Source organism: Oncorhynchus mykiss, chromosome 18 (genome assembly GCF_057628025.1).
Source record: "Oncorhynchus mykiss isolate SJ-2025 chromosome 18, ASM5762802v1, whole genome shotgun sequence".
In the NCBI taxonomy this organism is placed as follows: domain Eukaryota; kingdom Metazoa; phylum Chordata; class Actinopteri; order Salmoniformes; family Salmonidae; genus Oncorhynchus; species Oncorhynchus mykiss.
In genome coordinates this window covers 612,143-683,228 of record NC_143039.1, presented here as the reverse complement: position 1 = coordinate 683,228, position 71,086 = coordinate 612,143, and the positions used below count along the sequence as shown (strand labels likewise).

At 48.0% G+C, this 71,086-nt stretch overlaps 2 protein-coding genes across 7 annotated transcripts in view; one reads left to right on the top strand and one right to left on the bottom strand.

Annotated features, from left to right (window-relative positions):
- Nucleotides 1–5,144, bottom strand: part of LOC110515392 (translationally-controlled tumor protein homolog) — a 6,485-nt gene extending 1,341 nt beyond the window's left edge. Inside the window, exons 1-5 of one of the 2 annotated variants that reach the window (XM_090206868.1) lie at nucleotides 4,939–5,144; nucleotides 4,401–4,474; nucleotides 3,981–4,168; nucleotides 2,333–2,438; nucleotides 521–637 (exon numbers count right to left, since the gene is read on the bottom strand). In XM_090206868.1, coding sequence (XP_090062994.1) covers nucleotides 521–637; nucleotides 2,333–2,438; nucleotides 3,981–4,168; nucleotides 4,401–4,474; nucleotides 4,939–4,966 — 513 coding nt within the window. In that variant the 5' untranslated portion in view covers nucleotides 4,967–5,144. Of the gene's footprint in view, nucleotides 1–520; nucleotides 638–2,332; nucleotides 2,537–3,980; nucleotides 4,169–4,400; nucleotides 4,475–4,938 lie in introns of those variants that run through there. The other variant, XM_090206869.1, reaches the window with a different exon arrangement.
- Nucleotides 5,145–13,460: 8,316 nt separating this feature from the next.
- On the top strand, nucleotides 13,461–53,807 carry LOC149975340 (RNA-binding protein 26-like). Of its 5 annotated transcripts, none has more exons than XM_090206859.1 (21): nucleotides 13,461–13,913; nucleotides 14,215–14,333; nucleotides 15,024–15,166; nucleotides 15,436–15,524; nucleotides 19,341–19,558; nucleotides 19,773–20,039; nucleotides 22,810–23,061; nucleotides 23,480–23,605; nucleotides 24,472–24,615; nucleotides 25,022–25,127; nucleotides 30,173–30,356; nucleotides 30,824–31,033; nucleotides 34,537–34,728; nucleotides 35,528–35,650; nucleotides 36,121–36,195; nucleotides 37,505–37,672; nucleotides 48,018–48,122; nucleotides 48,950–49,153; nucleotides 50,259–50,345; nucleotides 50,501–50,614; nucleotides 53,015–53,807. In XM_090206859.1, exons 1-21 carry the CDS (start codon nucleotides 13,855–13,857, stop codon nucleotides 53,102–53,104), a joined length of 3,075 nt encoding a protein of 1,024 aa, XP_090062985.1. In that variant the 5' UTR covers nucleotides 13,461–13,854; the 3' UTR covers nucleotides 53,105–53,807. The 5 variants fall into 5 exon arrangements, with proteins under 5 accessions (XP_090062985.1, XP_090062983.1, XP_090062984.1 ...); XM_090206857.1 differs by having other exon boundaries at nucleotides 50,501–50,620; XM_090206858.1 differs by having other exon boundaries at nucleotides 34,534–34,728.
- The last annotated feature ends 17,279 nt before the right edge of the window (nucleotides 53,808–71,086 follow it).

Here is a 71,086-nt window from a genome sequence, read left to right as displayed (position 1 = left end):
AACCCTATTCCCTATATAGTACACTACTTTAGACCAGAGCCATATAGAACCCTATTCCCTATATAGTGCACTACCTTAGACCAGAACCCTATTCCCTATATAGTGCACTACTTTAGACCAGGGCCCTATAGAACCTTATTCCCTATATAGTGCACTACTTTAGACCAGGGCCCTATAGAACCCTATTCCCTATATAGTGCACTACTTTAGACCAGGGCCCTATAGAACCCTATTCCCTACATAGTGCACTACTTTAGACCACTGGTGTACCATATGGGACAAAGTGAATCAAAAACACTGATCGTTGCAGATAGAAATTGAATGACTAGAACAGATAAATCCCTGGGTTCTTCGTTGCCTTTACACTCAGCTTTAAGGGAGGGGGGGCACAGGTGGTTGAACGTTGCCTTTACACTCAGCTTTAAGGGAGGGGGGGTGGCACAGGTGGTTGAACGTTGCCTTTACACTCCTCCCTCCCCTACAGAGAACCCGACAGTCCTCCGTCGTCACGGTAACTTACGTATTTCTCGATCTCGATGCCGTCTTTGAAGAAAACGAAGAAGGGCGTGACCCCGTCCTCGCGGTAGTCTAGCAGGCCGATGGCGCCGTCACAGTTCATGGACTCACCGGTGAAGAACTGAAGAAGAGGAGCAGGTCACGTGATCAACAGGACGTACAAGGAGACACTGTTCAGTCATCGTTTCGTACGACGAGGAAGAGATGCCTTCTTTTGGAACAAACCACACACACACACACACACACACACACACACACACACACACACACACACACACACACACACACACACACACACCGCCCCCCGATACAAAAGCCAAAGTGTAAGCCAGCGACTTGACAACGCACTCCGGTAAAATACAGATGTTAGTGTCATAGGTCACAGCCTCTAAAGGTGTCCTGAGATCATCACTGTGTCATATAGGTCACAGCCTCTAAAAGGTGTCCTGAGATCATCACTGTGTCATATAGGTCACAGCCTCTAAAAGGTGTCCTGAGATCGTCACTGTGTCATAGGTCACAGCCTCTAAAGGTGTCCTGAGATCATCACTGTGTCATAGGTCACAGCCTCTAAAAGGTGTCCTGAGATCATCACTGTGTCATATAGGTCACAGCCTCTAAAAGGTGTCCTGAGATCATCACTGTGTCATATAGGTCACAGCCTCTAAAAGGTGTCCTGAGATCGTCACTGTGTCATAGGTCACAGCCTCTAAAAGGTGTCCTGAGATCATCACTGTCATAGGTCACAGCCTCTAAAGGTGTCCTGAGATCATCACTGTGTCATAGGTCACAGCCTCTAAAGGTGTCCTGAGATCATCACTGTGTCATAGGTCACAGCCTCTAAAAGGTGTCCTGAGATCATCACTGTGTCATATAGGTCACAGCCTCTAAAAGGTGTCCTGAGATCATCACTGTGTCATATAGGTCACAGCCTCTAAAAGGTGTCCTGAGATCGTCACTGTGTCATAGGTCACAGCCTCTAAAAGGTGTCCTGAGATCATCACTGTCATAGGTCACAGCCTCTAAAGGTGTCCTGAGATCGTCACTGTCATAGGTCACAGCCTCTAAAGGTGTCCTGAGATCATCACTGTGTCATAGGTCACAGCCTCTAAAGGTGTCCTGAGATCATCACTGTGTCATAGGTCACAGCCTCTAAAGGTGTCCTGAGATCATCACTGTGTCATATAGGTCACAGCCTCTAAAGGTGTCCTGAGATCATCACTGTCCGTTCCAGTGTCCATTTTAACCAGCCCTCATCCATCCAATATAAAACAGTATGTCCATTTTAACCAGCCCTCATCCATCTAATATAAAACAGTATGTCCATTTTAACCAGCCCTCATCCATCCAATATAAAACAGTATGTCCATTTTAACCAGCCCTCATCCATCCAATATTAAACAGTGTCCATTTTAACCAGCCCTCATCCATCCAATATAAAACAGTGTCCATTTTAACCAGCCCTCATCCATCCAATATAAAACAGTGTCCATTTTAACCAGCCCTCATCCATCCAATATAAAACAGTGTCCATTTTAACCAGCCCTCATCCATCCAATATAAAACAGTGTCCATTTTAACCAGCCCTCATCCATCCAATATAAAACAGTATGTCCATTTTAACCAGCCCTCATCCATCCAATATAAAACATTGTGTTCATAACACCCAACGGCCGGCGCTGTGTGGAAATGGACATGTCAAATGCCCCCCATTTCCCCTATATAGTGCACTATATATGGACATTGGAAAGGGGAAAAGGGGGGGCCATTTGGGACCCTGACATGCGGTAGGGGGGGTGGGGGTGGATTCTCTCACCTGGTATTTATCGAGGTTCCCCAGGATCATCTTAACAGCTGCTGGAGCGCCTGCCATGAAGGCCTGTACCCTCTTAGATCCCTGCTCCTCCAGCTTGGCCTTGACCCTGGGACACACACACACACACCACAACAACCATGTTACATTCCCCATCAGGCTGCCTGTACCCTCTTAGATCCCTGCTCCTCCAGCCTGGCCTTGACCCTGGTGGGGGGGGGGGGGGGGGGGGGGACAACAACCATGTTACATTCCCCATCAGGCTGCCTGATACTCCCAGAAAACAGAACCCTGCTCCTCCAGCTTAGCCTTGACCCTGGTGGGGGGGGGGACAACAACTGTGTTACATTCACAACATTCCCCATCAGGCTGCCTGATGCTCCCAGAAAACAGAACCCTGCTTGTGCACTTGTTTGTTTCATTACCTATATTTTACCTGGGTAAAGTTGACCGAAAACATATTCTCATTGACAGCAACGACCCGGGGAACGGTTACAGGGGAGACTGGAAATGAACTGAACCATGTCGACTCCCTATGGGGTAACAGGTATTTAGACTGGACTGAACCATGTCGACTCCCTGTGGTTTAACAGGTATTTAGACTGGACTGAACCATGTCGACTCCCTGTGGTTTAACAGGTATTTAGACTGGACTGAACCATGTCGACTCCCTGTGGTTTAACAGGTATTTAGACTGGACTGAACCATGTCGACTCCCTGTGGTTTAACAGGTATTTAGACTGGACTGAACCATGTCGACTCCCTGTGGTTTAACAGGTATTTAGACTGGACTGAACCATGTCGACTCCCTGTGGTTTAACAGGTATTTAGACTGGACTGAACCACGTCGACTCCCTGTGGTTTAACAGGTATTTAGACTGGACTGAACCACGTCGACTCCCTGTGGGGTAACAGGTATTTAGACTGGACTGAACCATGCCGACTCCCTGTGGGGTAACAGGTATTTAGACTGGACTGAACCATGTCGACTCCCTGTGGGGTAACAGGTATTTAGACTGGACTGAACCATGTCGACTCCCTGTGGTTGAACAGGTATTTAGACTGGACTGAACCATGTCGACTCCCTGTGGGGTAACAGGTATTTAGACTGGACTGAACCATGTCGACTCCCTGTGGTTTAACAGGTATATAGACTGGACTGAACCATGTCGACTCCCTGTGGTTTAACAGGTATTTAGACTGGACTGAACCATGTCGACTTCCTGTGGGGTAACAGGTATTTACACCCATTTGAGACCCATAATGGAACAATCCGATGAGTCATAGCAGGCCGTGCAGAAAGCCCAGGGACAATACGATGTCATGTGTGTATCAGTTACCAAAACCCCTGGGTGTCACCAGAGAGAAGTTGCCCAGGCTTGTCAACATGCATTTTAAAATTTGCCTGACAGTTGAGTCTGATTTTCCGTTTAAATATCACTCTCGTCCTGTTACTGGTGTTGGGCCAGTAAGTGAAAGGTTGCTGGATCGAATCCCAGAGTTGACAAGGTAAAAAACATGTTTTTTAAATGTCATTCTGCCCCTGAACAAGGCAGTTAAACCCACAGTTCCCCGATAGGCCGTAGTTGTAAATAAGAAATGTTTAATTTAAAAAAAAACATGTGTTAGATGAGATGCCAGAGACACTTACGCCTTCATATAGCCCTTGATGTAGCTCTGGTAAGCCTTCTTGTTGTAGGCCGAGGTCTCCTGCAGTTTGCTGTTGAGCACAATGTCGACTCCACTGACTGTGGACGCTTCACTGCCCTCATCGCCGCCCTCTGCAGAGGCGTTGGCACCGATTAACGCACCGTCGACGTCCTCCGACCTGGAAGTGAGCTGGAGGGGAGATCCTGGTTAGGCTAGCAGGCTAAACGTTACACCGGTATCAACACGTCATCGTAATTAACTAGCAGATCCAGTCTACCAAAGCCGAAATTATGTTATCACAACCCTCCTGTATTTTGAAGTGAGTGAAATAAATGGAATAGCTAGCCAAGTATGCTAACAGCTAAGGAAGATGACCGTTTTTCAATACAGTAAAGTAATTTAGTGGACGTGATTAACGTACCTTTCCCTGTACCTCGTACAGCATACCGTCGCAGACCTCCGTGATTTTGTAGACCTCGGTGAATAGCTCATCTCCTGAAATACAATCATTATTAACCAACGCATAGCCAAACGTGGGAGTTGAAACGGTAGATGGCCTACTAGTTGACACAATAGTTAACTAAAAATCAGCTGTTTACGATAGAAAAACAGGGCATTTAGTACAACATGTTACCTAGTTAGCCAAACGCCGGTAGGCCTCGCTAACTAGCAGGGAAATGCTAACTCTCCGGTAAGCCTAAACACAGTCTATTGGTTTACTCCGTTATACTGTACATATAAAATGTACAAATTGCATCGATCCCGGTACAGAACACCATGGAGGAACTACGACGAGGTTTGTTATTTTTAAAGTAATTTCCACATCGTTGGCACAAAGGGCAGTAGAGACTTCCGGTAGGCCCCCAAAAAAACACACTACAAATGCAGACCAACACAAAAATATATATATTTATAAAAGAAATACTAACAGAATATTGATAATATAAACGTTAGATTACCGGTGATGATATCCTTGTAGATGATCATTTTTGTTGGATTGTAAAAAGTGACGTTCCACGGGAAGATGTTTCTGGATCCCTACCCGTCTCAGGACTCGTAAGGAGAAAAAGGACAGAAAACAGCGGTTCCCCAACTTAGATAGCGGCGGGTGCTGGTGACGTCACCGCCGGTCTCCGGCGCCCCCTTCAGGACACGTTGCAGGGTGCCGCTTCTCCGGGTGCGTTCTCCAGCCTGCACTTTTTAATTTATTTAGGTCTTATTATATATATATTTGTTTAAAATGTTTATTATCTTTATTATTTTATTGTTTTTTTTAAACGTTTTTATTTTATTTTTTATATTTATTTTTCCTTTATTCTGTAAAATAACAAATTAAATCCTTTTTATTATTTTTGTATCTTTTTTTGTTTGTTTCAGGTTTTAAGCAGCGTGGAGTTGGCCCTTTTTATTTATTTACCCTTTATTTAACCAGGTAGGCTAGTTGAGAACACCTTTATTTAACCAGGTAGGCTAGTTGAGAACACCTTTATTTAACCAGGTAGACTAGTTGAGAACACCTTTATTTAACCAGGTAGGCTAGTTGAGAACACCTTTATTTAACCAGGTAGGCTAGTTGAGAACAAGTTCTCATTTACAACTGCGACCTGGTCAAGATGAAGCAAAACCAGTGTGACAAAAACAACGACACAGAGTTACACATGGAATAAAACCAACGTACAGTCAATAACACAATAGAAAAATCTACCCTGCAGTACTCTCCCAGTCAGGTTTGTCGTGCTGCCGGGGAGCGTCACCACACCATCCCCCCCAATTTGAGAATTTCTCAAAAAAGTTTATCTTTTGGTCCATTCAACAACATAATATCTGTTGGAAAAAAAGTTTGGTTGTTGCCACACACAAACCTACTTGTTAACAAAATTAAGGAAGTTTCCTTTAAAATGATTCATCAATATTATCCTGCCAACCACTATATGAAGAAGTTTAAGGAAAACATCAACTCAAACTGCTCCTTTTGTAATGACCAGCCAGAAACAGTGGTGCATCTTTTTTGGGCATTGTATTCATCAGGAGGTTTATAATTGAACACATTTATGAAGATTTTACACTATTGTGGAGAGATGTCCTGCTTGGATTCTTTACCTACGATAGAAATAAGCTGAAACATTTTTATGTAATTCATTTCATTATTCTTTTGGCCAAATTTTATATACACAAATGTAAATTTACAAACAAAAATAAACAAAATTTCTTACCCTACAAAAATAAATTGAACTGTATTTTAAGGCAGTTAAATACTCTACTAACAAAAAAGCTGTTAGAATTATAAGTGTATGTATGTTCCTTAAGGTCCTTGTGTAATTGTAATGTGATATTCTTTCATTCGATTTCAGTAATATGTTTGTTCCAGAAGAAACACCCTGATTCCCTGATCTCCCTGAGATCATGCTCTTCGAAAATAAAAAGTTCCCTTGTTTAAGAATGTGATATTACATTTCTCATCCAGCAGGGGGGCAACCTGTGTTCATCTATCTTGAAAATGGTCTCCAAAACACGAATGAGATTTCATTAATTGAGTAACGCCTGAAGGTATTGCTTTGCATACGTAATTACGATCCTTTATAATCTATTGGGAAGTTATATGTTTATAGGAACTTTGTATTAGAGAGTATATTCCCTTCCCTATCAAATTTAAACGTTTCTTTTTTTAACTTGGCAAGTCACATAAGAACAAACTCCTATTTACAATGACAGCCGAACCTGGACGACGCTGGGTCAGTTGTACGCCGTCCTATGGGACTCCCAATCACGGCCAGAGGGGATGCAGCCGGGATTTGAACCAGGTACTGCACTGAAAGGCAGTGTTTTAGACCCCTGCGTCATTCAGGAGCACTGAAAAAAAAATCGCAAATATAATATTTCTATCAAACCACTTAGGGAAGACATAAAGACTCGTTATTAACAACAATATCTTTGTTTTTTTTATGGGGGAGAAGTTATGGACATAACATCGTTTCCAGGCTAAAAGGTTTGTTAGTGAAATTTGGACAGTTTGATGGAGAATTAGTTGCACTTCCACAAAAATGTCGTAAAAAATATACGACAAGGAATGACGTCCCATAAAGATTCAGAGCTAAGCATCTTTTTTTTACATTTTTAAATCCACTTTACGTTAAAGATGTTGTTGATATCAATGAAATGTAGTACATCAAACCCACCATCAGCTCTTTGGTTTGCTATTACAGACTTCTGAAGTTTGTGTTGTTTATCTTTCCATATAAACTCGAGGAAAGGGTTGTTGATGTCCTTGCTGGTTTGATCAGTAACAGATCGGGATAAAGTAGGGCAGACAACCCATGAGAGACCCTCTGCTTTGGACAATAAAACCCGTCCAAATAATAGAGAGTTCACGTTGGAGCCAGTTATTAAAGAGAGATTTAGTTTTCTTTCATCTCTGAGAGAAATTGAGATGTTGACGGACAATATGGTGGAATATTCTCAACAGATTGGTCATTTGAGTTACACAGGGACAATATTTCACATTTATTCAAGTTAATTATTATAAACCAGGCATTTTTATACTTGTTTTGCAGCTCAGCAAGTTTATCAGCAAAAAAAACTAAACAAAAAGTATTATTTGAGGTGTGAGAATTGTGCCCTTTACACATTGAATATAATAAAACAAGCATGATGTAGTTTGGAGATCAATATAACCAATCTCCCAGCATTGGACGCAGAACACTCTGAAATATCACTTCGAAAACTTACCAAGAAATATCATAATACCAGCTGAGTGGTGAAACCCGTGACCATAATAAACAGTATTTCCCCGTTGTGATTTCCCAAAACTAGAATCTGAATCGCGAATCTCCCGGAGTAGAAAGAATTCTGCATTAGTGTGTTAAAATAATTTTGAAAAAGTGCTTTTAAAGATACAACATTCAGTGTATTGACTTAAGACATTTGGATTATAAACAATAAGAAAACAATTACAGCGTAGTGAATAACTGGTTAAACTAGTTGAACTAGTAAGCTAGGTAGTGAATAACTGGTTAACTAGTAAGCTAGGTAGTGAATAACTGGTTAACTAGTTAAACTAGTAAGCTAGGTAGTGAATAACTGGTTAAACTAGTTGAACTAGTAAGCTAGGTAGTGAATAACTGGTTAAACTAGTTGAACTAGTAAGCTAGGTAGTGAATAACTGGTTAACTAGTAAGCTAGGTAGTGAATAACTGGTTAACTAGTTAAACTAGTAAGCTAGGTAGTGAATAACTGGTTAAACTAGTTGAACTAGTAAGCTAGGTAGTGAATAACTGGTTAAACTAGTTGAACTAGTAAGCTAGGTAGTGAATAACTGGTTAACTAGTAAGCTAGGTAGTGAATAACTGGTTAACTAGTTAAACTAGTAAGCTAGGTAGTGAATAACTGGTTAAACTAGTTGAACTAGTAAGCTAGGTAGTGAATAACTGGTTAACTAGTAAGCTAGGTAGTGAATAACTGGTTAACTAGTTAAACTAGTAAGCTAGGTAGTGAATAACTGGTTAAACTAGTTGAACTAGTAAGCTAGGTAGTGAATAACTGGTTAACTAGTAAGCTAGGTAGTGAATAACTGGTTAACTAGTTGAACTAGTAAGCTAGGTAGTGAATAACTGGTTAACTAGTTGAACTAGTAAGCTAGGTAGTGAATGACTGGTTAACTAGTTGAACTAGTAAGCTAGGTAGTGAATAACTGGTTAACTAGTTGAACTAGTACGCTAGGTAGTGAATAACTGGTTAAACTAGTTGAACTAGTACGCTAGGTAGTGAATAACTGGTTAACTAGTTGAACTAGTAAGCTAGGTAGTGAATAACTGGTTAACTAGTTGAACTAGTACGCTAGGTAGTGAATAACTGGTTAACTAGTTGAACTAGTACGCTAGGTAGTGAATAACTGGTTAACTAGTTGAACTAGTACGCTAGGTCGTGAATAACTGGTTAACTAGTTGAACTAGTACGCTAGGTAGTGAATAACTGGTTAACTAGTTGAACTAGTAAGCTAGGTAGCTGGTAAGAAAACCCTGAGCCTAGAGAAACACCTGGACAACCTGAAATAGAGGAAGTTGTGATCGATATGATAAACCAGTTTTCACATTTCACAAACCTGGTTGATATATAAACGGGGTAAATGTAAAAATTACAATCGACTTTATGACTTGAGATTAATTAATCTAACTCAGTGTTTTCTGTCACGCCCTGATCTGTTTCACCTGTCCTTGTGATTGTCTCCACCCCCTCCAGGTGTTGCTTATTTTCCTTTGCCTGCCTGACCATTCTGCCTGCCTGACCATTCTGCCTGCCTGAATTGAGCCTGTCTGACCATTCTGCCTGCCTGCCAATGAGCCTGTCTGACTATTCTGCCTGCCTGACCACGAGCCTGTCTGACCATTCTGCCTGCCTGACCACGAGCCTGTCTGACCATTCTGCCTGCCTGACCACGAGCCTGTCTGACCATTCTGCCTGCCTGACCACGAGCCTGTCTGACCATTCTGCCTGCCTGCCAATGAGCCTGTCTGACTATTCTGCCTGCCTGACCACGAGCCTGTCTGACCATTCTGCCTGCCTGACCACGAGCCTGTCTGACCATTCTGCCTGCCTGACCACGATCCTGTCTGACCATTCTGCCTGCCTGCCTGCCAATGAGCCTGTCTGACTATTCTGCCTGCCTGACCACGAGCCTGTCTGACCATTCTGCCTGCCTGACCACGAGCCTGTCTGACCATTCTGCCTGCCTGACCACGATCCTGTCTGACCATTCTGCCTGCCTGCCAATGAGCCTGTCTGACTATTCTGCCTGCCTGACCACGAGCCTGTCTGACCATTCTGCCTGCCTGACCACGAGCCTGTCTGACCATTCTGCCTGCCTGACCACGAGCCTGTCTGACCATTCTGCCTGCCTGACCACGAGCCTGTCTGACCATTCTGCCTGCCTGACCATTCTGCCTGCCTGACCACGAGCCTGTCTGACCATTCTGCCTGTCTGACCATTCTGCCTGCCTGACCACGAGCCTGTCTGACCATTCTGCCTGTCTGACCATTCTGCCTGCCTGACCATTCTGCCTGCCTGACCATTCTGCCTGCCTGACCACGAGCCTGCCTGACCATTCTGCCTGCCTGACCATTCTGCCTGCCTGACCACGATCCCGTCTGCCACTCTGTACCTCCTGGACTCTGTACCTCCTGGACTCTGTACCCTCCTGCCTTGATCACGAGCCTGTCTGCCACTCTGTACCTCCTGGACTCTGTACCCTCCTGCCTTGACCACGAGCCTGTCTGCCACTCTGTACCTCCTGGACTCTGTACCCTCCTGCCTTGACCACAAGCCTGTCTGCCACTCTGTACCTCCTGGACTCTGTACCCTCCTGCCTTGACCACGAGCCTGTCTGCCACTCTGTACCTCCTGGACTCTGTACCCTCCTGCCTTGACCACGAGCCTGTCTGCCACTCTGTACCTCCTGGACTCTGTACCTCCTGGACTCTGTACTCTCCTGCCTTGACCACGAGCCTGTCTGCCACTCTGTACCTCCTGGACTCTGTACCCTCCTGCCTTGACCACGAGCCTGTCTGCCACTCTGTACCTCCTGGACTCTGATCTGGTTTTGACCTTTTTGCCTGTCCACGACCATTCTCTTGCCTACTCCTATTAGATGAATAAACATTGTAAGACTCCAACCATCTGCCTCCTGTGTCTGCATCTGGGTCTCACCTTGTGCCTCTGATCGTTTTGATTGGACTTTTACAAAGAGTAGGACCACGTGGTCGAGGGAGCTGCTGCACATTGGCAGAGAGAGACTCCGTTGATTTGGTGGTCGTCTCTGTTGTCTTTTCAATGATGGCCAGTCTCTTAAAGATAGCCTGCGATGCTGCCCTGTATTTGGTAGGAGGGCTCTTACTTGGCGTAGGTGTCAGGGGTGTAAATAAGGCGTATTTTGCCATGAATTCTGGGAAGTCTTCACGTGGGCTGCATGCTTCTGTCTCGCTGCATCTGAAGTGATTAGTGATTAGTGATTAGTGATTAGCATCTGTTCAGTCTGGACTGTTTTGGGTGTTTCTTCTGCCCATGTAGCCGTGTGATCACCGTGTTTCTTCTGCCCATGTAGCCATGTGATCACCGTGTTTCTTCTGCCCATGTAGCCGTGTGATCACCGGGTTTCTTCTGCCCATGTAGCCGTGTGATCACCGGGTTTCTTCTGCCCATGTAGCCGTGTGATCACCGTGTTTCTTCTGCCCATGTAGCCGTGTGATCACCGGGTTTCTTCTGCCCATGTAGCCGTGTGATCACCGGGTTTCTTCTGCCCATGTAGCCGTGTGATCACCGTGTTTCTTCTGCCCATGTAGCCGTGTGATCACCGGGTTTCCTGCCCATGTAGCCGTGTGATCACCGTGTTTCTTCTGCCCATGTAGCCGTGTGATCACCGGGTTTCCTGCCCATGTAGCCGTGTGATCACCGTGTTTCTTCTGCCCATGTAGCCGTGTGATCACCGGGTTTCTTCTGCCCATGTAGCCGTGTGATCACCGGGTTTCTTCTGCCCATGTAGCCGTGTGATCACCGTGTTTCTTCTGCCCATGTAGCCGTGTGATCACCGGGTTTCCTGCCCATGTAGCCGTGTGATCACCGGGTTTCCCCCTTCTGTTACTTCATATAAAGAAAGGGTCCTTGAGTATTGATCGTAATCTTTCCACTGAAAGTGACACCAAATTGACCCCCCCCCTCCCAACCAAATAAACAATCTGTATGGCTGAGAGGGACGAGGCAAAGGGAATAGCAAATCAGTCTGACAACACGGCAGACTGGCAAACATACAGAACACTGAGAAATCATGTGACTAAACTAAAAAGAACAAGAAGAAGAAGAAACTATACTATGAAACAAATATACATTGTATAAACGATGATAGTACAATGCTCTGGAGTACTTTAAATTACATTCAGAAAATACATTCATTGAGGCAGATGGCTTGTTCATTGAGGCAGGTGGCTTGTTCATTGAGGCAGATGGCTTGTTCATTGAGGCAGATGGCTTGTTCATTGAGGTAGATGGCTTGTTCATTGAGGCAGATGGCTTGTTCATTGAGGCAGATGGCTTGTTCATTGAGGCAGGTGGCTTGTTCATTGAGGTAGATGGCTTGTTCATTGAGGCAGATGGCTTGTTCATTGAGGTAGATGGCTTGTTCATTGAGGCAGATGGCTTGTTCATTGAGACAGATGGCTTGTTCATTGAGGCAGACTACATGGAACTCTCTGGTAGCCCAGGTAACATGACTACATGGAACTCTCTGGTAGCCCAGGTAACATGACTACATGGAACTCTCTGGTAGCCCAGGTAACATGACTACATGGAACTCTCTGGTAGCCCAGGTAACATGACTACATGGAACTCTCTGGTAGCCCAGGTAACATGACTACATGGAACTCTCTGGTAGCTCAGGTAACATGACTACATGGAACTCTCTGGTAGCCCAGGTAACATGACTACATGGAACTCTCTGGTAGCCCAAGTAACATGACTACATGGAACTCTCTGGTAGCCCAGGTAACATGACTACATGGAACTCTCTGGTAGCCCAGGTAACATGACTACATGGAACTCTGGTAGCCCAGGTAACATGACTACATGGAACTCTCTGGTAGCCCAGGTAACATGACTACATGGAACTCTCTGGTAGCCCAGGTAACATGACTACATGGAACTCTCTGGTAGCCCAGGTAACATGACTACATGGAACTCTCTGGTAGCCCAGGTAACATGACTACATGGAACTCTCTGGTAGCCCAGGTAACATGACTACATGGAACTCTCTGGTAGCCCAGGTAACATGACTACATGGAACTCTCTGGTAGCCCAGGTAACATGACTACATGGAACTCTCTGGTAGCCCAGGTAACATGACTACATGGAACTCTCTGGTAGCCCAGGTAACATGACTACATGGAACTCTCTGGTAGCCCAGGTAACATGACTACATGGAACTCTGGTAGCCCAGGTAACATGACTACATGGAACTCTCTGGTAGCCCAGGTAACATGACTACATGGAACTCTCTGGTAGCCCAGGTAACATGACTACATGGAACTCTCTGGTAGCCCAGGTAACATGACTACATGGAACTCTCTGGTAGCCCAGGTAACATGACTACATGGAACTCTCTGCCACTCCAAGCAATACAACCAGTTAAAAAAAAAACATAAAATAACACCTTACTGCACAAAGGTGACTCTGAAGAGACACCGCCATTTTGTATATCTTGTATTGTAATTTGCACTGTACTATGTATAAGACCTAGATATTGTGTGTATGTACTGATATGGAGGCTGTGTGTGACATTTTAAATGTATGTATTTTCAGTCCTTGACTAATAATGTTCTGTACTATATATTGTGGCATGTTTCGTGTGGACCCCAGGAGGAGTAGCTGATGCTTTTGCAGCGGCTCTTTGGGGATCCTAATAAATACCAAATACGCCAAGTTACAACGTGACATTTCAATTCTCGCGATATCTGCCAGCGAGAGTTCCCCGGAAGTAAATATTCTCAATTTATTTGCAATGAGGGAAGGCCTGCACTGCCTGAACATTCAAACTAGTTGAGGGAATAGTTTACAGTGAACAAATTGTCTTCCCCCCTCCTCTTTCTATTTGCAATAATTTAAAAAGCAAGAAACACACTCAAGACAATCTAGTCTTTTCAACCAAGTCGTTGGTCTTTTTTAGTGTTGAATAGCCATGCAGGTTGAATAAGAGAGAAGGCGGTAACTAACAGCTAATGTTAGCTTGATGACTTCTTGCCTTTGGACATACAGTATTTTGTCATTAAGAAACATTACCGAGTGATTATTAACCCTGGCCACCGAGTGGAAGAGAAGTTAACCGGTGTCTGAAAAGATGATTATTGAAAACCTAGATTCATTGAAAACGTGGCTTTTTAAAACCCTCGAACCAATGTAAGTAGCTAACTTAGATGGCTAACGTTTAGCAACATTAGCTTGCCAGCATCAAGATGCAACAACATGACTGAAGACAAGGCTAGTATCATTTGGATGCTAGTTTAATGTTTATATCACGTGCCTAGTTATTTCAAAACAAAATAGCAGTTTTTATAGTTGAGAAATTGTCTGTTATCTTGTAATCGATTGGTCTTCTTGGTATGGTAAGGATATATATTCTAGCTAATTTGTTGTTGTTGTATAGCTAGAGTTAGCATGGCTAACGGTGTGTTTGTGTTGACACTTTCCCCTGTTCTAGTTGTGATGCGGATCCATCTGCCCTCGCTAAATACGTCGTTGCCTTGGTGAAGAAAGACAAAAGCGAGACGGAACTCAAAGCCCTGTGTGTCGACCAGTTGGACGTATTTCTACAGAAAGGTAACGATACTTATTAAAACACATGTTTATAGTTGTGACAACAAGTGGTGGTGGTGACGTTTTGTCGTCATCTGCCTCGAAAGTCGAAGAAAATCAGAGGTACTTTTTGACTGACTGTGACTGAATCCTATTCTCTTTTTATAGTGCGTTACTTTAGTCTAAAGTAGTGTACTATATAGGGAGTAGGGTTCTATAGGGCCCTGGTCTAAAGTAGTGTACTATATAGGGAATAGGGTTCTATAGGGCTCTGGTCTAAAGTAGTGCACTATATAGGGAATAGGGTTATATAGGGCCCTGGTCTAAAGTAGTGTACTATATAGGGAATAGGGTTCTATAGGGCTCTGGTCTAAAGTAGTGCACTATATAGGGAAGATGGTTCTATAGGGCTCTGGTCTGAAGTAGTGCACTATATAGGGAATAGGGTTCTATAGGGCTCTGGTCTAAAGTAGTGCACTGTGTAGGGAATAGGGTTCTATAGGGCTCTGGTCTAAAGTAGTGCACTATATAGGGTTCTATAGGGCCCTGGTCTAAAGTAGTGCACTAAATTGGTAATAGTGTTCCATTTGGAACTATACACAGTGACTGATACTCATTAGTTACCTAATGTGTCGGTGTCGGCCCCACTATTCATGCCCTTGTCCTCCTCCCCTCATCAACCGCCCCTCGTTCCCTACTCCCGTCTTCTCCCAGAGACGCAGACCTTTGTCGATAGACTCTTTGAAGCCGTCAACTCCAAAAGCTACCTACCTCAGCAGGACCATCAGCCAGGTTCCGCGGGCAAAGCGGAGGGTCACCTGACCAGGACGGACAAAGACGACCAGAGGAAAGACGAGGTGACTGGTTGAGTCATGTTGACAAGGCACCAACACTTATAGGGAATGTTTACTTTTTACAGTGATGCTACAGGAAACCGCTGTGGTAGAGTTTTAGTGCCTCCGCATAATTGGCATGGAAGGTTACACACCACAGTCTGACAGTAGAGATCTATTGTCCAATAGTATTCTTTGTAATCGGGAAGTGGGGTTATTTGTAAACAGGATGAGATCAATGCAGTTCATCTAGTGCTACTTTCAGGATCTTAGTTCAAACTTGTGTTTTCCAGCCGAGTCGCGAGGAGGACCGGGACAAGAAGTTCTCCAGGAGAGTGAACTACAGCCCCCCGTCCAGCTCCCGCTACAGTAGAGACAGCAGGTCAGTGTGAACTACAGCCCCCCGTCCAGCTCCCGCTACAGTAGGGACAGCAGGTCAGTGTGAACTACAGCCCCCCGTCCAGCTCCCGCTACAGTAGGGACAGCAGGTCAGTGTGAACTACAGCCCCCCGTCCAGCTCCCGCTACAGTAGGGACAGCAGGTCAGTGTGAACTACAGCCCCCCGTCCAGCTCCCGCTACAGTAGGGACAGCAGGTCAGTGTGAACTACAGCCCCCCGTCCAGCTCCCGCTACAGTAGAGACAGCAGGTCAGTGTGAACTACAGCCCCCCGTCCAGCTCCCGCTACAGTAGAGACAGCAGGTCAGTGTGAACTACAGCCCCCCGTCCAGCTCCCGCTACAGTAGAGACAGCAGGTCAGTGTGAACTACAGCCCCCCGTCCAGCTCCCGCTACAGTAGAGACAGCAGGTCAGTGTGAACTACAGCCCCCCGTCCAGCTCCCGCTACAGTAGAGACAGCAGGTCAGTGTGAACTACAGCCCCCCGTCCAGCTCCCGCTACAGTAGAGACAGCAGGTCAGTGAACTACAGCCCCCCGTCCAGCTCCCGCTACAGTAGAGACAGCAGGTCAGTGTGAACTACAGCCCCCCGTCCAGCTCCCGCTACAGTAGAGACAGCAGGTCAGTGTGAACTACAGTAGAGACAGCAGGTCAGTGTGAACTACAGCAGGTCAGTGTGAACTACAGCAGGTCAGTGTGAACTACAGCGGGTCAGTGTGAACTACAGCAGGTCAGTGTGAACTACAGCAGGTCAGTGTGAACTACAGCAGGTCAGTGTGAACTACAGCAGGTCAGTGTGAACTACAGCCCCCCAGAGACAGCAGGTCAGTGTGAACTACAGCAGGTCAGTGTGAACTACAGCAGGTCAGTGTGAACTACAGCAGGTCAGTGTGAACTACAGCCCCCCAGAGACAGCAGGTCAGTGTGAACTACAGCGGGTCAGTGTGAACTACAGCAGGTCAGTGTGAACTACAGCAGGTCAGTGTGAACTACAGCAGGTCAGTGTGAACTACAGTAGAGACAGCAGGTCAGTGTGAACTACAGCAGGTCAGTGTGAACTACAGCGGGTCAGTGTGAACTACAGCAGGTCAGTGTGAACTACAGCAGGTCAGTGTGAACTACAGCAGGTCAGTGTGAACTACAGTAGAGACAGCAGGTCAGTGTGAACTACAGCAGGTCAGTGTGAACTACAGCAGGTCAGTGTGAACTACAGCAGGTCAGTGTGAACTACAGCAGGTCAGTGTGAACTACAGCAGGTCAGTGTGAACTACAGCAGGTCAGTGTGAACTACAGTAGAGACAGCAGGTCAGTGTGAACTACAGCAGGTCAGTGTGAACTACAGCAGGTCAGTGTGAACTACAGCAGGTCAGTGTGAACTACAGCAGGTCAGTGTGAACTACAGCGGGTCAGTGTGAACTACAGCCCCCCAGAGACAACAGGTCAGTGTGAACTACAGCAGGTCAGTGTGAACTACAGTAGAGACAGCAGGTCAGTGTGAACTACAGCAGGTCAGTGTGAACTACAGCAGGTCAGTGTGAACTACAGCAGGTCAGTGTGAACTACAGCAGGTCAGTGTGAACTACAGCAGGTCAGTGTGAACTACAGCGGGTCAGTGTGAACTACAGCCCCCCAGAGACAGCAGGTCAGTGTGAACTACAGCAGGTCAGTGTGAACTACAGCGGGTCAGTGTGAACTACAGCAGGTCAGTGTGAACTACAGCAGGTCAGTGTGAACTACAGCAGGTCAGTGTGAACTACAGCAGGTCAGTGTGAACTACAGCAGGTCAGTGTGAACTACAGCAGGTCAGTGTGAACTACAGCAGGTCAGTGTGAACTACAGCGGGTCAGTGTGAACTACAGCCCCCCAGAGACAGCAGGTCAGTGTGAACTACAGCAGGTCAGTGTGAACTACAGCGGGTCAGTGTGAACTACAGCAGGTCAGTGTGAACTACAGCAGGTCAGTGTGAACTACAGTAGAGACAGCAGGTCAGTGTGAACTACAGCAGGTCAGTGTGAACTACAGCAGGTCAGTGTGAACTACAGCGGGTCAGTGTGAACTACAGCGGGTCAGTGTGAACTACAGCAGGTCAGTGTGAACTACAGCAGGTCAGTGTGAACTACAGCAGGTCAGTGTGAACTACAGCAGGTCAGTGTGAACTACAGCGGGTCAGTGTGAACTACAGCAGGTCAGTGTGAACTACAGCAGGTCAGTGTGAACTACAGCGGGTCAGTGTGAACTACAGCGGGTCAGTGTGAACTACAGCAGGTCAGTGTGAACTACAGCGGGTCAGTGTGAACTACAGCAGGTCAGTGTGAACTACAGCGGGTCAGTGTGAACTACAGCGGGTCAGTGTGAACTACAGCAGGTCAGTGTGAACTACAGTAGAGACAGCAGGTCAGTGTGAACTACAGCAGGTCAGTGTGAACTACAGCGGGTCAGTGTGAACTACAGCGGGTCAGTGTGAACTACAGCAGGTCAGTGTGAACTACAGCAGGTCAGTGTGAACTACAGCAGGTCAGTGTGAACTACAGTAGAGACAGCAGGTCAGTGTGAACTACAGCGGGTCAGTGTGAACTACAGCAGGTCAGTGTGAACTACAGCAGGTCAGTGTGAACTACAGCAGGTCAGTGTGAACTACAGCGGGTCAGTGTGAACTACAGCAGGTCAGTGTGAACTACAGTAGAGACAGCAGGTCAGTGTGAACTACAGCAGGTCAGTGTGAACTACAGCCCCCCAGAGACAACAGGTGAGGGACATAGTTCCCTATTAAATTACTCTACTGGACCTGGTCAATAGTGTATAGGGTGCTATTTGAGATTGATCCATAAATGCTCCTGTCTCTGTTCAATGGGATGTCTGCTTAGTGACTTTATTCTGCCTCCTCTCCCTCCTCTCTCTCTCCCTCCTCTCTCTCTCTCTCCCTCCTCTCTCTCTCTCTCCCTCCTCTCTCTCTCTCTCCCTCCTCTCTCTCTCTCTCTCTCTCTCTCTCTCTCCCTCCTCTCTCTCTCTCTCTCCCTCCTCTCTCTCTCTCTCTCTCTCTCTCTCTCCCTCCTCTCTCTCTCTCTCCCTCCTCTCTCTCTCTCTCTCCCTCCTCTCTCTCTCTCTCTCCCTCCTCTCTCTCTCTCTCTCTCTCTCTCTCTCTCCCTTCTCTCTCTCTCTCTCTCCCTCCTCTCTCTCTCTCTCTCCCTCCTCTCTCTCTCTCCCTCCTCTCTCTCTCTCTCTCCCTCCCTCCTCTCTCTCTCCCTCCCTCCTCTCTCTCTCCCTCCCTCCTCTCTCTCTCCCTCCCTCCCTCCTCTCTCTCTCCCTCCCTCTCCCCCTCCTCTCTCTCTCTCCCCCTCCTCTCTCTCTCTCCCCCTCCTCTCTCTCTCTCCCCCTCCTCTCTCTCTCCCCCTTCTCTCTCTCTCCCCCTCCTCTCTCTCTCCCCCTCCTCTCTCTCCCCCTCCTCTCTCTCTCCCCCTCCTCTCTCTCTCCCCCTCCTCTCTCTCTCCCCCTCCTCTCTCTCTTTTCCTCTCTCTTCCTCTCTCTCTCTCCCTCCCTCCTCTCTCTGCCTCCTCTCTCTTTCTCCTCTCTCTCTTCCTCCTCTCTCTTTCTTCCTCCTCTCTCTTTCTTCCTCCTCACTCTCTCTTTCCCTCCTTTCTCTCTCCTCTCTCTCTTCCTCCCTCCTCTCTCTCTCTTCCCCCTCTCTCTTCCCCCTCTCTTCCTCCTCTCTCTTCTTCCTCTTTCTCCCCTCTCTCTTCCTCCTCTTTCTCCCCTCTCTCTTCCTCCTCTCTCTCTTCCTCCTCCCCTTCTCTGTCGTTTGTCAGACGAGGGGATGACCGTAAAAGGGACGACCGTACCAGGAAACGGAACGATTACGACCGCATCCCCCCGAGACGGGACTCGTACCGGGACCGTTACAACCGGAGGAGGGGCCGTAGCTACAGCCGCAGTAGGAGCAGGAGCAAGGACCGGGCCAGGGACCGGGAGAGAGACAGAGACCGCGGTAGCAGGAGTCACAGCAGGAGCCACTCCAAGAGCAGAGGTGAGAGGGGAGACCGACAGAACAACTCTGGTTGTGTGCAGGTTTATGCTCCTGGTTTAGACAGAAGACTTATGATTGGTTGATTCATTTTGAAAGTCAGTATGTCTGGCTGTTAGACTAGTGTTGGGTTGGAACAAAAGCAAGCACATCCAACGGCTCAGCTCTAGATATCATGACTGTTTTCTTCTTCCTGCCCTTATCCTTCTGATCACAGAGCGGGATGCTGGGAGGTCAAAGTACGAGCCCGATCGAGGAGACCGGGGGACGGAGGTTGGAGCTGGAGAAGGCCTACTGCCGATCCCCACGGCAACCGCCACGTTCCCCGTGCCGACCCTCAGCAGCACCATCACGGTGATCGCCCCTCAAGGTAACCACAGCAACAGCATCGCCTCGGTGACGGACAGCTGGTCGGACTTCCACCCGGATCAGTCACTGGACCGGCCCCTTCCGCCACAGAGGAAACGTTGCCGTGACTACGACGGTAAGCAGGAAGGAAGTTGTTTGTTTTTACACCGAGACTGTCTTTTAGTGGCCCGGGATCAGTATGACCGAGAAGGAGAATGTTTGGAGTGATTTAGTTTTTTTTCTGTCTGTTTCTGGCCTGGAAAAGGCCTTTTGTATCTAACTGTCCTCTAGCTGTGTTACTATACCGTATTGTGTTGTCTTCCAGAGAAAGCCTTCTGTATCTAACTGTCCTCTAGCTGTGTTACTATACCGTATTGTGTTGTCTTCCTTCTGTATCTAACTGTCCTCTAGCTGTGTTACTATACCCTATTGTGTTGTCTTCCTGAGAAAGGCCTTCTGTATCTAACTGTCCTCTAGCTGTGTTACTAAACCGCATTGTGTTGTCTTCCTTCTGTATCTAACTGTCCTCTAGCTGTGTTACTAGACTGTATTGTGTTGTCTTCCTTCTGTATCTAACTGTCCTCTAGCTGTGTTACTATACCCTATTGTGTTGTCTTCCAGAGAAAGGCCTTCTGTATCTAACTGTCCTCTAGCTGTGTTACTATACCGTATTGTGTTGTCTTCCTTCTGTATCTAACTGTCCTCTAGCTGTTACTACACTGTATTGTGTTGTCTTCCTTCTGTATCTAACTGTCCTCTAGCTGTGTTACTATACCGTATTGTGTTGTCTTCCAGAGAAAGGCTTCTGTATCTAACTGTCCTCTAGCTGTGTTACTATACCGTATTGTGTTGTCTTCCAGAGAAAGGCTTCTGTATCTAACTGTCCTCTAGCTGTGTTACTATACCGTATTGTGTTGTCTTCCAGAGAAAGGCTTCTGTATCTAACTGTCCTCTAGCTGTGTTACTATACCGTATTGTGTTGTCTTCCTTCTGTATCTAACTGTCCTCTAGCTGTGTTACTATACCGTATTGTGTTGTCTTCCAGAGAAAGGCCTTCTGTATCTAACTGTCCTCTAGCTGTGTTACTATACCGTATTGTGTTGTCTTCCAGAGAAAGGCTTCTGTATCTAACTGTCCTCTAGCTGTGTTACTATACCGTATTGTGTTGTCTTCCAGAGAAAGGCTTCTGTATCTAACTGTCCTCTAGCTGTGTTACTATACCGTATTGTGTTGTCTTCCAGAGAAAGGCTTCTGTATCTAACTGTCCTCTAGCTGTGTTACTATACCGTATTGTGTTGTCTTCCAGAGAAAGGCTTCTGTATCTAACTGTCCTCTAGCTGTGTTACTATACCGTATTGTGTTGTCTTCCAGAGAAAGGCTTCTGTATCTAACTGTCCTCTAGCTGTGTTACTATACCGTATTGTGTTGTCTTCCAGAGAAAGGCTTCTGTATCTAACTGTCCTCTAGCTGTGTTACTATACCGTATTGTGTTGTCTTCCAGAGAAAGGCTTCTGTATCTAACTGTCCTCTAGCTGTGTTACTATACCGTATTGTGTTGTCTTCCAGAGAAAGGCTTCTGTATCTAACTGTCCTCTAGCTGTGTTACTATACTGTATTGGGTTGTCTTCCTTCTGTATCTAACTGTCCTCTAGCTGTGTTACTATACCGTATTGTGTTGTCTTCCTTCTGTATCTAACTGTCCTCTAGCTGTGTTACTATACCGTATTGTGTTGTCTTCCAGAGAAAGGCTTCTGTATCTTAACTGTCCTCTAGCTGTGTTACTTACTATACCGTATTGTGTTGTCTTCCAGAGAAAGGCTTCTGTATCTAACTGTCCTCTAGCTGTGTTACTATACCGTATTGTGTTGTCTTCCTGAGAAAGCCTTCTGTATCTAACTGTCCTCTAGCTGTGTTACTATACTGTATTGTGTTGTCTTCCAGAGAAAGGCTTCTGTATCTAACTGTCCTCTAGCTGTGTTACTATATTGTATTGTGTTGTCTTCCAGAGAAAGGCTTCTGTATCTAACTGTCCTCTAGCTGTGTTACTATACCGTATTGTGTTGTCTTCCAGAGAAAGGCTTCTGTATCTAACTGTCCTCTAGCTGTGTTACTATACCGTATTGTGTTGTCTTCCAGAGAAAGGCTTCTGTATCTAACTGTCCTCTAGCTGTGTTACTATACCGTATTGTGTTGTCTTCCAGAGAAAGGCTTCTGTATCTAACTGTCCTCTAGCTGTGTTACTATACCGTATTGTGTTGTCTTCCAGAGAAAGGCTTCTGTATCTAACTGTCCTCTAGCTGTGTTACTATACCGTATTGTGTTGTCTTCCAGAGAAAGGCTTCTGTATCTAACTGTCCTCTAGCTGTGTTACTATACTGTATTGGGTTGTCTTCCTTCTGTATCTAACTGTCCTCTAGCTGTGTTACTATACCGTATTGTGTTGTCTTCCAGAGAAAGGCTTCTGTATCTTAACTGTCCTCTAGCTGTGTTACTTACTATACCGTATTGTGTTGTCTTCCAGAGAAAGGCTTCTGTATCTTAACTGTCCTCTAGCTGTGTTACTTACTATACCGTATTGTGTTGTCTTCCAGAGAAAGGCTTCTGTATCTAACTGTCCTCTAGCTGTGTTACTATACCGTATTGTGTTGTCTTCCTGAGAAAGGCTTCTGTATCTAACTGTCCTCTAGCTGTGTTACTATACCGTATTGTGTTGTCTTCCTGAGAAAGCCTTCTGTATCTAACTGTCCTCTAGCTGTGTTACTATACTGTATTGTGTTGTCTTCCAGAGAAAGGCTTCTGTATCTAACTGTCCTCTAGCTGTGTTACTATACCGTATTGTGTTGTCTTCCTTCTGTATCTAACTGTCCTCTAGCTGTGTTACTATACCGTATTGTGTTGTCTTCCAGAGAAAGGCTTCTGTATGCGCGGGGACATTTGCCCGTTCGACCACGGTATCGATCCAGTGGTGGTGGAGGACGTTAATCTACCTAACATGTTCCAAGCCCCTCCCCCTATCCCGGGGGTCGCCCAGCCCCCTCCCGGCCTACCGCCCCCGCCAGGACCTCCCCCTCTCATGACCCCACCTCCCGTCAACCTCCGCCCCCCTGTGCCCCTGACAGGCAGCCTGCCGCCCGGCCTGCCGCCCAGCCTGCCGCCAGGTAGGAATTCAGTGAATCCGTCTGTCATAACGAGTCCGTGGCTCGAGACGCATGTGTTGTCATTCCAAATGGAACCCTCTTCCCTATTGGGTGAGCTTCTTTCGACCATAGCCAATCGGGTGTTCGCCTTACCTTTATAAAGATCTCCACAGAGACTATAATTCACGTAGAGTGTGTTGATGTCAGACTTGCATCGTTCTAGAATGTTGTGTTAATGGCGGCCATCTTGGTCAGGGACCATTCTAGTGTTTTATTTAAATCTGTGCCCCGCCCCCCCAGGTCCCCCTCACCAGGCATCAGGGATGGATGCCCCTCCTAACTCCAGACTTGCATCGTTCTAGAATGTTGTGTTAGTGGCGGCCATCTTGGTCAGGAATCATTCTAGTGTTTTATTTAAATCTGTGCCCCGCCCCCCCAGGTCCCCCTCACCAGGCATCAGGGATGGATGCCCCTCCTAGCTCCATCGCCAACTCTGTTCCCACTATTGTAACCACAGGGACACGACCCTCCATCCCCCAGCCCCCGGCTCCTCTCTTCCCACCAGGTAGGGATGAGGCGGAGCTGTGTGTGTGTGTGTGTGTGAGCTGTGTGTGTGTGTGTGTGTGTGAGCTGTGTGTGTGTGAGCTGTGTGTGTGTGTGTGTGAGCTGTGTGTGTGTGAGCTGTGTGTGAGCTGTGTGTGAGCTGTGTGTGTGAGCTGTGTGTGTGAGCTGTGTGTGTGTGTGTGTGTGAGCTGTGTGTGTGTGTGAGCTGTGTGTGTGTGTGAGCTGTGTGTGTGTGAGCTGTGTGTGTGTGTGTGTGTGTGTGTGTGTGTGTGTGTGTGTGTGTGTGAGCTGTGTGTGTGTGTGTGTGTGAGCTGTGTGTGTGTGTGTGAGCTGTGTGTGTGTGTGTGAGCTGTGTGTGTGTGTGTGTTGACAACCAAGAGGGTTGTCTTAAGTGTCAAATCCTAGGTGCAATCTCCTGCCGTTGTGCCCTTGAGCAAAGCAATTAGTCCTCTTAACAACTGTACAATGTGACCTTCAGTTGTCTACTGCTCCAACCTGTGTGTCTTTCAGAGGGGAAGGAGACATGTTTTGTCTCTGTTGTTATTGTCTTCATTTAGTCTGTGTTGTGGTCTCTTTAGTCTGTGTTGTGGTCTCTGTTGTTGTTGTTATTGTCTTCATTAAGTCTGTGTTGTGGTCTCTTTAGTCTGTGTTGTGGTCTCTGTTGTTGTTATTGTCTTCATTAAGTCTGTGTTGTGGTCTCTTGTTGTTGTTGTTGTTATTGTCTTCATTAAGTCTGTGTTGTGGTCTCTTTAGTCTGTGTTGTGGTCTCTGTTGTTGTTGTTGTTATTGTCTTCGTTAAGTCTGTGTTGTGGTCTCTGTTGTTGTTATTGTCTTCATTAAGTCTTTGTTGTGGTCTCTCTCTCCCAGGCCAGTATGACCCTGACATGTATAACCCTGAGGATCCCAGCCTCACCAACACCTCCAGACCAGTGTATCGCCACAGAGTCAACGCCCAGAGACCCAACCTCATAGGACTGACTATGGGGGAGGACCTGCCTCACAGAGACAGAGGTACCTAAACACAACCTGTCTAGATGTGGATTCAGAGGGAAGGTGAGACTGTAATGTGGTGTTATAGTAGAGGGAGGGAGGGAGGGAGGGAGGGACTGTAATGTGTTGTTATGGGAGAGGGAGAGGGAGAGGGAGAGAGGGAGGGAGGGAGGGAGGGAGAGGGAGGGAGAGAGAGGGAGAGGGAGAGAGGGAGGGAGGGAGAAGGAGAGAGGGAGGGAGAGAGAGAGACAGAGAGAGAGACAGAGGTACCTAAACACAACCAGTCTCGATGTGGATTCAGAGGGAAGGTGGGACTATAATGTGGTGTTATATAGGAGGGGGAGAGAGAGCGATTCTCTATCCTGACTGGTCAAGGTCTCGTCTGATCTCGTCAGTCCAGTCACATAGTTGTTTAATGAATTCCCAGATCAGATGCCCAACAGAATGAGGATTGTTCTGGACTCGGCCTCCAGGAAGAGATCTGCTGTCTCACACCACGGAGCAATGCTCCCCAAGAAACCCTGGTCCGACAAGTAAGAACACACACACACACACACACACACACACGTTGGTCCGACAAGCAAGAACACACACACACACACACACACACACACACACGCACACACGTTGGTCCGACAAGCAAGAACACACACCTTGAGACTGTGAGACAGTTGATTTGGCATGAGACACAGACCACAACAGGTAATATACCTGGGGGTTCAGACAGAACATTAAACCATCATAGACCACAACAGGTAATATACCTGGGGGTTCAGACAGAACATTAAACCATCATAGACCACAACAGGTAATATACCTGGGGGTTCAGACAGAACATTAGATAACCATCATAGACCACAACAGGTAATATACCTGGGGGTTCAGACAGAACATTAAACCATCATAGACCACAACAGGTAATATACCTGGGGGTTCAGACAGAACATTAGAGAACCATCATAGACCACAACAGGTAATATACCTGGGGGTTCAGACAGAACATTAGAGAACCATCATAGACCACAACAGGTAATATACCTGGGGGTTCAGACAGAACATTAGAGAACCATCATAGACCACAACAGGTAATATACCTGGGGGTTCAGACAGAACATTAAACCATCATAGACCACAACAGGTAATATACCTGGGGGTTCAGACAGAACATTAAACCATCATAGACCACAACAGGTAATATACCTGGGGGTTCAGACAGAACATTAAACCATCATAGACCACAACAGGTAATATACCTGGGGGTTCAGACAGAACATTAAACCATCATAGACCACAACAGGTAATATACCTGGGGGTTCAGACAGAACATTAGAGAACCATCATAGACCACAACAGGTAATATACCTGGGGGTTCAGACAGAACATTAGAGAACCATCATAGACCACAACAGGTAATATACCTGGGGGTTCAGACAGAACATTAGAGAACCATCATAGACCACAACAGGTAATATACCTGGGGGTTCAGACAGAACATTAAACCATCATAGACCACAACAGGTAATATACCTGGGGGTTCAGACAGAACATTAGAGAACCATCATAGACCACAACAGGTAATATACCTGGGGGGTCAGACAGAACATTAGAGAACCATCATAGACCACAATAGGTAATATACCTGGGGGTTCAGACAGAACATTAGAGAACCATCATAGACCACAACAGGTAATATACCTGGGGGTTCAGACAGAACATTAGAGAACCATCATAGACCACAACAGGTAATATACCTGGGGGTTCAGACAGAACATTCAACATTCATAGACCACAACAGGTAATATACCTGGGGGTTCAGACAGAACATTAGAGAACCATCATAGACCACAACAGGTAATATACCTGGGGGTTCAGACAGAACATTAGAGAACCATCATAGACCACAACAGGTAATATACCTGGGGGGTCAGACAGAACATTAGAGAACCATCATAGACCACAACAGGTAATATACCTGGGGGTTCAGACAGAACATTCAACCTTCATAGACCACAACAGGTAATATACCTGGGGGTTCAGACAGAACATTAGAGAACCATCATAGACCACAACAGGTAATATACCTGGGGGTTCAGACAGAACATTAAACTATCATAGACCACAACAGGTAATATACCTGGGGGTTCAGACAGAACATTAAACCATCATAGACCACAACAGGTAATATACCTGGGGGTTCAGACAGAACATTAGAGAACCATCATAGACCACAACAGGTAATATACCTGGGGGTTCAGACAGAACATTAAACCATCATAGACCACAACAGGTAATATACCTGGGGGTTCAGACAGAACATTAAACCATCATAGACCACAACAGGTAATATACCTGGGGGTTCAGACAGAACATTAGATAACCATCATAGACCACAACAGGTAATATACCTGGGGGTTCAGACAGAACATTAAACCATCATAGACCACAACAGGTAATATACCTGGGGGTTCAGACAGAACATTAGAGAACCATCATAGACCACAACAGGTAATATACCTGGGGGTTCAGACAGAACATTAGAGAACCATCATAGACCACAACAGGTAATATACCTGGGGGTTCAGACAGAACATTAAACCATCATAGACCACAACAGGTAATATACCTGGGGGTTCAGACAGAACATTAAACCATCATAGACCACAACAGGTAATATACCTGGGGGTTCAGACAGAACATTAAACCATCATAGACCACAACAGGTAATATACCTGGGGGTTCAGACAGAACATTAACCCATCATAGACCACAACAGGTAATATACCTGGGGGTTCAGACAGAACATTAGAGAACCATCATAGACCACAACAGGTAATATACCTGGGGGTTCAGACAGAACATTAGAGAACCATCATAGACCACAACAGGTAATATACCTGGGGGTTCAGACAGAACATTAGAGAACCATCATAGACCACAACAGGTAATATACCTGGGGGTTCAGACAGAACATTAAACCATCATAGACCACAACAGGTAATATACCTGGGGGTTCAGACAGAACATTAGAGAACCATCATAGACCACAACAGGTAATATACCTGGGGGGTCAGACAGAACATTAGAGAACCATCATAGACCACAATAGGTAATATACCTGGGGGTTCAGACAGAACATTAGAGAACCATCATAGACCACAACAGGTAATATACCTGGGGGTTCAGACAGAACATTAGAGAACCATCATAGACCACAACAGGTAATATACCTGGGGGTTCAGACAGAACATTAGAGAACCATCATAGACCACAATAGGTAATATACCTGGGGGTTCAGACAGAACATTCAACATTCATAGACCACAACAGGTAATATACCTGGGGGTTCAGACAGAACATTAGAGAACCATCATAGACCACAACAGGTAATATACCTGGGGGTTCAGACAGAACATTAGAGAACCATCATAGACCACAACAGGTAATATACCTGGGGGGTCAGACAGAACATTAGAGAACCATCATAGACCACAACAGGTAATATACCTGGGGGTTCAGACAGAACATTCAACCTTCATAGACCACAACAGGTAATATACCTGGGGGTTCAGACAGAACATTAGAGAACCATCATAGACCACAACAGGTAATATACCTGGGGGTTCAGACAGAACATTAAACTATCATAGACCACAACAGGTAATATACCTGGGGGTTCAGACAGAACATTAAACCATCATAGACCACAACAGGTAATATACCTGGGGGTTCAGACAGAACATTAGAGAACCATCATAGACCACAACAGGTAATATACCTGGGGGTTCAGACAGAACATTAAACCATCATAGACCACAACAGGTAATATACCTGGGGGTTCAGACAGAACATTAAACCATCATAGACCACAACAGGTAATATACCTGGGGGTTCAGACAGAACATTAGAGAACCATCATAGACCACAACAGGTAATATACCTGGGGGTTCAGACAGAACATTAGAGAACCATCATAGACCACAACAGGTAATATACCTGGGGGTTCAGACAGAACATTAAACCATCATAGACCACAACAGGTAATATACCTGGGGGTTCAGACAGAACATTAGAGAACCATCATAGACCACAACAGGTAATATACCTGGGGGGTCAGACAGAACATTAGAGAACCATCATAGACCACAATAGGTAATATACCTGGGGGTTCAGACAGAACATTAGAGAACCATCATAGACCACAACAGGTAATATACCTGGGGGTTCAGACAGAACATTAGAGAACCATCATAGACCACAACAGGTAATATACCTGGGGGTTCAGACAGAACATTATAGAACCATCATAGACCACAATAGGTAATATACCTGGGGGTTCAGACAGAACATTCAACATTCATAGACCACAACAGGTAATATACCTGGGGGTTCAGACAGAACATTAGAGAACCATCATAGACCACAACAGGTAATATACCTGGGGGTTCAGACAGAACATTAGAGAACCATCATAGACCACAACAGGTAATATACCTGGGGGGTCAGACAGAACATTAGAGAACCATCATAGACCACAACAGGTAATATACCTGGGGGTTCAGACAGAACATTCAACCTTCATAGACCACAACAGGTAATATACCTGGGGGTTCAGACAGAACATTAGAGAACCATCATAGACCACAACAGGTAATATACCTGGGGGTTCAGACAGAACATTAAACTATCATAGACCACAACAGGTAATATACCTGGGGGTTCAGACAGAACATTAAACCATCATAGACCACAACAGGTAATATACCTGGGGGTTCAGACAGAACATTAGAGAACCATCATAGACCACAACAGGTAATATACCTGGGGGTTCAGACAGAACATTAAACCATCATAGACCACAACAGGTAATATACCTGGGGGTTCAGACAGAACATTAAACCATCATAGACCACAACAGGTAATATACCTGGGGGTTCAGACAGAACATTAGAGAACCATCATAGACCACAACAGGTAATATACCTGGGGGTTCAGACAGAACATTAGAGAACCATCATAGACCACAACAGGTAATATACCTGGGGGTTCAGACAGAACATTAAACCATCATAGACCACAACAGGTAATATACCTGGGGGTTCAGACAGAAGCAGTACGGTAGCTGTTTCTGGTAAACAACAAGCAGTATGGTAGCTGTTTCTTGTAAACAACAAGCAGTACGGTAGCTGTTTCTTGTAAACAACAAGCAGTACGGTAGCTGTTTCTTGTAAACAACAAGCAGTACGGTAGCTGTTTCTGGTAAACAACAAGCAGTACGGTAGCTGTTTCTGGTCAACAACAAGCAGTACGGTAGCTGTTCCTGGTAAACAACAAGCAGTATGGTAGCTGTTTCTTGTAAACAACAAGCAGTACGGTAGCTGTTTCTGGTAAACAACAAGCAGTATGGTAGCTGTTTCTGGTAAACAACAAGCAGTACGGTAGCTGTTTCTTGTAAACAACAAGCAGTACGGTAGCTGTTTCTGGTAAACAACAAGCAGTACGGTAGCTGTTTCTGGTAAACAACAAGCAGTACGGTAGCTGTTCCTGTAGCTGTTCCTGTAATCTCCATGTGTTCTGTCAGACCTAACTTCAACCAGCAGAACCTCCAGGGTGGGTTCCACACCAAGAACCCTCAGAACCAGAACCAGAAGGCTCCGTTTGGGTCAAACACCAAGCTGTCGGTCCTTCAGATCCCCCAGGGACTCAACAACATCTCCAAGCTTAACCAACACTTCAGCAAGTTCGGGACTATCGTCAACCTGCAGGTTCGACTGATTGGCTAACGATACCTTTCTGCTTTAAGCTGTGTTTTGTTGTTGTTGGCGTTATTGGCACACTACTCCCTATTTAGTGCACTTCTTCTTAGTGAGAGAGGGTTAACATATAACCCTATCTTCCTCACTCCCTTGCTCCTTCCTCTCTTCCCCTGCTCACCCTCCCTCCCGTTTCTCTCTCTCTCTCTCTCTGTCTCTCTGTCTCTCTGTCTCTCTGTCTCTCTGTCTCTCTGTCTCTCTGTCTCTCTGTCTCTCTGTCTCTCTGTCTCTCTGTCTCTCTGTCTCTCTGTCTCTCTGTCTCTCTGTCTCTCTGTCTCTCTGTCTCTCTGTCTCTCTGTCTCTCTGTCTCTCTGTCTCTCTGTGTCTCTGTGTCTCTGTGTCTCTCTCTCTCTCTCTCTGTGTCTCTCTCTCTGTGTCTCTCTCTCTCTGTCCGTCCATCCATTGTCGTCCCCCCCCAGGTAACCTATGGTAATGACCCGGAGGGGGCCCTGATCCAGTTCGACAGTCACGAGGAGGCTAAGCGTGCCCTGCAGAGTCCTGAGGCTGTTCTCAACAACCGCTTCATTAGAGTCCTCTGGCACTGTGAGGACGAGATGGGACAGCAGGGAATGGGACAGCAGGGAATGGGACAGCAGGGACAGCAACACCATCAACCACAGCCACTCATGGTAAGTCCACATCCCAAATATGGCAGCCTATTCCCTTAAAAGTGCACTTATTTTCTACCAGAGCTCTATGGACCCCGGTCAAAAGTGGTGCACTTGGATTTAGGAAGCACCTTTCATTCATTCAGCCATTTTGACCAAATGGCCGTTGGTTATTAGTGGCCTCAGATCCAGAGTTTTTCCTGCTGGTCTTTGACCTAGCCTGTTGCTGTTGACCTAGCCTGTTGTCGTTGACCTAGTCTGTTGTCGTTTGACCTAGCCTGTTGTCGTTGACCTAGCCTGTTGTCGTTGACCTAGCCTGTTGTCGTTGACCTAGCCTGTTGTCGTTGACCTAGCCTGTTGTCGTTGACCTAGCCTGTTGTCGTTGACCTAGCCTGTTGTCGTTGACCTAGCCTGTTGTCGTTGACCTAGCCTGTTGTCGTTGACCTACTAGCCTGTTGTCGTTGACCTAGCCTGTTGTCGTTGACCTAGCCTGTTGTCGTTGACCTAGCCTGTTGTCGTTGACCTAGCCTGTTGTCGTTTGACCTAGCCTGTTGTCGTTTGACCTAGCCTGTTGTCGTTTGACCTAGTCTGTTGTCGTTTGACCTAGCCTGTTGTCGTTTGACCTAGCCTGTTGTCGTTTGACCTAGCCTGTTGTCGTTTGACCTAGCCTGTTGTCGTTTGACCTAGCCTGTTGTCGTTGACCTAGCCTGTTGTCGTTTGACCTAGCCTGTTGTCGTTGACCTAGCCTGTTGTCGTTTGACCTAGTCTGTTGTCGTTGACCTAGTCTGTTGTCGTTGACCTAGCCTGTTGTCGTTGACCTAGCCTGTTGTCGTTGACCTACTAGCCTGTTGTCGTTGACCTACTAGCCTGTTGTCGTTGACCTAGTCTGTTGTCGTTGACCTAGCCTGTTGTCGTTGACCTAGTCTGTTGTCGTTGACCTAGTCTGTTGTCGTTGACCTAGTCTGTTGTCGTTTGACCTAGTCTGTTGTCGTTGACCTAGCCTGTTGTCGTTGACCTAGCCTGTTGTCGTTGACCTAGTCTGTTGTCGTTGACCTAGCCTGTTGTCGTTGACCTAGCCTGTTGTCGTTGACCTAGCCTAGCTTGTTGTCGTTGACCTAGCCTGTTGTCGCTGACCTAGCCTGTTGTCGGTTGTCGTTGACCTAGCCTGTTGTCGTTTGACCTAGCCTGTTGTCGTTGACCTAGCCTGTTGTCGCTGACCTAGCCTGTTGTCGGTTGTCGTTGACCTAGCCTGTTGTCGTTGACCTAGCCTGTTGTCGTTGACCTAGGCTGTTGTCGTTGACCTAGGCTGTTGTCGTTGACCTAGGCTGTTGCCCTAGCCTGTTGCCCTAGCCTGTTGTCGTTGACCTAGGCTGTTGTCGTTGACCTAGCCTGTTGTTGTTGACCTAGGCTGTTGTCGTTTGACCTAGCCTGTTGTCGTTGACCTAGCCTGTTGTCGTTGACCTAGCCTGTTGTCGTTGACCTAGGCTGTTGTCGTTGACCTAGGCTGTTGTCGTTGACCTAGGCTGTTGCCCTAGCCTGTTGCCCTAGCCTGTTGTCGTTGACCTAGGCTGTTGTCGTTGACCTAGCCTGTTGTCGTTGACCTAGGCTGTTGTCGTTGACCTAGGCTGTTGTCGTTGACCTAGGCTGTTGTCGTTGACCTAGGCTGTTGTCGTTGACCTAGGCTGTTGTCGTTGACCTAGGCTGTTGCCCTAGCCTGTTGCCCTAGTCTGTTGTCGTTGACCTAGGCTGTTGTCGTTGACCTAGGCTGTTGTCGTTGACCTAGGCTGTTGTCGTTGACCTAGGCTGTTGCCCTAGCCTGTTGCCCTAGCCTGTTGTCGTTGACCTAGTCTGTTGTCGTTTGACCTAGCCTGTTGTCGTTTGACCTAGTCTGTTGTCGTTTGACCTACTAGCCTGTTGTCGTTGACCTACTAGCCTGTTGTCGTTGACCGAGCCTAGCCTGTTGTCGTTGACCTAGCCTGTTGTCGTTGACCTACTGGCCTGTTGTCGTTGACCTAGGCTGTTGTCGTTGACCTAGCCTGTTGTCGTTTGACCTAATCTGTTGTCGTTGACCTAGTCTGTTGTCGTTGACCTAGTCTGTTGTCGTTTGACCTAGTCTGTTGTCGTTGACCTAGTCTGTTGTCGTTGCCCTAGCCTGTTGTCGTTTGACCTAGTCTGTTGTCGTTGACCTAGTCTGTTGTCGTTGACCTAGGCTGTTGTCGTTGACCTAGTCTGTTGTCGTTGACCTAGTCTGTTGTCGTTGACCTAGTCTGTTGTCGTTGACCTAGGCTGTTGTCGTTGACCTAGTCTGTTGTCGTTGACCTAGTCTGTTGTCGTTGACCTAGTCTGTTGTCGTTGACCTAGTCTGTTGTCGTTGACCTAGTCTGTTGTCGTTTGACCTAGTCTGTTGTCGTTGACCTAGCCTGTTGTCGTTGACCTAGCCTGTTGTCGTTTGACCTAGTCTGTTGTCGTTGACCTAGCCTGTTGTCGTTTGACCTAGCCTGTTGTCGTTGACCTACTAGCCTGTTGTCGTTGACCTAGCCTGTTGTCGTTGACCTAGCCTGTTGTCGTTGACCTAGCCTGTTGTCGTTGACCTAGCCTGTTGTCGTTTGACCTAGTCTGTTGTCGTTTGACCTAGCCTGTTGTCGTTTGACCTAGCCTGTTGTCGTTTGACCTAGCCTGTTGTCGTTGACCTAGCCTGTTGTCGTTGACCTAGCCTGTTGTCGTTGACCTAGCCTGTTGTCGTTGACCTAGCCTGTTGTCGTTGACCTAGCCTGTTGTCGTTGACCTACTAGCCTGTTGTCGTTGACCGAGCCTAGCCTGTTGTCGTTGACCTAGTCTGTTGTCGTTGACCTAGCCTGTTGTCGTTGACCTAGCCTGTTGTCGTTGACCTAGCCTGTTGTCGTTGTCCTAGCCTGTTGTCGTTGACCTAGCCTGTTGTCGTTGACCTAGTCTGTTGTCGTTGACCTAGTCTGTTGTCGTTGACCTAGCCTGTTGTCGTTGACCTAGTCTGTTGTCGTTGACCTAGCCTGTTGTCGTTGACCTAGTCTGTTGTCGTTGACCTAGTCTGTTGTCGTTGACCTAGTCTGTTGTCGTTGACCTAGCCTGTTGTCGTTGACCTAGCCTGTTGTCGTTGACCTAGCCTGTTGTCGTTGACCTAGTCTGTTGTCGTTGACCTAGCCTGTTGTCGTTTGACCTAGCCTGTTGTCGTTTGACCTAGTCTGTTGTCGTTGACCTAGTCTGTTGTCGTTGACCTAGCCTGTTGTCGTTGACCTAGCCTGTTGTCGTTGACCTAGCCTGTTGTCGTTGACCTAGTCTGTTGTCGTTGACCTAGCCTGTTGTCGTTGTCCTAGCCTGTTGTCGTTGGCCTAGCCTGTTGTCGTTGGCCAGGCCTAGCCTGTTGCCGTTGACCAGGCCTAGCCTGTTGCCGTCGGCCAAGCCTAGCCTGTTGCCGTCGACCAAGCCTAGCCTGTTGCCGTCGACCTTTGTTTGTTTATTGTTGACGTTGTTGTTGTGAACTCCAGCAGGTGCAGCAGCCAGCCACTAGTCTGAAACAGTCCGTCAAAGACCGTCTGGGCCCTCTGCCTGCCGACAGCTCAGAGCCCAACCAAGACTCTCGTGTTGCCTCACAGAATGACTTTAAATCCAACCTATCAATGAAGGAGAGGCTGGGCTTCGCCTCTAAACCAGGAAGTACCCCTAGTGGACCGGCAGGAAAGGTGAGAAAACAAGTCCACTGTATCAACAAATCTAAATATAGTTTTTGACTTGAGTTTTCCTTTAAGTTGACCTCCTCTCCACCAGGTGTTCTCCTATATGAGTCCTCTCTACCAGGTGTTCTCCTATATGAGTCCTCTCTACCAGGTGTTCTCCTATATGAGTCCTCTCTACCAGGTGTTCTCCTATATGAGTCCTCTCTACCAGGTGTTCTCCTATATGAGTCCTTTCCACCAGGTGTTCTCCTATATGAGTCCTCTCCACCAGGTGTTCTCCTATATGAGTCCTCTCCACCAGGTGTTCTCCTATATGAGTCTTCTCTACCAGGTGTTCTCCTATATGAGTCCTCTCCACCAGGTGTTCTCCTATATGAGTCCTCTCTACCAGGTGTTCTCCTATATGAGTCCTCTCCACCAGGTGTTCTCCTATATGAGTCCTCTCTACCAGGTGTTCTCCTATATGAGTCCTCTCCACCAGGTGTTCTCCTATATGAGTCCTCTCCACCAGGTGTTCTCCTATATGAGTCTTCTCCACCAGGTGTTCTCCTATATGAGTCCTCTCCACCAGGTGTTCTCCTATATGAGTCCTCTCTACCAGGTGTTCTCCTATATGAGTCCTCTCTACCAGGTGTTCTCCTATATGAGTCCTCTCCACCAGGTGTTCTCCTATATGAGTCCTCTCTTCCAGGTGTTCTCCTATATGAGTCCTCTCTACCAGGTGTTCTCCTATATGAGTCTTCTCCACCAGGTGTTCTCCTATACAAGTCCCCAGTAATAATAACATGGTCCTCTTCTCCACCAGGTGTTCTCCACCTCTACGGGGCTGACTAAGACAGTGTACAACATGGCTGCTCTGAAAGCAGCTCAGAAGACGGCTCTGTTCGCTGGGGTCACTGCTACAGAGGAGGCTATGAAGAATAAACAGGTGAGAGGGGGGAGGGATGGGGGAGAGGGATGGGGAGTGAAGGAGGAGAGGGATGGGGAGGGAAGGAGGAGAGGGAAGGGAAGGAGGAGAGGGATGGGGAGGGAAGGAGGAGAGGGAAGGGAGGGAAAGATGGATGGGAGGAGGAGGGGGTGGGTGGAGGAGGAGGAGGAGAGGGTGGGACTAAGGAGGAAGAGATGGATGGAGGAGAAGGTAGGACTAGGGGGGAAGAGATGGATGGAGCAGAAGGTGGGACTAGGGGGGAAGAGATGGATGGAGGAGAAGGTGGGGGGCTGGAAGGGGGAAATAAGGGTTAGGGAAGAGGGGTCACGTTCATCTCTAATCCTGTTAGGAGACTCCTGGGAAAAGAGTCTGAACGTAACAGTTGTCTTCATGTAGCTTTTCCAGACGCTCAGAGCACTTTACCGTGGTTGTGGAAGAGGTGAATTACCACTTTAATATTCCCCTGACAGGAAGCCCTGCGGCTCCAACAGGAAATGAGGAAGAAGAAGCAGGAAATCCTGGAGAAACACATCGAGACTCAGAAGGTGAGTTTTTTTTCTTCCCCCCCATAGAGAATGATAGAGGTCTCTAGTGGCCAGCAGGCTGTTTAAACATGGGCAGCGCCATTAAGGGCCTCCACCATGCTTCTGCCATTTTAAAGTAGTCAACGGCGTGGGGTTTTCCTATGGGTTGTATAAAGCCCTGCCCATGCTGTCACAGACGCTGGCAACGGCACAGATATAAAGATGAGTCCTCTATCCATCTCTATGGTTTTACCCTCACCATGGCTCAATCCATCTGTCCTTGATTCCTCTCTCCTTTCCTTCGTCAAAACCCATTGAAGAAGAAGGTCAGAGGTAGAGGATATGTCAAATGAATCCCTCTGGTCCCTAGAAGGTCGCTAGTATCATGTTTTTCCTAGGTCTGAGGTAGAGAAGATGTAAAATGAATCCCTCTGGTCCCTAGAAGGTCGCTAGTATCATGTTTTACCTAGGTCTGAGGTAGAGGAGATGTAAAATGAATCCCTCTGGTCCCTAGAAGGTCGCTAGTATCATGTTTTTCCTAGGTCTGAGGTAGAGGAGATGTCAAATTAATCCTCTCTGGTCCCTAGAAGGTCTGAGGTAGAGGAGATGTAAAATGAATCCCTCTGGTCCCTAGAAGGTCGCTAGTATCATGTTTTACCTAGGTCTGAGGTAGAGGAGATGTAAAATGAATCCCTCTGGTCCCTAGAAGGTCGCTAGTATCATGTTTTACCTAGGTCTGAGGTAGAGGAGATGTCAAATTAATCCTCTCTGGTCCCTAGAAGGTCGCTAGTGTCATGTTTTTCCTAGGTCTGAGGTAGAGGTGATGTCACATTAATCCTCTCTGGTCCCTAGAAGGTCTGAGGTAGAGGAGATGTAAAATGAATCCCTCTGGTCCCTAGAAGGTCGCTAGTATCATGTTTTACCTAGGTCTGAGGTAGAGGAGATGTAAAATGAATCCCTCTGGTCCCTAGAAGGTCGCTAGTATCATGTTTTTCCTAGGTCTGAGGTAGAGGAGATGTAAATGAATCCCTCTTGTCCCTAGAAGGTCGCTAGTATCATGTTTTTCCTAGGTCTGAGGTAGAGGAGATGTCAAATTAATCCCTCTGGTCCCTAGAAGGTCTGAGGTAGAGGAGATGTAAAATGAATCCCTCTGGTCCCTAGAAGGTCGCTAGTATCATGTTTTACCTAGGTCTGAGGTAGAGGAGATGTAAAATGAATCCCTCTGGTCCCTAGAAGGTCTGAGGTAGAGGAGATGTAAAATGAATCCCCTCTGGTCCCTAGAAGGTCGCTAGTATGACGTTTTTCCCTCTCTCGTACTCCCGCGTTCCAGCTGTTGATCTGTAAACTGGAGAAGAACAAGACGATGAAGGCAGGAGACAAGGCGGTGATCATGACAACGCTGGGAACGCTGACCAAGAGTATTACCAAACTACAGCAAGAGATTAAAGGACTCTCGAACCCTTCGGGAGTACGGGGGGCGCCCAAGAGCAAGGCTCAGGTACACACACACACACACACACACACACTATACCTCAATCATCATGACTCATGACTGTCAGGTAGAGGGGGGGGGGGGCAGCTCTCAAACAGCCTATAGATAATCTGTCAGGTAGAGAGGGGGGGGGGGGGGGGGCAGCTCTCAAACAGCCTATAGATAATCTGTCAGGTAGAGAGGGGGGGGGGGGGGGGCAGCTCTCAAACAGCCTATAGATAATCTGTCAGGTAGAGAGGGGGGGGGGGCAGCTCTCAAACAGCCTATAGATAATCTGTCAGGTAGAGAGGGGGGGGGGGGGGGGGGCAGCTCTCAAACAGCCTATAGATAATCTGTCAGGTAGAGAGAGGGGGGGGGGGGGGCAGCTCTCAAACAGCCTATAGATAATCTGTCAGGTAGAGAGGGGGGGGGGGGCAGCTCTCAAACAGCCTATAGATAATCTGTCAGGTAGAGAGGGGGGGGGGCAGCTCTCAAACAGCCTATAGATAATCTGTCAGGTAGAGAGGGGGGGGGGGGGGCAGCTCTCAAACAGCCTATAGATAATCTGTCAGGTAGAGAGGGGGGGGGGGGGGGGGCAGCTCTCAAGCAGCCTATAGATAATCTGTCAGGTAGAGAGGGGGGGGGGGCAGCTCTCAAACAGCCTATAGATAATCTGTCAGGTAGAGAGAGAGGGGGGGGCAGCTCTCAAACAGCCTATAGATAATCTGTCAGGTAGAGAGAGAGGGGGGGGGGGCAACTCTCAAACAGCCTATAGATAATCTGTCAGGTAGAGAGGGGGGGGGGGGGCAGCTCTCAAACAGCCTATAGATAATCTGTCAGGTAGAGAGAGAGGGGGGGGGGGGGGCAACTCTCAAACAGCCTATAGATAATCTGTCAGGTAGAGAGGGGGGGGGGGGCAGCTCTCAAACAGCCTATAGATAATCTGTCAGGTAGAGAGGGGGGGGGGGGGGGCAGCTCTCAAACAGCCTATAGATAATCTGTCAGGTAGAGAGGGGGGGGGGGGCAGCTCTCAAACAGCCTATAGATAATCTGTCAGGTAGAGAGAGAGGGGGGGGCAGCTCTCAAACAGCCTATAGATAATCTGTCAGGTAGAGAGAGAGGGGGGGGGGGGCAACTCTCAAACAGCCTATAGATAATCTGTCAGGTAGAGAGGGGGGGGGGGGGGGCAGCTCTCAAACAGCCTATAGATAATCTGTCAGGTAGAGAGAGAGGGGGGGGGGGGGGCAACTCTCAAACAGCCTATAGATAATCTGTCAGGTAGAGAGGGGGGGGGGGGCAGCTCTCAAACAGCCTATAGATAATCTGTCAGGTAGAGGGGGGGGCAGCTCTCAAACAGCCTATAGATAATCTGTCAGGTAGAGAGGGGGGGGGGGGGCAGCTCTCAAACAGCCTACAGATAATCTGTCAGGTAGAGAGGGGGGGGGGGGGGGGGCAGCTCTCAAACAGCCTATAGATAATCTGTCAGGTAGAGAGAGAGGGGGGGGCAGCTCTCAAACAGCCTATAGATAATCTGTCAGGTAGAGAGAGAGGGGGGGGGGGGGGGCAGCTCTCAAACAGCCTATAGATAATCTGTCAGGTAGAGAGGGGGGGGGGGGGCAGCTCTCAAACAGCCTATAGATAATCTGTCAGGTAGAGAAGGGGGGGGGGGGGGGCAGCTCTCAAACAGCCTATAGATAATCTGTCAGGTAGAGAGAGGGGGGGGGGCAGCTCTCAAACAGCCTATAGATAATCTGTCAGGTAGAGAGGGGGGGGGGGGGGGGGGGCAGCTCTCAAACAGCCTATAGATAATCTGTCAGGTAGAGAGGGGGGGGGGGCAGCTCTCAAACAGCCTATAGATAATCTGTCAGGTAGAGAGGGGGGGGGGGGCAGCTCTCAAACAGCCTATAGATAATCTGTCAGGTAGAGAGGGGGGGGCAGCTCTCAAACAGCCTATAGATAATCTGTCAGGTAGAGAGGGGGGGGGGGCAGCTCTCAAACAGCCTATAGATAATCTGTCAGGTAGAGAGAGAGGGGGGGGCAGCTCTCAAACAGCCTATAGATAATCTGTCAGGTAGAGAGGGGGGGGGGCAGCTCTCAAACAGCCTATAGATAATCTGTCAGGTAGAGAGGGGGGGGGGGGGGCAGCTCTCAAACAGCCTATAGATAATCTGTCAGGTAGAGAGGGGGGGGGGGGGGGGCAGCTCTCAAACAGCCTATAGATAATCTGTCAGGTAGAGAGGGGGGGGGGGCAGCTCTCAAACAGCCTATAGATAATCTGTCAGGTAGAGAGAGAGGGGGGGGCAGCTCTCAAACAGCCTATAGATAATCTGTCAGGTAGAGAGAGAGGGGGGGGGGGGCAACTCTCAAACAGCCTATAGATAATCTGTCAGGTAGAGAGGGGGGGGGGGGGCAGCTCTCAAACAGCCTATAGATAATCTGTCAGGTAGAGAGAGAGGGGGGGGGGGGGGGCAACTCTCAAACAGCCTATAGATAATCTGTCAGGTAGAGAGGGGGGGGGGGGGCAGCTCTCAAACAGCCTATAGATAATCTGTCAGGTAGAGAGGGGGGGGGGGGGGGCAGCTCTCAAACAGCCTATAGATAATCTGTCAGGTAGAGAGGGGGGGGGGGGCAGCTCTCAAACAGCCTATAGATAATCTGTCAGGTAGAGAGAGAGGGGGGGGCAGCTCTCAAACAGCCTATAGATAATCTGTCAGGTAGAGAGAGAGGGGGGGGGGGGCAACTCTCAAACAGCCTATAGATAATCTGTCAGGTAGAGAGGGGGGGGGGGGGGGCAGCTCTCAAACAGCCTATAGATAATCTGTCAGGTAGAGAGAGAGAGGGGGGGGGGGCAACTCTCAAACAGCCTATAGATAATCTGTCAGGTAGAGAGGGGGGGGGGGGCAGCTCTCAAACAGCCTATAGATAATCTGTCAGGTAGAGGGGGGGGCAGCTCTCAAACAGCCTATAGATAATCTGTCAGGTAGAGAGGGGGGGGGGGGGCAGCTCTCAAACAGCCTACAGATAATCTGTCAGGTAGAGAGAGAGAGGGGGGCAGCTCTCAAACAGCCTATAGATAATCTGTCAGGTAGAGAGGGGGGGGGGGGGGGGCAGCTCTCAAACAGCCTATAGATAATCTGTCAGGTAGAGAGAGAGGGGGGGGCAGCTCTCAAACAGCCTATAGATAATCTGTCAGGTAGAGAGAGAGGGGGGGGGGGGGGCAGCTCTCAAACAGCCTATAGATAATCTGTCAGGTAGAGAGGGGGGGGGGGGGCAGCTCTCAAACAGCCTATAGATAATCTGTCAGGTAGAGAAGGGGGGGGGGGGGGGCAGCTCTCAAACAGCCTATAGATAATCTGTCAGGTAGAGAGGGGGGGGGGGGGGGGGGGGCAGCTCTCAAACAGCCTATAGATAATCTGTCAGGTAGAGAGGGGGGGGGGCAGCTCTCAAACAGCCTATAGATAATCTGTCAGGTAGAGAGGGGGGGGGGGGGCAGCTCTCAAACAGCCTATAGATAATCTGTCAGGTAGAGAGGGGGGGGCAGCTCTCAAACAGCCTATAGATAATCTGTCAGGTAGAGAGGGGGGGGGGGGCAGCTCTCAAACAGCCTATAGATAATCTGTCAGGTAGAGAGAGAGGGGGGGGGGGCAGCTCTCAAACAGCCTATAGATAATCTGTCAGGTAGAGAGGGGGGGGGGGGACAGCTCTCAAACAGCCTATAGATAATCTGTCAGGTAGAGAGGGGGGGGGGGGACAGCTCTCAAACAGCCTATAGATAATCTGTCAGGTAGAGGGGGGGGGGGGGGGACAGCTCTCAAACAGCCTATAGATAATCTGTCAGGTAGAGAGGGGGGGGGGGGACAGCTCTCAAACAGCCTATAGATAATCTGTCAGGTAGAGAGAGAGGGGGGGGCAGCTCTCAAACAGCCTATAGATAATCTGTCAGGTAGAGAGAGAGGGGGGGGGGGGGGGCAGCTCTCAAACAGCCTATAGATAATCTGTCAGGTAGAGAGGGGGGGGGGGCAGCTCTCAAACAGCCTATAGATAATCTGTCAGGTAGAGAGAGAGGGGGGGGGCAGCTCTCAAACAGCCTATAGATAATCTGTCAGGTAGAGAGAGGGGGGGGGGGCAGCTCTCAAACAGCCTATAGATAATCTGTCAGGTAGAGAGAGGGGGGGGGGGGCAGCTCTCAAACAGCCTATAGATAATCTGTCAGGTAGAGAGAAGGGGGGGGGGCAGCTCTCAAACAGCCTATAGATAATCTGTCAGGTAGAGAGAGAGAGGGGGGGGGGCAGCTCTCAAACAGCCTATAGATAATCTGTCAGGTAGAGAGGGGGGGGGGGCAGCTCTCAAACAGCCTATAGATAATCTGTCAGGTAGAGAGGGGGGGGGGGCAGCTCTCAAACAGCCTATAGATAATCTGTCAGGTAGAGAGGGGGGGGCAGCTCTCAAACAGCCTATAGATAATCTGTCAGGTAGAGAGGGGGGGGGGGGCAGCTCTCAAACAGCCTATAGATAATCTGTCAGGTAGAGAGAGAGGGGGGGGCAGCTCTCAAACAGCCTATAGATAATCTGTCAGGTAGAGAGAGAGGGGGGGGGGGGGCAGCTCTCAAACAGCCTATAGATAATCTGTCAGGTAGAGAGGGGGGGGGGGGCAGCTCTCAAACAGCCTATAGATAATCTGTCAGGTAGAGAGAGAGGGGGGGGGCAGCTCTCAAACAGCCTATAGATAATCTGTCAGGTAGAGAGGGGGGGGGGGGGAGGGCAGCTCTCAAACAGCCTATAGATAATCTGTCAGGTAGAGAGGGGGGGGGGGCAGCTCTCAAACAGCCTATAGATAATCTGTCAGGTAGAGAGGGGGGGGGGGGGGGGGCAGCTCTCAAACAGCCTATAGATAATCTGTCAGGTAGAGAGGGGGGGGGGGGCAGCTCTCAAACAGCCTATAGATAATCTGTCAGGTAGAGAGAGAGGGGGGGGGGCAGCTCTCAAACAGCCTATAGATAATCTGTCAGGTAGAGAGAGGGGGGGGGGGGGGCAGCTCTCAAACAGCCTATAGATAATCTGTCAGGTAGAGAGAGAGGGGGGGGGGCAGCTCTCAAACAGCCTATAGATAATCTGTCAGGTAGAGAGAGAGGGGGGGGGCAGCTCTCAAACAGCCTATAGATAATCTGTCAGGTAGAGAGAGAGGGGGGGGGGGGGGCAGCTCTCAAACAGCCTATAGATAATCTGTCAGGTAGAGAGAAGGGGGGGGGGGCAGCTCTCAAACAGCCTATAGATAATCTGTCAGGTAGAGAGAGAGAGGGGGGGGGGCAGCTCTCAAACAGCCTATAGATAATCTGTCAGGTAGAGAGAAGGGGGGGGGGGGCAGCTCTCAAACAGCCTATAGATAATCTGTCAGGTAGAGAGGGGGGGGGGGGCAGCTCTCAAACAGCCTATAGATAATCTGTCAGGTAGAGAGAGAGGGGGGGGCAGCTCTCAAACAGCCTATAGATAATCTGTCAGGTAGAGAGAGAGGGGGGGGGGGGGGGCAGCTCTCAAACAGCCTATAGATAATCTGTCAGGTAGAGAGAGGGGGGGGGCAGCTCTCAAACAGCCTATAGATAATCTGTCAGGTAGAGAGAGAGGGGGGGGGGGGGGCAGCTCTCAAACAGCCTATAGATAATCTGTCAGGTAGAGAGGGGGGGGGGGGGGGCAGCTCTCAAACAGCCTATAGATAATCTGTTAGGTAGAGAGGGGGGGGGGGGGCAGCTCTCAAACAGCCTATAGATAATCTGTCAGGTAGAGAGAGAGGGGGGGGGGGGGGCAGCTCTCAAACAGCCTATAGATAATCTGTCAGGTAGAGAGGGGGGGCAGCTCTCAAACAGCCTATAGATAATCTGTAAAGTAGAGAGGGGGGGGGGGCAGCTCTCAAACAGCCTATAGATAATCTGTCAAGTAGAGAGAGAGGGGGGGGGGGCAGCTCTCAAACAGCCTATAGATAATCTGTCAGGTAGAGAGAGAGGGGGGGGGGGCAGCTCTCAAACAGCCTATAGATAATCTGTCAGGTAGAGAGGGGGGGGGGGGCAGCTCTCAAACAGCCTATAGATAATCTGTAAGGAAGAGAGAGAGAGAGAGAGAGGGGGGGGGGGGGGGGCAGCTCTCAAACAGCCTATAGATAATCTGTCAGGTAGAGAGAGAGAGAGAGGGGGGGGGGGCAGCTCTCAAACAGCCTATAGATAATCTGTCAGGTAGAGAGGGGGGGGGGGGGGGGGGACAGCTCTCAAACAGCCTATAGATAATCTGTCAGGTAGAGAGGGGGGGGGGGGGGCAGCTCTCAAACAGCCTATAGATAATCTGTCAGGTAGAGAGAGAGAGGGGGGGGGGGCAGCTCTCAAACAGCCTATAGATAATCTGTCAGGTAGAGGGGGGGGCAGCTCTCAAACAGCCTATAGATAATCTGTAAGGAAGAGAGAGAGAGAGAGAGAGGGGGGGGGGGGGCAGCTCTCAAACAGCCTATAGATAATCTGTCAGGTAGAGAGAGAGAGAGAGGGGGGGGGGGGGCAGCTCTCAAACAGCCTATAGATAATCTGTAAGGAAGAGAGAGAGAGAGGGGGGGGGGGGGGCAGCTCTCAAACAGCCTATAGATAATCTGTCAGGTAGAGAGAGAGAGAGAGGGGGGGGGGCAGCTCTCAAACAGCCTATAGATAATCTGTCAGGTAGAGAGAGAGGGAGAGGGGGGGGGGGCAGCTCTCAAACAGCCTATAGATAATCTGTCAGGTAGAGAGAGAGAGAGAGGGGGGGGGGGGGCAGCTCTCAAACAGCCTATAGATAATCTGTCAGGTAGAGAGAAGGGGGGGGGGCAGCTCTCAAACAGCCTATAGATAATCTGTCAGGTAGAGAGAGAGAGGGGGGCAGCTCTCAAACAGCCTATAGATAATCTGTCAGGTAGAGAGAGAGGGGGGGGGGGGGGGCAGCTCTCAAACAGCCTATAGATAATCTGTCAGGTAGAGAGAGAGGGGGGGGGGGGCAGCTCTCAAACAGCCTATAGATAATCTGTCAGGTAGAGAGGGGGGGGGGGGGCAGCTCTCAAACAGCCTATAGATAATCTGTCAGGTAGAGAGAGAGGGGGGGGGGGCAGCTCTCAAACAGCCTATAGATAATCTGTCAGGTAGAGAGAGAGGGGGGGGGGCAGCTCTCAAACAGCCTATAGATAATCTGTCAGGTAGAGAGGGGGGGGGGGGCAGCTCTCAAACAGCCTATAGATAATCTGTCAGGTAGAGAGAGAGAGGGGGGGGGGCAGCTCTCAAACAGCCTATAGATAATCTGTCAGGTAGAGGGGGGGGCAGCTCTCAAACAGCCTATAGATAATCTGTAAGGAAGAGAGAGAGAGAGAGAGAGAGGGGGGGGGGGGGGCAGCTCTCAAACAGCCTATAGATAATCTGTCAGGTAGAGAGAGAGAGAGAGGGGGGGGGGGCAGCTCTCAAACAGCCTATAGATAATCTGTCAGGTAGAGAGGGGGGGGGGGGGGGCAGCTCTCAAACAGCCTATAGATAATCTGTCAGGTAGAGAGGGGGGGGGGGGCAGCTCTCAAACAGCCTATAGATAATCTGTCAGGTAGAGAGAGAGAGGGGGGGGGGCAGCTCTCAAACAGCCTATAGATAATCTGTCAGGTAGAGGGGGGGGCAGCTCTCAAACAGCCTATAGATAATCTGTAAGGAAGAGAGAGAGAGAGAGAGAGGGGGGGGGGGCAGCTCTCAAACAGCCTATAGATAATCTGTCAGGTAGAGAGAGAGAGAGAGGGGGGGGGGGGGGCAGCTCTCAAACAGCCTATAGATAATCTGTAAGGAAGAGAGAGAGAGAGGGGGGGGGGGGGCAGCTCTCAAACAGCCTATAGATAATCTGTCAGGTAGAGAGAGAGAGAGAGGGGGGGGGGCAGCTCTCAAACAGCCTATAGATAATCTGTCAGGTAGAGAGAGAGGGAGAGGGGGGGGGGGGCAGCTCTCAAACAGCCTATAGATAATCTGTCAGGTAGAGAGAGAGAGAGAGGGGGGGGGGGGCAGCTCTCAAACAGCCTATAGATAATCTGTCAGGTAGAGAGAAGGGGGGGGGGCAGCTCTCAAACAGCCTATAGATAATCTGTCAGGTAGAGAGGGGGGGGGGGGGCAGCTCTCAAACAGCCTATAGATAATCTGTCAGGTAGAGAGAGAGAGGGGGGCAGCTCTCAAACAGCCTATAGATAATCTGTCAGGTAGAGAGAGAGGGGGGGGGGGGGGCAGCTCTCAAACAGCCTATAGATAATCTGTCAGGTAGAGAGAGAGGGGGGGGGGGGCAGCTCTCAAACAGCCTATAGATAATCTGTCAGGTAGAGAGGGGGGGGGGGGGGCAGCTCTCAAACAGCCTATAGATAATCTGTCAGGTAGAGAGAGAGGGGGGGGGGGCAGCTCTCAAACAGCCTATAGATAATCTGTCAGGTAGAGAGAGAGGGGGGGGGGGCAGCTCTCAAACAGCCTATAGATAATCTGTCAGGTAGAGAGAGAGGGGGGGGGGGCAGCTCTCAAACAGCCTATAGATAATCTGTCAGGTAGAGAGAGAGGGGGGGGGGGCAGCTCTCAAACAGCCTATAGATAATCTGTCAGGTAGAGGGGGGGGGGGGGGGGCAGCTCTCAAACAGCCTATAGATAATCTGTCAGGTAGAGAGAGAGAGGGGGGGGGGCAGCTCTCAAACAGCCTATAGATAATCTGTCAGGTAGAGAGAGGGGGGGGGGGGGCAGCTCTCAAACAGCCTATAGATAATCTGTCAGGTAGAGAGAGAGAGAGGGGGGGCAGCTCTCAAACAGCCTAGGTTATAACAGGTAGACATAGACTACTCTGGATCCTGGTTATAACAGGTGGACATAGACTACTCTGGATCCTGGTTATAGCAGGAGGACATAGACTGCTCTGGATCCTGGTTATAACAGGTGGACATAGACTACTCTGGATCCTGGTTATAACAGGTGGACATAGACTACTCTGGATCCTGGTCATAACAGGTGGACATAGACTACTCTGGATCCTGGTTATAACAGGTGGACATAGACTACTCTGGATCCTGGTTATAACAGGTGGACATAGACTACTCTGGATCCTGGTTATAGCAGGTGGACATAGACTGCTCTGGATCCTGGTTATAACAGGTGGACATAGACTACTCTGGATCCTGGTTATAGCAGGTGGACACAGACTACTCTGGATCCTGGTTATAACAGGTGAACATAGACTACTCTGGATCCTGGTTATAGCAGGTGGACATAGACTACTCTGGATCCTGGTTATAACAGGTGGACATAGACTACTCTGGATCCTGGTTATAACAGGTGGACATAGACTACTCTGGATCCTGGTTATAACAGGTGGACATAGACTACTCTGGATCCTGGTTATAGCAGGTGGACATAGACTACTCTGGATCCTGGTTATAACAGGTGGACATAGACTACTCTGGATCCTGGTTATAACAGGTGGACATAGACTACTCTGGATCCTGGTTATAACAGGTGGACATAGACTACTCTGGATCCTGGTTAGGACGGACATGTAATAAGCACACAGAAAATATGCCAATTTAGAAGAGAAGTCTGAAATGTTTTCTCCTGTCTCCTGTCTGTCTGTCTACTGTCTGTCTGTCTCCTGTTTGTCTCTGTCTCCTGTCTCTCTCTCCTGTCTCCTGTCTGTCTCTCTCCTGTCTCCTGTCTGTCTCTCTCTCTCCTGTCTATCTGTCTCCTGTCTGTCTCCCTGTCTCCTCTCTCCTGTCTGTCTCCTGTGTCTGTCTCCTCTCTCCTGTCTCTGTCTCCTCTCTCCTGTCTCTCTGTCTCCTGTCTGTCTCCTCTCTCCTGTCTCTCTCTCTCCTGTCTTCCTGTCTGTCTCTCTCCTGTCTCCTGTCTGTCTCTCTCCTGTCTCCCTGTCTCTGTCTCCTGTCTGTCTCCCTGTCTCCTCTCTCCTGTCTGTCTGTATGTCTGTCTCTCTGTCTCCTGTGTCTGTCTGTCTCCTGTCTCCTCTCTCCTGTCTGTCTCCTGTCTGTCTCCTGTCGCCTCTCTCCTGTCTCCCCTTCTGTCTCCCTGTCTCCTGTCTGTCTCCTGTCTGTCTCCTGTCTCCTCTCTCCTGTCTCTCTCCTGTCTGTCTCTCTCCTGTCTCCGTCTCCTCTCTGTCTCCCTGTCTCTTCTCTCCTGTCTGTCTGTATGTCTGTCTCCTGTGTCTGTCTGTCTCCTGTCTCCCTGTCTCCTCTCTCCTGTCTGTCTCCTGTCTGTCTTCTTTCGCCTCTCTCCTGTCTCTCTCTCTCTCCTGTCTCTCCTGTCTTCCTGTCTGTCTCCCTGTCTCCTCTCTCCTGTCTGTCTGTCTCCTGTCTGTCTGTCTGTAGGCTCAGAAGGAGTTGCTGGACACAGAACTGGACCTGTATAAGAAGACCCAGTCTGGAGAAGATACCGTTCAGCTGAAGATCAGATACACACAACTACAGTTAGAGGTAGGGGTCACCTGGAGGTCAGATACAACTACAGTTAGAGGTAGGGGTCAACTGGAGGTCAGATATACACAACTACAGTTAGAGGTAGGGGTCAACTGGAGGTCAGATAAAACTACAGTTAGAGGTAGGGGTCAACTGGAGGTCAGATATACACAACTACAGTTAGAGGTAGGGGTCAACTGGAGGTCAGATATACACAACTACAGTTAGAGGTAGGGGTCAACTGGAGGTCAGATATACACAACTACAGTTAGAGGTAGGGGTCAACTGGAGGTCTGATACACACAACTACAGTTCGAGGTTGTGGTTCAACTGAAGGTCAGATTTGAGCCCTACATCTAACTAGTTGTCTGATTGATACATTTATTTCTGGCGCTCTCTGTTCAACCACCAACCTCTGTTCAACCAGGGGGTGCTGTCATGCTGTCAGATGTGTTTCATCTTTATATTTACTGTCTGTTGTCTCTCTGTTCAACCACCAGGGGGTGCTGTCATGCTGTCAGATGTGTTTCATCTTTATATTTACTGTCTGTTGTCTCTCTGTTCAACCACCAGGGGGTGCTGTCATGCTGTCAGATGTGTTTCATCTTTATATTTACTGTCTGTTGTCTCTCTGTTCAACCACCAGGGGGTGCTGTCATGCTGTCAGATGTGTTTCATCTTTATATTTACTGTCTGTTGTCTCTCTGTTCAACCACCAGGGGGTGCTGTCACACTGTCAGATGTGTTTCTGCTGTGTTTCATCTTTATAGATCGTCTCTTCTAGATTGCATTGTGTGTGTTGAGGTAACGTTGATCATCCTGTCGTTGTCCGCCTTCCTCTCCAGGCAGCTAAGAGGGGGATCCTGGCTCCAGGGCGGGGCAGAGGGGCCCATGCTCGAGGCCGTGGGGGCCTGAGAGGCAGGGGGAGGGGAAGGGGTTGCCGGGGGAGGGGTCTCCCTGTCCACTCTACAGTAGACCACAGACCCAGAGCCCTGGAGATCTCTGGCTTTACTGAGACGGACCTCCAGGACCTACTGCCACACTTTGCTGTGAGTTGAGCTTCTTCAACTGGTTTTAAATGAACCCGGTCTGGTTTTAAACTAGTTTTAATGAACCCAGTCTGGTTTTAATGAACCCAGTCTGGTTTTAATGAACCCAGTCTGGTTTTAAACTGGTTTTAATGAACCCTGTCCTGGTTTTAAACTCGTTTTAATGAACCCTGTCCTGGTTTTAAACTCGTTTTAATGAACCCTGTCCTGGTTTTAAACTCGTTTTAATGAACCCTGTCCTGGTTTTAAACTCGTTTTAATGAACCCTGTCCTGGTTTTAAACTCGTTTTAATGAACCCTGTCCTGGTTTTAAACTCGTTTTAATGAACCCTGTCCTGGTTTTAAACTCGTTTTAATGAACCCTGTCCTGGTTTTAAACTCGTTTTAATGAACCCTGTCCTGGTGTTAAACTTGTTTAAATGAACCCTGTCCGGTTTTACACTAGTTTTAATGAACCCAGTCTGGTTTTAAACTCGTTTTAATGAACCCAGTCTGGTTTTAAACTCGTTTTAATGAACCCAGTCTGGTTTTAAACTCGTTTTAATGAACCCAGTCTGGTTTTAAACTCGTTTTAATGAACCCAGTCTGGTTTTAAACTCGTTTTAATGAACCCAGTCTGGTTTTAAACTGGTTTTAATGAACCCAGTCTGGTTTTAAACTGGTTTTAATGAACCCAGTCTGGTTTTAAACTGGTTTTAATGAACCCAGTCTGGTTTTAAACTCGTTTTAATGAACCCAGTCTGGTTTAAACTGGTTTTAATGAACCCAGTCTGGTTTTAAACTGGTTTTAATGAACCCAGTCTGGTTTTAAACTGGTTTTAATGAACCCAGTCTGGTTTTAAACTAGTTTTAATGAACCCTGTCCTGGTTTATATGAATTACATTTGGAATGTTTGTTGGAGGGCTTTATGTGATGTTTTTGGGGCGAAAAATTGAAAATAGCTGTTGAATTTTTGAAAACAAAATGGTCGCCAGCAGTGCTCTGACATCTGTTTGCCTGGGTGAAGGAATGAGTTCAGACTCTGGGACGAAGAGACCAGCGTGTTTTCACCTTACTCCCATCTTTCATCTTATTCCAGTCTTGTTGTTTTTCCCTTTTCTCAAGCAATTTGGAGAGTTGGAGGACTGTCAGATAGACGAGACATCCTGTCTGGCTGTTATCACCTACAGGAGCAGACCAGAGGCTGAACAGGTAAAACGCCTTTCAGCCTCGTGACTCAAACTGGATGTTTTGAACCCAGTGCTGCCACGCTTGGACAGTCATTCTCCACCTCGTTCTCTCATATGTCTTCCTCTCTTCCTGTTCCCCCCCTGTGTTCCCTCTATCCGTCCTCCGCCCTCCGGTAGGCTGCGCTACACAGTGTCCGTCTGAACGGCAGTGACCTGCGTCTGTCCTGGCATAAGCCTGCCGTCTCCCTGACCTCCCAGGAGCCTGATGAGCAGGAGACGGATCATGACGAGGTGAAGGTGGAATGTTGTTTTTCGCCAGTTGTGGACTACAATGTGTTGCTAATGGTTGGGGGAAGTGTTTTTCAGGATGAGTGTGTGTGTGTGTGTGTGTGTGGGCACAGCGCTTCACAGCTAAGGCTTTTCTCCAGCAGCAGACCACCCTGCATACCACTGCTGGCTTGCTTCTGAAGCTAAGCAGGGTTGGTCCTGGTTAGTTCCTGGATGGGAGACCAGATGCTGCTGGAAGTAATGTTGGAGGGCCAGTAGGAGGCACTCTTTCTTCTGGTCTAAAAAAATAACCCAATACCCCAGGGCAGTGATTGGGGACATTGCCCTGTGTAGGGTGCCGTCTTTCGGATGGGACGTTAAACGGGTGTCCTGACTCTCTGAGGTCATTAAAGTTCCCATGGCACTTACAGTAAGAGTAGGGGTGTTAACCCTGGTGTCCTGACTCTCTGAGGTCATTAAAGATGCCATGGCACTTATCGTAAGAGTAGGGGTGTTAACCCTGGTGTCCTGACTCTCTGAGGTCATTAAAGATCCCATGGCACTTATTGTCAGAGTAGAGGTGTTAACCCCGGTGTCCTGGCTAAATTCCCAATCTGGCCCTCAAACCATCACGGTCACCTAATCATCCCCAGCTTCCAATTGGCTCATTCATCCCCCTCCTCTCCCCTGTAACTATTCCCCAGGTCGTTGCTGTAAATGAGAACGTTTTCTCAGTCGGTTTACCTGGTCAAATAACGGATAAATTAAAAAGGCCATAAGAATCCAATGAAAATGAGACGATGGGAGGCAAAAAAAATATGTTTTGTCTCTTTATTAGCCCGAGGCCTCGGGATCTTCCTCTGCTCTGTCGCTCGTTTACGTTCTTCAGTCTGAGACTGCCGTCGTTCGCTACGTTCTTCAGTCTGAGACTGCCGTCGCAGAAGTCCTTTTGTGGTGACGAGGGACAGGAGAAGTCATCCGTCGATATGAAGTCCTCCGTCGATATGAAGTCCTCCGTCGATATGAAGTCCTCCGTCGATATGAAGTCCTCCGTCGATATGAAGTCCTCCGTCGATATGAAGTCCTCCGTCGATATGAAGTCATCCGTCGATATGAACCGTCTCCAAAACAGATCAGATCAAAGCCAGATGTGCTTTACCCCAACGTGTTGTTCTGGCTCTGTCCAAAGCCATTAGTTTCTGGACCAATCAGACAGTCCCCAACGTGTTGTTCTGGCTCTGTCCCAAGCCATTAGTTTCTGGACCAATCAGACAGTCCCCAACGTGTTGTTCTGGCTCTGTGCCAACCCATTAGTTTCTGGACCAATCAGACAGTCCCCAACGTGTTGTTCTGGCTCTGTCCCAACCCATTAGTTTCTGGACCAATCAGACAGTCCCCAACGTGTTGTTCTGGCTCTGTCCCAAGCCATTAGTTTCTGGACCAATCAGACAGTCCCCAACGTGTTGTTCTGGCTCTGTCCCAACCCATTAGTTTCTGGACCAATCAGACAGTCCCCAACGTGTTGTTCTGGCTCTGTCCCAACCCATTAGTTTCTGGACCAATCAGACAGTCCCCAACGTGTTGTTCTGGCTCTGTCCCAACCCATTAGTTTCTGGACCAATCAGACGGTCCCCAACGTGTTGTTCTGGCTCTGTGCCAACCCATTAGTTTCTGGACCAATCAGACGGTCCCCAACGTGTTGTTCTGGCTCTGTCCCAAGCCATTAGTTTCTGGACCAATCAGACAGTCCCCAGCGTGTTGTTCTGGCTCTGTCCCAACCCATTAGTTTCTGGACCAATCAGACAGTCCCCAACGTGTTGTTCTGGCTCTGTGCCAACCCATTAGTTTCTGGACCAATCAGACAGTCCCCAACGTGTTGTTCTGGCTCTGTCCCGACCCATTAGTTTCTGGACCAATCAGACAGTCCCCAACGTGTTGTTCTGGCTCTGTCCCAACCCATTAGTTTCTGGACCAATCAGACAGTCCCCAACGTGTTGTTCTGGCTCTGTCCCAACCCATTAGTTTCTGGACCAATCAGACAGTCCCCAACGTGTTGGCTTTCCAGGGAAGGCTTGAGGAGCTACTCCGTTTCAGACTCATTGAGGAGAAGAGGGCAACAAGGTAGCATAACGGTTGAGAGCGTTTGATCAGTAAACCCGAACGGTTGCTGGTTCGAATCCCCCAGCCGACTAGGTGAAAAATCTCTGTGCCCTTAAGAGCAAGGCATTTAACCCTAATTTCTCCTGTTAGTCGCTCTGGATAAGAGTGTCTGCTAAATGACTCCAATGTGAAGATACTAATGTCCTGTGGGCGTAACATGTGGCCAGATCAAAGAGTTTAAGATGGCCAGAGATTATCTACTCTCTTGTTTTTCTTTCTTTATAAAAGTGTCGTCTTGTCTTGTCTTGTCTCTTTTTTTTGTAGTTCCAGGAAGAGTCGCTGATTGATGATGCGTTGCTCCAGGACGACGACGAGGAGGATGACGACAACGAACCCCGCCCCTGGCGCAGATGAAGACGGCCCCTGATTGGACGAAATGCTAACACAATTTTTTTTTTTTTTTTTTTTTTTTTTTTTTGCTTTGCAGTTTCTGATTGGCTGTTTTACTAGACGCATTTCACAATAGGTCAGAACCTAAACAGTTAATTCATTCTGTTGTGGCGATTCAGAAGATTACTAGACAAAGTCACGTGGGAGTTTCATGTAAATATAGTGGTTATTTTTCTTCCTGCTTTTAGTTTGTAAAAGTACTTTAACATGAAGATTGGTACAGTTTTTTTTAAATAATTATTTGCTTATTGGATTGAAATGAAAAATGATACTAGATTACTTTTAGGGGGAAAAAAACAACTGGCGTTGACTGATCAGATCAAATGAGGCCATAAAGAGCCGTTGTGTTGAAACGCCTGATGTTTATTGACGGTGAGAGTCGCAGAACGACGGGGGGGAAGAGTTTTTTTGACTGTGTGATATTAGATTTGTTTCTTGTGTAAATATTTTCTGTGTGGGTTTTAATGATTTGTATGACCGCTTTGCTTCGGGATTCTTTCTTGGATTTATTTTTGAAATGTCATTAAAACAATAAAATAAAGACTTTCAAATGGTCAAAAATAAAAATAAATCAGCTGGGGAAAAAAAAACCCTGCAGCTGTGATGAAACAAAACCAGCTGATAAAATAAAGACCATTAAAAAAATAAAATAAATGTTTCACAAAAAGAGCATATTTCCATGTGGTTTTCCATTTACCATTAAAACACAATGTGTTAAGGCAAGAACTATTTTCCATGTCCACACTTGGTGAGGCTCGGCGTCAGAAAGACGGTGTGGTATCTCCGTAACGGTAAGTTCTGTTTATCTCTTGGTGTGGTATCTCCATAATGGTAAGCTGTGTGGTTATCTCTTGGTGTGGTATCTCCATAATGGTAAGCTGTGTGGTTATCTCTTGGTGTGGTATCTCCGTAACGGTAAGTTCTGTTTCTCTTGGTGTGGTATCTCCATAATGGTAAGCTGTGTGGTTATTTCTTGGTGTGGTGTCTCCGTAACGGTAAGCTGTGTGGTTATCTCTTGGTGTGGTATCTGCGTAACGGTAAGCTGTGTGGTATCTCCGTAACGGTAAGCTGTGTGGTTATCTCTTGGTGTGGTATCTCCGTAACGGTAAGCTGTGTGGTTATCTCTTGGTGTGGTATCTCCGTAACGGTAAGCTGTGTGGTATCTCCGTAACGGTAAGCTGTGTGGTTATCTCTTGGTGTGGTATCTCCGTAACGGTAAGCTGTGTGGTTATCTCTTGGTGTGGTATCTGCGTAACGGTAAGCTGTGTGGTATCTCCGTAACGGTAAGCTGTGTGGTATCTCCGTAACGGTAAGCTGTGTGGTATCTCCGTAACGGTAAGTTCTGTTTCTCTTGGTGTGGTATCTCCGTAATGGTAAGTTCTGTTTCTCTTGGTGTGGTATCTCCGTAACGGTATGCTGTGTGGTATCTGTAACGGTAAGTTCTGTTTATCTCTTGGTGTGGTATCTCCGTAACGGTAGGTTCTGTTTCTCTTGGTGTGGTATCTCCTTAATGGTGAGCTGTGTGGTTCTCTTGGTGTGGTATCTCCGTAATGGTGAGCTGTGTGGTATCTCCGTAACGGTAGGTTCTGTTTCTCTTGGTGTGGTATCTCCTTAATGGTGAGCTGTGTGGTAATCTCTTGGTGTGGTATCTCATAACGGTAAGCTGTGTGGTTAACTCTTGGTGTGGTATCTCCATAATGATAAACTGTGTGTTAATCTCTTGGTGTGGTATCTCTGTAACGGTGAGCTTTGTGGTATCTCCATAATGGTGAGCTGTGTGGTATCTCCATAATGGTGAGCTGTGTGGTATCTCCATAATGGTGAGCTGTGTGATATCTCCGTAACAGTAAACTGTGTGGTTATCTCTTGGTGTGGTATCTCCATAATGGTGAGCTGTGTGGTCATCTCTTGGTGTGGTATCTCCATAACGGTGAGCTTTGTGGTATCTCCGTAATGGTAAACTGTGTGGTATCTCCATAATGGTGAGTTGTGTGGTTATCTCTTGGTGTGGTATCTCCGTAACCACACAGCTCACCGTTATCTCTTGGTGTGGTATCTCCGTAACGGTGAGCTGTGTGGTATCTCCATAATGGTAAGCTGTGTGGTTATCTCTTGGTGTGGTAATGGTAAACTGTGTGGTTATCTCTTGGTGTGGTAATGGTAAACTGTGTGGTTATCTCTTGGTGTGGTAATGGTAAACTGTGTTGTTATCTCTTGGTGTGGTAATGGTAAACTGTGTGGTTATCTCTTGGTGTGGTAATGGTAAACTGTGTGGTTATCTCTTGGTGTGGTAATGGTAAACTGTGTGGTTATCTCTTGGTGTGGTAATGGTAAACTGTGTGGTTATCTCTTGGTGTGGTAATGGTAAACTGTGTGGTTATCTCTTGCTGTGTTGTAATCTCTTGCTGACCCAAGGTTACTACGTCTCCATCTGCTTTTGTAGGGTTGCATCCCAAGTGGCACCCTACTCCCTATATAGTGCACTACTAGGGAGTTTTTCCTAGCCACTGTGCTTAAACACCTGCATTGCTTGCTGTTTGGGGTTTTAGGCTGGGTTTCTGTACAGCACTTTGAGATATCAGCTGATGTAAGAAGGGCTTTATAAATACATTTGATTTGACTTGGGCTCTGGTCAAAAAATAGTGCACAATATTAGGGAATAGGGTGCCATTTGGGATGCACTATTCCCTGTCCTCACTACTCAGCCCTGATGTTATATACGTCTCAGTAGTTTGATGGTCATGGTTCGCTTTGGAGGGAATTAGACTTTTTCTGTTTTCACATTCTCTTAGATCTGGGACAACAGGACGTGATGTCTCTTAGATCTGGGACAACAGGACGTGATGTCTCTTAGATCTGGGACAACAGGACGTGATGTCTCTTAGATCTGGGACCAGAGGACAACAGGACGTGATGTCTCTTAGATCTGGGACCAGAGGACAACATGACGTGATGTCTCTTAGATCTGGGACCAGAGGACAACGGGACGTATTGTCTCTTAGATCTGGGACCAGAGGACAACGGGATGTGATGTCTCTTAGATCTGGGACCAGAGGACAACGGGACGTATTGTCTTAGATTTTGGACCAGAGGACAACGGGATGTGATGTCTCTTAGATCTGGGACAAGAGGACAACGGGACGTATTGTCTCTTAGATCTGGGACCAGAGGACAACGGGATGTGATGTCTCTTAGATCTGGGACCAGAGGACAACGGGATGTGATGTCTCTTAGATCTGGGACCAGAGGACAACGGGACGTATTGTCTCTTAGATCTGGGACCAGAGGACAACGGGACGTATTGTCTCTTAGATCTGGGACCAGAGGACAACGGGACGTATTGTCTTTTAGATCTGGGACCAGAGGACAACGGGATGTGATGTCTCTTAGATCTGGGACCAGAGGACAACGGGACGTATTGTCTTAGATTTTGGACCAGAGGACAACGGGATGTGATGTCTCTTAGATCTGGGACAAGAGGACAACGGGACGTATTGTCTCTTAGATCTGGGACCAGAGGACAACGGGATGTGATGTCTCTTAGATCTGGGACCAGAGGACAACGGGATGTGATGTCTCTTAGATCTGGGACCAGAGGACAACGGGACGTATTGTCTTAGATCTGGGACCAGAGGACAACGGGACGTATTGTCTCTTAGATCTGGGACCAGAGGACAACGGGACGTATTGTCTCTTAGATCTGGGACCAGAGGACAACGGGACGTATTGTCTTAGATCTGGGACCAGAGGACAACGGGACGTATTGTCTCTTAGATCTGGGACCAGAGGACAACGGGACGGGATGTCTCTTAGATCTGGGACAAGAGGACAACGGGACGTATTGTCTCTTAGATCTGGGACCAGAGGACAACGGGATGTGATGTCTCTTAGATCTGGGACCAGAGGACAACGGGATGTGATGTCTCTTAGATCTGGGACCAGAGGACAACGGGACGTATTGTCTTAGATCTGGGACCAGAGGACAACGGGACGTATTGTCTCTTAGATCTGGGACCAGAGGACAACGGGACGTATTGTCTCTTAGATCTGGGACCAGAGGACAACGGGACGTATTGTCTTAGATCTGGGACCAGAGGACAACGGGACGTATTGTCTCTTAGATCTGGGACCAGAGGACAACGGGACGGGATGTCTCTTAGATCTGGGACGAGAGGACAACGGGACGTGATCGGCAGGCAGCACACTTCCTCTCCTGATTTAACATTTAGGATTTAACTTTTTGAAATTGAATGACAAGATTTGTAATACATTTGTGGTCAGTTGTGTGTGTGTATATAAAACATGAATACATGGTCACTTCTGAATATCTGGGTCACTTCTGAATATCTGGGTCACTTCTGAATATCTGGGTCACTTCTGAATATCGGGGTCACTTCTGAATATCTGGGTCACTTCTGAATATCTGGGTCACTTCTGAATATCTGGGTCACTTCTCTGAGTAATGATTAGACCGTTTCAATGGAGGTCCTGTAGCACTTTTAATATGTCAAGGTTGTTGAGGCTGTTCTCCTGCCTGAACACCTACCTGTCCTGACCCATCTACACACCTACCTGTCCTGACCCATCTACACACCTACCTGTCCTGACCCATCTACACACCTACCTGTCCTGACCCATCTACACACCTACCTGTCCTGGCTGTTCTCCTACCTGTCCTGACCCATCTACACACCTACCTGTCCTGACCCATCTACACACCTACCTGTCCTGACCCATCTACACACCTGCCTGTCCTGACCCATCTACACACCTACCTGTCCTGGCCCATCTACACACCTACCTGTCCTGGCCCATCTACACACCTACCTGTCCTGACCCATCTACACACCTACCTGTCCTGGCTGTTCTCCTACCTGTCCTGACCCATCTACACACCTACCTGTCCTGACCCATCTACACACCTACCTGTCCTGACCCATCTACACACCTACCTGTCCTGACCCATCTACACACCTGCCTGTCCTGATCCATCTACACACCTACCTGTCCTGGCCCTTCTACACACCTGCCTGTCCTGGCCCATCTACACACCTACCTGTCCTGGCCCATCTACACACCTACCTGTCCTGACCCATCTACACACCTACCTGTCCTGGCTGTTCTCCTACCTGTCCTGACCCATCTACACTCCTACCTGTCCTGACCCATCTACACACCTACCTGTCCTGACCCATCTACACACCTACCTGTCCTGACCCATCTACACACCTACCTGTCCTGGCCCATCTACACACCTACCTGTCCTGACCCATCTACACCTCTACCTGTCCTGGCCCATCTACACACCTACCTGTCCTGGCCCATCTACACACCTACCTGTCCTGACCCATCTACACACCTACCTGTCCTGGCCCATCTACACACCTGCCTGTCCTGGCCCATCATCACACCTACCTGTCCTGGCCCATCATCACACCTACCTGTCCTGGCCCATCTATACACCTACCTGTCCTGACCCATCTACACACCTACCTGTCCTGGCCCATCTACACACCTACCTGTCCTGACCCATCTACACACCTACCTGTCCTGGCTGTTCTCCTACCTGTCCTGAATCATCTACACACCTACCTGTCCTGACCCATCTACACACCTACCTGTCCTGACCCATCTACACACCTACCTGTCCTGGCCCATCTACACACCTACCTGTCCTGACCCATCTACACACCTACCTGTCCTGGCTGTTCTCCTACCTGTCCTGACCCATCTACACACCTACCTGTCCTGACCCATTTACACACCTACCTGTCCTGGCCCATCTACACACCTGCCTGTCCTGGCCCATCTACACACCTACCTGTCCTGGCCCATCTACACACCTACCTGTCCTGGCTGTTCTCCTACCTGTCCTGACCCATCTACACACCTACCTGTCCTGACCCATTTACACACCTACCTGTCCTGGCCCATCTACACACCTGCCTGTCCTGGCCCATCTACACACCTGCCTGTCCTGGCCCATCTACACACCTGCCTGTCCTGGCCCATCTATACACCTACCTGTCCTGGCCCATCTACACACCTACCTGTCCTGGCCCATCTATACACCTACCTGTCCTGACCCATCTACACACCTACCTGTCCTGGCCCATCTACCTGTCCTGACCCATCTACCTGTCCTGAACCATCTACACACTTACCGGTCCTGACCCATCTACACACCTACCTGTCCTGGCCCATCTACCTGTCCTGACCCATCTACCTGTCCTGACCCATCTACCTGTCCTGAACCATCTACACACTTACCGGTCCTGACCCATCTACACACCTACCTGTCCTGGCCCATCTACCTGTCCTGACCCATCTACACACCTACCTGTCCTGGCCCATCTACCTGTCCTGACCCATCTACACACCTACCTGTCCTGGTCCACCTACCTGTCCTGGCTGTTCTCCTACCTGTCCTGACCCATCTACACACCTACCTGTCCTGGCCCATCTACACACCTACCTGGCCCATCTACACACCTACCTGTCCTGACCCATCTACACTCCTACCTGTCCTGACCCATCTACACACCTACCTGTCCTGACCCATCTACACACCTACCTGTCCTGACCCATCTACACACCTACCTGTCCTGGTCCACCTACCTGTCCTGGCTGTTCTCCTACCTGTCCTGACCCATCTACACACCTACCTGTCCTGGCCCATCTACACACCTACCTGGCCCATCTACACAACTACCTGTCCTGACCCATCTACACTCCTACCTGTCCTGACCCATCTACACACCTACCTGTCCTGGCCCATCTACACACCTACCTGGCCCATCTACACACCTACCTGTCCTGACCCATCTACACTCCTACCTGTCCTGACCCATCTACACACCTACCTGTCCTGACCCATCTACACACCTACCTGTCCTGGCCCATCTACACTCAACACCCCATAATGACAAAGTGAAAACATGTTTTTAGATGCCATTGTATTGGTTGTATTACAGAAATACAGTAATATCTCATTTACATAAGTTCTCACAGCCCGAGTCAATACTTTGTAGAAGCACCTTTTGGCGGTGATTCCAGCGGTGAGGCATTCTGGGTAAGATTCTAAGAGATTGTGGAACATTTTATTATTTTCAATCTTCAAGCTCTGTCAAATTGGTTGTTGATCATTGCTACTCAACTATTTTCAGGTCTGTATCAACTGAGTTAGGAAGGACGCCTGTATCAACTGAGTTAGGAAGGACGCCTGTATCAACTGAGTTAGGAAGGACGCCTGTATCAACTGAGTTAGGAAGGACCCCTGTATCTCTGTAGTGACTGGGTGTATTGATACACCATCCAAAGTGTAATGAATAACTTCACCGTGATCAAAGGGATATTCAATGTCTGCTTTTTACATTTTTACCCATCTACCAATAGGTACCATTCTTTGTGAGGATTGGAAAAACTCCCTGGTCTTTGTGGTTGAATCCGTGTTTGAAATTCACTGCTCGACTGAGGGACCTTACCGTTATCTGTATGTGTGTTGTACGGAGATGAGGTAGTCATTCAAAAATCGTGTTAAACACTTTTATTGAACACAGACTTGAGTCCATTAAACTTATTATGTGACTTGTTAAGCACATTTTTACTCCTGAACTTATTTAGGTTCCTTTCTGTAACAAAGGAGTTGAATACTCGACATTTCAGTTTTCATTTTTTTATTAAATTTATCAAAGAAACTGCTTCATATTTTATTTAACCTTTTTTGTTTAAATAGGCAAATTAATTAAGAACAAATTGTTATTTTACAATGACGCCCCAAACCCGGACGGCGCTGCGCCGCCCTATGGGACTCCCGATCACAGCCGGGTGTCACACAGCCCGTGATCGAACCCTGGGTCTGTAGTGACGCCTCTAGCGCCCGCGCCACGCATTAGCAAACACTTTGTGAAGGCGCTGTACCTGTCCTGTACACCTACCTGTCCTGTACACCTACCTGTCCTTCCGTGAAGGACCTGTAACGGGCTGCTTGTCCTGTACACCTACCTGTCCTGCTGTGAAGGAGCGTCCCACTCGACTGCTCCCAGCAGCCTCTGTCCCGTCTCATTTGCATAAGAGCGGACAAATAACCCAATCAGGGAGCAGAAGCCGTCTGATGATATTGCCTCTCCTCTCCGGTGCCTGTCATGGTCGCACGGATAATGATGAGAAATGACGTTTGCTCATGTACCTATTTTCTGTTAGCGTTTATCAGTTAGCCCTCTCTCTCTCTGTAGATTGTATTGTAACACCCGTCTGTCTCCCAGCGTGGCACCCTTAAACAGGCCCCCTCCCTCGCCATGGTCCACCTCCCTCTGAACCCTCATTTACCCCCTAAAGCTTTGCTCTCTCACACACACAGGAGATAAACTGCCCCGCCCTCCACTCTCTGTACCCCCTGGCCTCAGCCCAGTTCCCTCAGTCTAACATTCCAGTCCTGTAGGGTTCTAAAAGATCCGGTCCTGTGGGGTTCTAAAAGATCCAGTCCTGTGGGGTTCCTAAAAGATCCGGTCCTGTGGGGTTCCTAAAAGATCCGGTCCTGTGGGGTTCTAAAAGATCCAGTCCTGTAGGGTTCCTAAAAGATCCGGTCCTGTGGGGTTCCTAAAAGATCCGGTCCTGTGGGGTTCCTAAAAGATCCGGCCCTGTGGGGTTCCTAAAAGATCCGGTCCTGTGGGGTTCCTAAAAGATCCGGCCCTGTGGGGTTCCTAAAAGATCCGGTCCTGTGGGGTTCCTAAAAGATCCGGCCCTGTGGGGTTCCTAAAAGATCCGGCCCTGTGGGGTTCCTAAAAGATCCAGTCCTGTGGGGTTCTAAAAGATCCAGTCCTGTGGGGTTCCTAAAAGATCCGGTCCTGTGGGGTTCCTAAAAGATCCGGTCCTGTGGGGTTCCTAAAAGATCCGGTCCTGTGGGGTTCCTAAAAGATCCAGTCCTGTGGGGTTCCTAAAAGATCCAGTCCTGTGGGGTTCCTAAAAGATCCGGTCCTGTGGGGTTCCTAAAAGATCCGGTCCTGTGGGGTTCCTAAAAGATCCGGCCCTGTGGGGTTCCTAAAAGATCCGGTCCTGTGGGGTTCCTAAAAGATCCGGCCCTGTGGGGTTCCTAAAAGATCCGGTCCTGTGGGGTTCCTAAAAGATCCGGTCCTGTGGGGTTCCTAAAAGATCCGGTCCTGTGGGGTTCCTAAAAGATCCGGCCCTGTGGGGTTCCTAAAAGATCCGGTCCTGTGGGGTTCCTAAAAGATCCGGCCCTGTGGGGTTCCTAAAAGATCCGGCCCTGTGGGGTTCCTAAAAGATCCGGTCCTGTGGGGTTCCTAAAAGATCCGGTCCTGTGGGGTTCCTAAAAGATCCGGTCCTGTAGGGTTCCTAAAAGATCCGGTCCTGTGGGGTTCCTAAAAGATCCGGTCCTGTGGGGTTCCTAAAAGATCCGGTCCTGTGGGGTTCCTAAAAGATCCGGTCCTGTGGGGTTCCTAAAAGATCCGGTCCTGTGGGGTTCCTAAAAGATCCGGTCCTGTGGGGTTCTAAATATCCGGTCCTGTGGGGTTCCTAAAAGATCCGGTCCTGTGGGGTTCCTAAAAGATCCGGTCCTGTGGGGTTCCTAAAAGATCCGGTCCTGTGGGGTTCCTAAAAGATCCAGTCCTGTGGGGTTCCTAAAAGATCCAGTCCTGTGGGGTTCCTAAAAGATCCAGTCCTGTTGGGTTCCTAAAAGATCCGGTCCTGTGGGGTTCTAAAAGATCCGGTCCTGTGGGGTTCTAAAAGATCCGGTCCTGTGGGGTTCCTAAAAGATCCGGTCCTGTGGGGTTCCTAAAAGATCCGGTCCTGTGGGGTTCCTAAAAGATCCGGTCCTGTGGGGTTCCTAAAAGATCCGGTCCTGTGGGGTTCCTAAAAGATCCGGTCCTGTGGGGTTCTAAATGTCCACCATTGATCAGCCCTACAGCAGAGAATGGCTACTGTTACCATGGAGGAGCAGCCTCATTGGTCTACTGTTACCATGGAGGAGCAGCCTCATTGGTCATCTGTTACCATGGAGGAGCAGCCTCATTCAGACATGACAGAACTAGCAAAGCTACAGACCAGGGTCCTTATTCACAGAGCTACAGACCAGGGTCCTTATTCACAGAGCTACAGACCAGGGTCCTTATTCACAGAGCTACAGACCAGGGTCCTTATTCACAGAGCTACAGACCAGTGTCCTTATTCACAGAGCTACAGACCAGGGTCCTTATTCACAGAGCTACAGACCAGGGTCCTTATTCACAGAGCTACAGACCAGGGTCCTTATTCACAGATCTACAGACTAGGGTCCTTATTCACAGAGCTACAGACCAGGGTCCTTATTCACAGAGCTACAGACCATAGTCCTTATTCACAGAGCTACAGACCAGGGTCCTTATTCACAGAGCTACAGACCAGGGTCCTTATTCACAGAGCTACAGACCAGGGTCCTTATTCACAGAGCTACAGACCAGGGTCCTTATTCACAGATCTACAGACTAGGGTCCTTATTCACAAAGCTACAGACCACGGTCCTTATTCACAAAGCTACAGACCAGGGTCCTTATACACAGCTACAGACCAGGGTCCTTATCCACAGAGCTACAGACCAGGGTCCTTATTCACAGAGCTACAGACCAGGGTCCTTATTCACAGATCTACAGACTAGGGTCCTTATTCACAGAGCTACAGACCAGGGTCCTTATTCACAGAGCTACAGACCAGGGTCCTTATTCACAGAGCTACAGACCAGGGTCCTTATTCACAGATCTACAGACCAGGGTCCTTATTCACAGAGCTACAGACTAGGGTCCTTATTCACAAAGCTACAGACCAGGGTCCTTATTCACAGAGCTACAGACCAGGGTCCTTATTCACAGATCTACAGACCAGGGTCCTTATTCACAGATCTACAGACTAGGGTCCTTATTCACAGAGCTACAGACCAGGGTCCTTATTCACAGAGCTACAGACCAGGGTCCTTATTCACAGAGCTACAGACCAGGGTCCTTATTCACAGAGCTACAGACCAGGGTCCTTATTCACAGAGCTACAGACTAGGGTCCTTATTCACAAAGCTACAGACCAGGGTCCTTATTCACAGAGCTACAGACCAGGGTCCTTATTCACAGATCTGCAGACCAGGGTCCTTATTCACAGAGCTACAGACCAGGGTCCTTATTCACAGATCTACAGACTAGGGTCCTTATTCACAAAGCTACAGACCAGGGTCCTTATTCACAGATCTACAGACCAGGGTCCTTATACACAGCTACAGACCAGACACTGGGCTACAGATTCACATCAGGCATCACACTTTACACTGGGCTACAGAGTTACATCAGGCATCACACTTTACACTGGGCTACAGATTCACATCAGGCATCACACTTTACACTGGGCTACAGATTCACATCAGGCATCACACTTTACACTGGGCTACAGATTCACATCAGGCATCACACTTTACACTGGGCTACAGATTCACATCAGGCATCACACTTTACACTGGGCTACAGAGTCATATCAAGCATCTCACTTTACACTGGGCTACAGATTCACATCAGGCATCACACTTTACACTGGGCTACAGATTCACATCAGGCATCACACTTTACACTGGGCTACAGATTCACATCAGGCATCACACTTTACACTGGGCTACAGATTCACATCAGGCATCACACTTTACACTGGGCTACAGATTCACATCAGGCATCACACTTTACACTGGGCTATAGAGTCACATCAGGCATCACACTTTACAATGTATTTATTCACAGTCATTTGAATAACAGCATCACATTTCACAAGACTGGATTTTTTTTTTTTTGCATATCAATTAATGAATTGCATCTGTTTTGTAGAAAGAAGTCAAACCAACATATGGAAGCTCCCTTCCTCTGATGTCACGAGGAAGGAGACCCCCTCCTCCTCATCCTCCACCCTCCTGCCAGTTGTCAGGGAAACATAGCTGTTAATATTTGATGTGATCACGGGCCTCAATAAGCACATTTCAGCAGAGGCCCCGCACACACACACACACCACACACCACACACACACACACACAGCAGAGGCCCCGCAAGTTGAGCCAAAACATGATTAATTTAGTATTTATACCCCAGCATCCTTTAACAAGCAGAGCCCTGCACACACACACACACACACACACACACACACACACACACACACACACACACACACACACACACACACACACACAGCCTCTGCCCCGCAGCGCACACACACACACAGCCTCGGCCCCGCAGCGCACACACACACACAGCCTCGGCCCCGCAGCGCACACACACACACACACAGCCTCGGCCCCGCAGCGCGCGCACACACACACACACACAGCCTCAGCCCCGCAGCGCGCGCACACACACACACACACACACAGCCTCGGCCCCGCAGCGCGCACACACACACACACACACACACACACACACACACAGCCTCGGCCCCGCAGCGAGCACACACACACACACACATACACACACACACACAGCCTCGGCCCCGCAGCGCACACACACACACACACACACACACAGCCTCGGCCCCGCAGCGCACACACACACACACACATACACACAGCCTCGGCCCCGCAGCGCACACACACACACACACACACACACACAGCCTCGGCCCCGCAGCAGAGCAGACACAGTTTGAGACAGGAGTAGTGGCCCTAAATCATCAACGTTCCGCTGCCAGAATCATGCGAGGTCGGGGGGGACGACGACGACATGTTTTCACGTAATACAACAGTGTTTATAAGGAATTAGTGTCTGTGTGAGGATTAGTTTCCCTGTCAGCCCACCAGTCAACAGCAGGGTTATGAGAAACTGCTGTAATTGTTGAGCCAACGGAGCCAAAATGACCTCTTTTTTTTTTGGTTGTTGTCGTTGTGTGTCTTAATGGGGTTCAAAACTCTCCATCAATCTCTGCATGGAGGCTGACAGGAGGGTGTTTTACAAGGACCTGCTACTGGGTCTATTGGGTCCTGTTACTGGGAACAGGGAAACAACGTGAATAATTCACATCCCGTGTGTCCTGTCTCACTCTGACCCCCTGGTCGCCAGACCATAATGTCCTTCTGTCTGTCGCCGTGACGTCATCAGCTCCACCCACAGCCTCGTCATCAATTCTTCCATTGTGAATCCTTGACACCAGAATGACTTAAAGGGGGGGATCTGGGGTTTGTACATCCATGTTTGTTATTGTTTTGTTTGAATCGTAGATTGTCCTTTTTGAATAATGACATCGACAATGACGTATTAATTAGAGTGTTGGACTAGTAACCGGAAGGTTGCAAGTTCAAACCCCTGAGCTGACAAGGTACAAATCTGTCGTTCTGACCCTGAACAGGCAGTTAACCCACTGTTCCTAGACCAGTTAACCCACTGTTCCTAGACCAGTTAACCCACTGTTCCTAGACCAGTTAACCCCACTGTTCCTAGACCAGTTAACCCACCTGTTCCTAGACCAGTTAACCTACTGTTCCTAGACCAGTTAACCCCACTGTTCCTAGACCAGTTAACCCACTGTTCCTAGACCAGTTAACCCACCGTTCCTAGACCAGTTAACCCACTGTTCCTAGACCAGTTAACCCACCTATTCCTAGACCAGTTAACCTACTGTTCCTAGACCAGTTAACCCCACTGTTCCTAGACCAGTTAACCCACTGTTCCTAGACCAGTTAACCCACCGTTCCTAGACCAGTTAACCCACTGTTCCTAGACCAGTTAACCCACTGTTCCTATACCAGTTAACCCACTGTTCCTAGACCAGTTAACCCACTGTTCCTAGACCAGTTAACCCACTGTTCCTAGACCAGTTAACCCACTGTTCCTAGACCAGTTAACCCACTGTTCCTAGACCAGTTAACCCACTGTTCCTAGACCAGTTAACCCCACTGTTCCTAGACCAGTTAACCCACTGTTCCTAGGGCCGTCATTGTAAATAAGAATTTGTTCTTAACTGACTTGCCTCGTTAAATAAAGGTAAAATAAAATAAATTGACATAGGTGTTTTTTAAATTTCATCTTTATTTAACCAGGTAAGGTAGTTGAGAACAAGTTCTCGTTTACAACTGCGACCTGGCCAATATAAAGCAAAGCAGTTCGACACATACACCAACACAGTTACACATGGAATAAACAAACAAACAACAAAACACAGTAAACATGGAGTAAACAAACGTACAGTCAATAATACAGTAGAGAAAAAAGTAAACAAAAAGTCTGTAACGACGTCTACAGTTTGACGTTTTAGTTCTTGACATCGGGTTGGTTGTGAATTCTTTACTTAAATGAATATTACAACATGATTCACATTATGGAGGACAAACTATGACGTAATAGTTTGTCTGAACACTGGAGGGCGCTGTGGTTCATTCTACCCCGTTATGTCCCCCTGTTACTGACGGAGAGACGAGACAGCCAACAGACCTTACAGACCATCATGAATCTAATACAATGGATTTAAAAACTAGTTTTGATGAATGTTTCCCAGGCAGAAATGTCTGAGAGCGGCTTCAACTGGTGTGATCTGGAGAAACACGGAGGAACAACCCAGAGAGATGTGAAGCCTGTTCTCCTTGGTTTAAGCCCTTGGCTCCTACAGGAAGTCACTGTTTCCCTTGCAGCAGACATCACTCCCCCATTGTCTGTTATCTGTTGTCCATCTCTGTCTCTTCTACTGTCAGTCCATCTGTCTGGTGGCCAACTGGATAACAATACTGTTGCTGATCCTAGTTACAATGTTACAATACTGTTCCTAGTTACAATGTTACAATACTGTTTCTGTTCCTAGTTACAATGTTACAATACTGTTCCTGTTCCTAGTTACAATGTTACAATACTGTTCCTGGTTACAATGTTACAATACTGTTCCTGGTTACAATGTTACAATACTGTTCCTGTTCCTAGTTACAATGTTACAATACTGTTCCTGGTTACAATGTTACAATACTGTTCCTGTTCCTAGTTACAATGTTACAATACTGTTCCTAGTTACAATGTTACAATACTGTTCCTAGTTAATGTTACAATACTGTTCCTGATCCTAGTTACAATGTTACAATACTGTTCCTGTTCCTAGTTACAATGTTACAATACTGTTCCTAGTTACAATGTTACAATACTGTTCCTAGTTACAATGTTACAATACTGTTCCTAGTTAATGTTACAATACTGTTCCTGTTCCTAGTTACAATGTTACAATACTGTTCCTGGTTACAATGTTACAATACTGTTCCTGGTTACAATGTTACAATACTGTTCCTGGTTACAATGTTACAATACTGTTCCTGATCCTAGTTACAATGTTATAATACTGTTCCTAGTTACAATGTTACAATACTGTTTCTGTTCCTAGTTACAATGTTACAATACTGTTCCTGTTCCTAGTTACAATGTTACAATACTGTTCCTAGTTACAATGTTACAATACTGTTCCTGTTCCTAGTTACAATGTTACAATACTGTTCCTGATCCTAGTTATAATGTTACAATACTGTTCCTAGTTACAATGTTACAATACTGTTCCTAGTTACAATGTTACAATACTGTTTCTGTTCCTAGTTACAATGTTACAATACTGTTCCTAGTTACAATGTTACAATACTGTTCCTGTTCCTGGTTACAATGTTACAATACTGTTCCTAGTTACAATGTTACAATACTGTTCCTGGTTACAATGTTACAATGTTACAATACTGTTCCTAGTTACAATGTTACAATACTGTTCCTGTTTCTATTTACAATGTTACAATACTGTTCCTAGTTACAATGTTACAATACTGTTCCTGTTCCTGGTTACAATGTTACAATACTGTTCCTAGTTACAATGTTACAATACTGTTCCTAGTTACAATGTTACAATGTTACAATACTCAGTATCTTCCTCTCTCTCTCCATCCTTCAGTCTCTTCCTCTATCTCTCCAGCCATCTCTCTGTTCCTCTCTCTCTCCATCCACCTCTCTGTTCTCCATCAGTCTCTTCCTCTCTCTCTCCATCCACCTCTCTGTTCTCCATCAGTCTCTTCCTCTCTCTCTCCATCCATCTCTCTGTTCTCCATCAGTCTCTTCCTCTCTCTCTCCATCCATCTCTCTCTTCCTCTCTCTCCATCCATCTCTCTCTCTCCATCCATCTCTCTGTTCTCCTTCAGTCTCTTCCTCTCTCTCTCCATCCATCCCTCTCTTCCTCTCTCTCCATCCATCTCTCTGTTCTCCTTCAGTCTCTTCCTCTCTCTCCATCATCTCTCTGTTCTCCATCCCTCTCTTCCTTCTCTCTCCATCCATCTCTCTGTTCTCCATCAGTCTCTTCCTCTCTCTCTCCATCCATCTCTCTGTTCTCCATCAGTCTCTTCCTCTCTCTCTCCATCCATCTCTCTGTTCTCCTTCAGTCTCTTCCTCTCTCTCTCCATCCATCTCTGTGTTCTCCTTCAGTCTCTTCCTCTCTCTCCATCCATCCCTCTCTTCCTCTCTCTCTCCCTCCATCCCTCTCTTCCTCTCTCTCCATCATCCCTCTCTTCCTCTCTCTCTCCATCCATCCCTCTCTTCCTCTCTCTCCATCCATCCCTCTCTTCATCTCTCTCCATCCATCTTTCTCCATCCATCCCTCTCTTCCTCTCTCTCTCCATCCATCTCTCTGTTCTCCTTCAGTCTCTTCCTCTCTCTCTCCATCCATCCATCTGTTCTCCATCAGTCTCTTCCTCTCTCTCTCCATCCATCTCTCTGTTCTCCATCAGTCTCTTCCTCTCTCTCTCCATCCATCTCTCTGTTCTCCTTCAGTCTCTTCCTCTCTCTCCATCCATCTCTCTCTCTCCATCCATCTCTCTGTTCTCCATCAGTCTCTTCCTCTCTCTCTCCATCCATCTCTCTGTTCTCCATCAGTCTCTTCCTCTCTCTCTCCATCCATCTCTCTGTTCTCCATCAGTCTCTTCCTCTCTGTCTCCATCCATCTCTCTGTTCTCCATCAGTCTCTTCCTCTCTGTCTCCATCCATCTCTCTGTTCTCCATCAGTCTCTTCCTCTCTCTCTCCATCCACCACTCTCTTCCTCTCTCTCCATCCTTCTCTCTCTTCTCCTCTCTCCATCCATCCCTCTGCCCTATGGCCTTCCAACACTGCTACTATACCTAGCTAAACAAATCACAATGCAATAACTAAATACTAATACTAATTACTGGACACTACTCACCTAATCTCTCTCTGTCTCCCTCTCTCTCTCTCTCTCTCTCTCTCTCTCTCTCTCTCTCTCTCTCTCTCTCTCTGTCTCTCTCTGTCTCTCTCTGTCTCTCTCTCTGTCTCTCTCTGTCTCCCTCTCTCTCTCTCTCTCTCTCTCTCTCTCTCTCTCTGTCTCTCTCTGTCTCTCTCTGTCTCTCTCTCTCTCTCTCTCTCTCTGTCTCTCTCTGTCTCTCTCTGTCTCTCTCTGTCTCTCTCTGTCTCTCTCTGTCTCTCTCTGTCTCTCTCTCTGTCTCTCTCTCTGTCTCTCTCTCTGTCTCTCTCTGTCTCTCTCTGTCTCTCTCTCTGTCTCTCTCTGTCTCTCTCTCTGTCTCTCTCTGTCTCTCTCTGTCTCTCTCTGTCTCTCTCTCTGTCTCTCTCTGTCTCTCTCTGTCTCTCTCTGTCTCTCTCTGTCTCTCTCTGTCTCTCTCTCTGTCTCTCTCTGTCTCTCTCTGTCTCTCTCTCTCTCTCTCTCTCTCTCGCTCTCTGTGTGTGACAAATCCCAATGTAATTACTAGACCAATCAGATTACTGTACATTCTGACTTCATTTAATATAATCTCTACGTCTCTTTGCTTGGCTAATCTCTCTGATGCTGCTCTCTCTTAACGTGTGTGTGTGTGATCTGTTACCGGCGCGTCTCCGTCTCCCCCCGTCTCCGTCTCCCCCCGTCTCCGTCTCCGTCTCCCCCCGTCTCGTCTCCCCCGTCTCCGTCTCCCCCCATCTCCGTCTTCGTC

Excerpts from the sequence above, each read along its gene's own strand:
- LOC149975340 (XM_090206856.1), top strand. The coding sequence starts at position 13,855 with ATGATTATTGAAAACCTAGATTCATTGAAAACGTGGCTTTTTAAAACC. Across the intron at positions 15,525-19,340 it reads CGCTACAGTAGAGACAGCAG|ACGAGGGGATGACCGTAAAA; the intron begins GTCAGTGTGAAC and ends GTCGTTTGTCAG. Across the intron at positions 48,123-48,949 it reads ACACACAACTACAGTTAGAG|GCAGCTAAGAGGGGGATCCT; the intron begins GTAGGGGTCACC and ends CTTCCTCTCCAG.